The following is a 72089-nucleotide window of genomic DNA, read 5'->3' as shown; positions in this document are numbered from 1 at the left end:
GATTAAAAAATTCAGCAGATTAAGAGAAACTTTACCAATGTTGACACCTTCAGTTTTTTCTTCTCTTCGCTCCCAGAATGCTAGGATCCCAGACTAAAGTCTTCAGGAAGATTTCAAAAGGCTTCCCTGGGGGAATCTGAACAGCTCAGGAGGAGAGAACTCATGATATTGTCAATGGAGGATCCCCCAAAAACGACCAAGTCAGATCATTCTTTCCACCAGATTTCCACATCTGAACTACAGAACACATAAAATGAGTTTAGCGACTATTTTCTAAATTCTCCCCTGTTACATAATGAGTATATTTGAGACTCAGAGGAGAGAAGTTAATTCATTACATAAAAAGATGACTGAAGGAATTAGAGATTGATTCTCATACAATATCCGGTTGAGAAAGGAAGCCCAAGACCAAAGTCAGACAAAACACAGAGCTTCCATTCTGTTTTTCACTTCTCTAATCTTACACCTAATAGATAACCAAGGATTACCAGACTTTGAGGAAAGCATCTAATATGAAATCAAGAGGAAACCAACTGGAAAAAAATAGTAACTTAGAGAAAACTGAATCGCTGGGTCCTTGCAGGGAAAAGAAAACACGAAACAAAATGAGGTTAACATCACCAGAGAAATAAGGAAAACAATGCTGTATTCATGAACGATGTATGTTTCTCTAAAAGGTAATTTTTAGATACTTAAATAAAGCTTTAGAAATTCAAAGCATGATAACAGAAATGAAAATCTCAAAGGATTCTATAGTAATGAGAGAAAATTTATACGTAATTAGAGCAAAAAGTCAAAGGGATGGAAAATAAGAGATGAAGATAAGAAGAGTACAGGACGAGAGCAAATGTGCTAACATCTGAATAGCAGGCTCTCCAGAAAGACAGAGCAGAAAAACAGAGGTGAGGAAATTGTCCAAAGAGCAAACTAAAAAATATTCTTAGAACCGAATGATAAGAACTTTTGTGTTGATAGGGCTCGCTGTGCCCCCAGCATTAAGAGATGAAAACAGACCCATAGGCTTTCCCCAACGTACATCATCTGAGATTTCAGAACTCATGACAAAGAAGACAGGATAAGCTTCCATTTGGAAACAAAAAAAGTTTTCAAAAAATGGTACAAGAATCAGAATTTCAGTGTTTCCTCTTCAATAATATTGGCAGTTAAAATAAAGTGAAGAATATCTTTGACATTTAAAAAAGTAATTTCCAACCTAGAATTTGACATCCAAGCAAACCATCAATTAAATGTTAGAGTAAAGCCACTTTCAGAAAGCTAATTTCTCAAAGATGTTACTTATTACACCCTTGGTATGGCTTTAAATCAAAATACAAGAATTAGAAAATTGTTTAAGTTGGGCATATCGACAACTTATTTTAGAGCTACAAAAGTAAATAGAAAATGAATCAAGAGAGTTAAAATTGGGTATCTGGGAGCTAGGAATCAAATTTTCTTTTCTAATAAGACACTTTCAATTATAGGCCAGTATAATTTTGACAAAAATAAAACTAACTTAAAAACGTTAAATGGGATAATATAATCAAGGTAGCTGGCACACAGTACTGCATCAGTACGTCCACTTTCTACCTAATATTCTAACTGTGGGACCTTGACAAGTCATTTTCCTTGTGATGTTTGAGTTCCCTAATTCAATAAATGAGGAAATTGACCTAGATTACGATGCTTCTAAAAACTCTAAGTTTTTATTAATCTACTTAATATTTACTAAGACTTAAGTGTGGTTATCAATGCTGTCTTTGAGTATTAAGATTTTTGTCCCTAATTTTAACCTTTTATCATAAGCATGATAGTAAAGCAAGCAGAATCTAAAATATCCTCACAAGTTTTTTCACTGTTATAAAAAATTTGGTGAAATGAACTATCTAGAGGAATGTAGCTTTCACATCTTCCTACATTCCACAAAATGTCAGTATACTCCTCTTTTCTTTCTCCTCCTAGTGACAGAGGCAATGTCCTCTACTTTCTAGAGAGGGTGAGGCCAAATGTACCAGCAACAAGAGAATTCTCTCCAGTCTTAGAAAATGGATGCCACTAGAGAAGTGTGGCAGTTTGATAGACAAAATACTGCTCCACAGTGCCTGTCGACAGTAGACTTTTAACAAATGCTAGTTTATAGGATCATAAAACCACAACATATACTTTGGGGCAATTTAAAAACAAAAGCTTCTAGAGCCATAGCAACCCTACTCTACTGCCCAGTTGGCAAAAGTTTCCCCTAGAAGGAAGCATGTGCTCCTGTGTCCTTGTAGGGCTGATGCAGTGGTGCCGACCTCTGGCCTGCTCTTCTCCTTTCTAACCCTTCACCTCTCTGAACTCATTCTCTGTCCTTGCCAGTAAATGCAAGGGAAATTACAATTGGACTCAGGGATAATGGCTGGTGGGAGTTGGAACTCGGAGAACCAGTGCATTTGGATGGTTTATATGACCCCTCCTTCCTACCCCCCACACATTCAATTTAATTAACTTAAGTTCAAACAGATTTATTTATATTTATATCTTACAGAACATTCTGGTGAAGTTTTCTTGATTTGAGCCAATTTCTAAGTGCTTTCCTCCCTTTTATTTTAGAAGAAACTTGAGATTCTGGTCCCTATTAAAGAGGAAGAAAGCATCATTGATGTCCAGCTTCCCTCCAGCCACCCTGAATTGGAGCAGACTGTATGACTCATCTTTCCTAGAAATACAACAATGAGATCATCATGTCTGTTTCCTTCCCACTCTGAAGACAGTTGAATTGGTTTCCTCTGTGTTCAGGGATATTGCTTTTTTTCTGAAAAGTCCTTTGCTTGTTAATACACAAAAGTTTAATCATATAATTGGAACACAGTGAGGAAGAAAATGAATAGAGATTAATACATTCTTTTATTCAAGCGGCCCAATTCCTTTCTCCAAAATTAAAATGGTGTGAATGATGGAAAGAGATACGTCTGTATTTTGTTTTAATGCCCTTTATGATACAGAACTCGCTGCTTCGAGAGGCAGTTAGTTCTGCCTTTAACAGTTTCCTTAGATTGTTTTTACTCACGTGGACCTAAAATCTGATGGCTTACAACCTTTGTTAGTCCTCGTCCTGACTTCCAGAGCCAAAGAGAACACGCCTAGTTCTTCTCCAGCTGATATCCCTTCAGATATTCGAAGGCAATTATCATGTCATGTGATCTGTTCTACCTTAAGTGTAGAATCCATAGAATGTGGTTTACTTTACTTGAGACATTTAGTTGTGCTTCTAGATTAGTAGTTTGGACTGAATTAACAAAACCCCTCAGATATCTGGTTGTACATTTCTTTAAATGGCTGTTTCACCAAATTGGCTAGCTGCTGCCATAGAATAGGCAAAACACCTGAGCAAATATCTTTTGCCTGAATTACGTGGATACTGTGGCACTGTTGTACAACCGGTACCTAGACCATGTTTATTACAAAACTGTAAGCATTTCTGTTATTTTCATCATTTCTTACTCTATTCCTGAAAGATGTTGTCAAAATCAAGTTACTGCAACAACCCATGTACAATTCAATTTTAAAATTCTCATTTACTCATTTTTATATTGCTTGCGTGCAAATAGAATATAACAAAATGTATGCTACTTATTCTATTTTTCTAGGACATTAATATTCAAAGACCATCCTACTAGGATTTTCTCAGGTTTCCCTTGAAATTGGAGTTGAACAGAATGCCAGATTTATCCCCAGCTGCAAAAATAAGCTTGCCTAAAGAAACAAACAAAACAACTTAAAAAATGCAAAAAAAAAAAAAAAAACCCCAAAACACAGTAGTAAGAAAATATCTCAGTATTCCAAATAACTTTCCAGCTATACATCCATACATGAGGAGGCATAAAATGAAATGGAGGCTTTAGATATTTAATCTGAACAGAATCTTATCATTTCCCATGTAGGTTTAAGGGCACCAGTAAATTAATTTTCAAATAAATCTTGAAAGTACAGACTCAGAACTTTAAACCTCAGATAGAACGTGCAGATGCAAAGGACACTGGACTGAGAGTCAAGACACCTTGGCTTGAGATACGACTATGCTATTTATGAGCAGTGTGGCATAGCTAAGGAAATTAGTCCTTCAGAATCTGCTCACACAAGAGCCTGAGTTTCTGATACTCCTGGCAAACTGTGACCACTATAGAACTCCAGAGCTTGCAGTAGGGCCTTTTATTAAAGATCCTTTGTGGACCTTGAATTCCCTGCTAAGAACGTGTGCCCTATAGAAATTGAGGTGTCCTTAAAAGTTTAGAATTAATCCCTGGCGTGACCAGCTTTGCAAGGCAGAGATCACTCAGGTAGGAATTAAGAGGATGGGGTGAAGTGAATGATGACATATGATAACAAAACTGGGGAAATGAAGTGAACACTGTGGCTGAGAGTCATGCAATATGCTGTGGAATGTGCAACTTGTCCAATCAAAGAAGATCACATATAAAAGGCCAAACACAATCCGAGCATTGCAGTGTGATTTGGGAGAGCCATACTTGTTTTCGCAAATGTCCAAGAACGATAATACACCAGCTGTTGTACCCTGAGTTCCTAGAACTATCGTGTGAACCATCCCATGCATTAATTTCCTACATATTATTCTCTAACCAGTCTTCTTTCTCCTTGATCTGCCTTCTACCTCTCACATGTTTTCCTTCCAGCCTTTTCTGCATAGGCCCTAATCCACATTTACACCAATTGTCAAGTGATGTTTGGGCAGAGAAGAACCTTAGATTTGCCATCCCTCAGTGGGATCCCTGTGCAAAACTCCTCTGGACACAGCCAGGAGATTTCCTGCATTCTCTCTTCAACCGTGTTACCTTCTACACTTAGCAAAAATCAGCCATAAACATTTCCAATTCCTCACAAGAGCTATCACCACAGTTCCTAGAAAATTTTTTGTGCTTTTTTTTTTTAGAAAACTTCTTCAACACTGATTCAGCCTGAGTTGATCTTTTTCAGTAGATGGAGTAGAAACCAAAGTGGTCTTCACATCTACTGGATAAGTGCTCACTTAAGCAGCTGCAAAATCAGTGGTGGATTCACAGGTAAAACATGGACTGTCAAAGATGGACAAAAGAAATTTAACTCATTCTCTTAGATTGGGCTTCTGAAAATTGCAATGAGAAGTACATGAGCTGGATGTTCTCTGTTGACACTTCGAGATGTGCTCTTCTTTCCACTGTCCCATGGGAGACCGCCTTACATTCTGCACCATTAACTCCTTTGACTTCTAGCTTTAGCTTGGCTTCAGCCAATCAGAGAACTTAGCAGGATATTGGAGGCTGGAGAATAAGAGAGGTCTGAGGATTTATCCTCACATCTCCTGCCCCCATCAGGCCAATGGTTTGAAAGTAGGCGGCATCTCCACCAACTCACAGCGCCTGCTATGCAGCCCGTCTCCCATGGCTCCAGCTCTCTTGCATTCTGCAACTTTGCTTCCTCCTCCTGTCCTTCCAGGCCGAGAGGCAGTACCTGCAGCCAGCTAGGATGGAGACTGTGGTTGTGCCTTATCGGTTTTCTTAACCCTGCTCATACCTCTATAAAAAAAAGCCCTTCACTAAACTTACTTACTTGCTTACTCTTTTGAGCCATTTTTCTGCTGAGATCCTGATTGCTACAGTACCTGCAGATGTCACGATAGTAAGAAAGACAGGTGAACATTTTGGAGGCAAACACGTGTATCTGATGTTTCAGGAGGATAATGGATTCAGAGTAAGAAGACCTAGACTCTCTTCCTAGTTCTACCGCACACCTGCTTTGTGACCCCGGCAAAGTTAACTATCTTCTCAGAGACTCAATTACTTCATCTATAAAATAGGGCTAATATTTAATTCTTGGTCTTATTGTATAAAATAAATTCTGAAAAGCCTAATATAGCCATCCACTGCTTTTTCCTGAATTTCCATTTCCTTTGGTTTCTGATAACAGTTTACAAATAACTAGTTAATATCTGGGACGTTCCCGCCATTTGTCTTTCTCAGCCAGTCTCCTAGCATCTCCTGGATTTAATCTTCACTTTCCTTCCTTTACCTCCAAACCCCAGAAGATCCTGTAAGCAACAGCATTGACGTCCAAACCCTGATGGAGTGAGTTCACTCTGCATGTTTGTGAGGACCACCCAGGCTGGGAGCGGCCCACTTTGGGGAAAATCTGTTTCCATCCAACCCCAGCCTCCCCATACCCACCAATAAACACTTTCTTTATACTCACTTCTCTGAGATGCAATTACGTGGCTTGGACTAAGTGCCTTGTTTAACTTTAAGACTTGTCTGAGTATTTTCAGAGTGTTTACAGGAATGCCTTTCCTGGCTGCCTCCAGGTTGGGCCAGGAAAGGTTTGTGCTTTAAAGGACTCCCATCCTCACTGCACTTGATGTCTCCTTCTCTATTTAATTTATTTGGCAAAGTTGAGGGGAGAAAAGCACAACAACTTCTCTTCATTAAACTCAAGTGAAAACGTAAACCTCAATATGTGTTGAAAGTCATTTAATAAAAATTCCTTTCACTGCAGCCCAACTGGGTTGGATAAGAGAAGGGGGTTTCATAATGGGACTGACCTGAACCACTGTGGGCCCTCAGTAGCCTTAACCATTCTGAGTTCTATTTTTCTTTTTTGTAAGATGAAGATAATCATGCACCTTGATGAGGAAGTCACCAATAATGAAGGGCTTTGGGGACCATAAGATAATACATGAGAAACCACTCAACACAGTGGCATCTCATAAGGCCTCACAAGATGTTTTCTTAAGTATTTTTTTATTTTCATAATGTATGTTTCTAAAAAGTTTATTTTGAGCCCCTTTTGTACATTTGAACTATTTCAACCAGCTTTCCTACCAGACAGTGTTTCTTGATATTCAATGTGTTTAGCGTGCATAAAAGAACTGGTGACTTAGACTATATCAAAATTATCAATAAAAAAATGAGTGATTCACTCAGAATTCATATGCAGCCAGGAAGCTGAGTTGGAATGTTTACTCTCTATTTAGTAAGTGGAGTGAAACTGCAATAATAAGGAGAGTAATAGCAGCCACTACTCATCAGAAGCTGCTTCAGTGCCAGGCGCTATTGCAAACATCTTACATGTTTAGCACATGGAATCCTTAAAACAAAGCCATGATGCATCTATTATTAACCCCATTAACAAGTCATAACACTGAGGCATGGAGTGTGACTTGCCCAAGTGTTGTAGGCTGAATAATGCACCCCCTCCAAAAAGATGTGCACACCCTAGTCCCTGGAAACTACAAATATGTTTCCTTACATGGCAAAACGGATGTGGCAGATGTGATTAAATTAAGGGTTTCAAGATTGAGAGATTATTTTAGATTATCCAGCTTGGTCAGATCTAATCACAAGGGCCCTGATAAGAGGGAGTCAGAGAGGGTACATGATGATGAAAGTAGAAGTCAGAGGGATGCGAGGCCATGAGCTAAGGAATGCAGACACCCTCTACAGGCTGGAGCGACAAGGAAGAAGAACCCTGTCTAGATCTTCCTGAAGGCGCTGAGCCCTGCTGACACCTTGATTTTAGTCCAGTAAGGCTTATTTCGAACTTCTGACTTCCACGACTATAAGAAAATAAATTTGTGTTGTTTTAAGCCACTAAATTTTTGATACTTTGCTAGAACAGCAATAGGGAACTAATAAATCAAGTGACTCACCCAAGGTCACACAATGAGTTTGAGTGGAAATGGAGGGAGCTTGAATTCTAACAAAGGCAATTAGATTTCATTATCTACATGTTTAACCACTGTACATTACTTCTTTCTAAATTTGCTAGCTAATATTTAACTAATGTGAACCATAATGTCCATCTCACAAGCACTTGTGGTAATTATTAAAAGTCCTGAAACATGTTGCGTTAGATTGAAAAAGTGTGGCCACAATTTTTGCAGCTCCATCTATAAAGAGATGGCGTCTATTTCCTTACTCCTTGAGTCTGGGCTACCTTGTGACCCGTTTTAGCAATAGGATGTGGTGGAAGTGATGTGGTGTAAATCCCTTGTCTTTTCGGCACTTGTATGTTGGAATGCCTTTGCCATCACATGAACAAGCTCCGCCTAGTCTACTGGAGGATGAGAGACCATATGGAAAGTACCAAGGGGCCCAGCAAACAGCCAGCACTAACTGCCAGACCTGAAATGAAGCTGTTTTGAATATTTCTACCCCAGTGGAAGTTCCTCAGTGCAGATAGATGATGAAGCCTTGACAAGACCAGCAGAACTGCCCAGCCAACCCACAGCAACATAAGAAACAAGGTCATTTTTGTTATAAACTACTAAGTTTTAGGGTGATTAGTTACAAAGAAGTAGATAACTCATACACATGTAAAGTATATGAAAAATAATTTATTTTCCCCTTTTAGGGTAAGAAAATACTCAACTCCTAAAAAGCCAATTTCCAAAGCAGCAGCAAACATGAGTTTGATGCTGACTGAAATTAATTCCTTCTCTCAATTCCAGGTCCTGGAATTATGTGAACAAGACAAAGTTAATGTCTACAAGGGTGCTAGCAATCTTATGTATTTAATTTTCTCAATAACCTAGTCAGAATCCTCATTTTTTAAGATAAGGAAATTGAGGACCAGAAAGATTGAGTCTCTTGTCTGATGTCACAGAGCCAGAAAGAAGCAGAGAAGTGTTTGTAACCTAGATCTGTTTGGCACAAAAGTCCATTCTTTTTCCAAACTCAGTTGAAAATGTTCTTAGCAGTCCCTGTAGACATCATTTTGCTTTTGTAAATGTGTCCAGCTAGTTTTCATCAGTGAGTGGAAAATAGCCAAGATATGATATTCTATGAAATCTCCCTTAAGGCTCAGAATCCACTGGTAACAGTTGCCAGGCAAAATGTCTTATGCTAAAATTGCCTGTCTTATAAGAAGACATTAAAATAGTTTTAAAGAGCTTTCTCCTCTCATCATGCATTCTATTGTTAGCTCTGCTCTTTTTTTCTCTCCCTCAGAAACAATGTGAAAAAAAAATCTATATCTTAAAAAGAAAACTCTGCTCTTGTGAATTGCAACTGGAGACTCCAAAACAGTTGGAGAAGGAAGGGTACTGTCAGTTGAGATGGTCTATTACCTTTGTAGAATACACTTGGAAACAGGTACAGAACATGGGGGAGAAAAAAACCTTCTGGTTGTTTTCTGTTATTTTCCTTGTCTTTCGTTTTTGTCTTCTTATCATTTGCAATCAAAAGGAGTGTGTGATTTGGCCTGGATTCAGAAAAGAATGGAAATATATTTAAGAAATATGAACGTCTTACTCATAGCAAAAGCTGGTCACAACCCACCCAGTAAAATAAACTTGCTTATTAATCATTTCATCATTAAAACCCTTTTGAATAATATTTTTGTGTTTTTATTTTAGAAGAGTACTACGCTAATTACGAAAAGTTTAAAAGAGAGTAAATAAGAGTAAAAATTACTCATAATTCCAACATTTAGAGCTGATAAACCTTGACATGTTGGTATATTTCTTTCCAGCTTTTAACATATTTTGCACACCTTTTTTACACTGATGGGATAATTTTGTATCTTTTATGTTTATTTATAACACAAGCTTTTAAAATTTACTATAAACTTCTCACAGCGATCAGTAATTTTTAGCATGAGTGGTATATTTCCCCTCTGCTTGAGGACATTAGAATTGTATGAGAGTGCTTTTGGCTGTAACAAGGACTGAGGGCATTACTGGCATTTAGCATCAGGAGCCCAAGAATGCTAAACCTCTTGTAATGTGCACAACAGTCTTGAAAAACAAAGAATTGCCCAACTCAAGTGCCATTAATGCCTCAATTGAGAAACACTGAGTATAGGCTATTACCACGATTGTGTGACTCATTCATTGCTAGTGGGAATGCAAAATGACACAGCCACTTTGGAAGACAGTTTTCATAGGCTTACTAAAGCTAAACACAGTCTTACCATAAAATAAAGCAATTGCACTCCCAGGTTTTTACCCAACTGACTGAAAACTTACATCAACACCAAAACCTGCACGTAAATGTTTATAGCAGCTTTATTGATAACCATCAAAAACTAGAAAGGAACAAGATGTCTTTCAATAGGAGAATGGATACACAAGCCGTGGTTCATCGATTGTTTCCCATGGGGGTACAGGCTAACAATTCTGATGCCGCTGCACATATACGCTGGAATCAAATGAGCCTGGAGTATCCTGTAGCGTCAGCAAATAAAGAAGCGCTCATGAAAAAAAAAAGAAGAAGAAGACTCACAATGTTGAGGGTACGTCAGAGACACAAAAGCCAACTGAAAGACCACCAATGGCCAAAGCTGGGACAACGTGAGATACAAAATAAATAAGGCAGTATTGGATTATAAACCAAATTGTCTCTCCTCCCTGATTTTTTAATCCACTTGTTTTTATTATTCATATTTAATTTATTATTTATATTTTAACTGTTTTTAATTTTTAAATTTATTTATATCAGTATGTACTCATGGATATGTACCCATATAAATAAATAGAAATAAGTGATTGAATTAATTAAAAAATTATGAAGAGTGACATGTCTCCTGTGCAGAAAAATTCCAAGTGATTTACATGTCTACTCTCCCTTGAGGAGGGGAGCATAACTCCCTGCTCCTTAAGCGTGAACTGCAGGTAGTAACTTCTTTACAGAAAGTACAGCACAGAAACAGAGGAAGAGAAATTTTCAGTGGGGAAACCTGACCAACACTACCTCCACTGGATGGTCAAGGTCAACTGCAACAGCGATAGGTCCTGTTGATAGAAAGTACCTTGATATGATGTAATGAAAACAGCTCTTTATCTCTGCGGTTTTCCTCCCCAAATTCCCTGACTCCAGTCTGGTAACGAGAAAACACATCAGACAAATCCTCATTGAGGGATGCTTTACAAAATACCTGACTAGTAGTCTTCAAAACTGTCAAGGTTATCAAAAATATGGAAAGTCTAAGAAACTGTCATAGCCAAGAGGAGCTTAGGCAGACAGGACAACTAAATGTAATGTGATATCTTGGATGGTATCTTAGGAAAAAAAGTCATTAGGTAAAAACTAAGAAAAACTGAATAAATTTGGACTTAAATGAAGGATAAAATATCCATTTTTGTTCATAATTGTGACGAGTGTATCATATGACTGTAAGATGTTAATAACAGACGAAACTGGGTATGGGTGTATGGGAACTTTCTGGACTATCCGTAGGATTTTTCCATAGTTCTAAAACTATTCTAAAATTTTGAAAGTTTATGTAAAAATTTAAACTCAAGGAGAGAATATGCCTTTTTGGAGTAGTTTTTGATAAGGAGGTATCAGTCCCTGAGTGGCATTTTGCAAATTTGGGGGATGCTTCTGTTGTCACAATAATTGAGGGGACGTTGCTTGAATTTAGTAGACCAAACAGGATTGCCAGACGTGCTGCTGTGTGAAGGATGGTCCTGAACAATGACTGGTTCTTGAATACCTTTGGGTATTCATGTAGGTGAAACAAAAAAAAAAACAAATAAGCCCCACAACTACTTATAGTTATCTGTCCATAAAACTCAACTTAATTTTACATACAAATGCAAACTATTTTTCATGATATTAATATGTAATATATGAATGCATTTGTTGTATATATTAAGGGAAGATTGTAAATTCTTTGGAAATTTACTAAGACTTGCTCACTATATTGGAAAATCATGTAACCAAAAACATCTCTGCTAATGAAGTTTTAATGTCTGATACAGAACACGGAAGTTCGTTTGCGTTTGCAAGTATCACATACGCAGTGGTTCTCCACATGTGCACAAGAAACTAATACGTTATGTCTTTTAGGATATTTGTTTCTCAGTATTTATGTCTTGAAACATCTATTATCTTATTATAAGCTTCTTTTATTTCTCCATTATCTTACATGCAAGAATTCTACTTACTTTTTGAAAATTTGCCTGTAGGTAGGTTGTATAAATTATGAATTTATTTCCAGATGGTAGAGAAAGCATTCAACTATTTGTTATAAAACAGGGACATGTGGATCTGATAAGGTTGAGAACCACTAACTGAGTATAAACAGACCTAGGATGGAATCCCTGACAGAAACAGCTAATTGTCCACCAAAAATTTGAGTTACCCCTCTATAGTATTCAGTTCTTTGGGGAAAGTGGACACCTAGCCTGTAACTACATTTTCCAACCCTTCTTGCCTCCACATAAGACTATGAGATTAGTTTTTGACACTGGAATATTGCAAGGTGGGTAAGCTTTCTCCATCTTCCCTGGCCAGAGGCAGAGGACTCCACAGACTTGGCAGACGTATCAGCCACAAGCTAGAAAGAACTGAATTTCAGAATTAAGAAGATGACGAATCTCTGACAACCAGAAACACCCATATTTGACTGTCCGGGAGGGAGAAATTACTTGTGATGGCATTGAAATTTTGGGATTTTTGTTATAGCAGCTGGCGTTAGTAAACTACAGAATATCAGCTTCATCACTTACTCACTTAAGCAAGTCGTTTACCAAATCTAGGTCTTTTTTGTTCCAATCTTCAAAAGGAGGCTAAACCTAGTCATCGTCTTACAGGGTTATTGTGAAATCATACTTAAAAAAACGCTTACACTTAGAAAGCCCTAATTAAGTTCCTTTGTCCATCCTCTCTCTTATTCTAACTTTATTTATTTACCTACCACTTAACTTCTAACATGCAATAGTAAACTCCTAGACCTCAAGTTCTCTTAACTGTGGAAGATTATGACTAGGGCCCTGAAGTGGGTCTTTCTGATCCAGAGATTGCCAGGTCCTAGCCTCTTCCTCCTCATTCTTTGTAGTAAGTGTGTCATTTGAAAAATACATAGCCATTCTTTTCTCTCTGAACCAAGTCTTACGTACAAGGGACTCACTGAATACTCGATTCATTCATTCATCAGAAAAATTTAGTGTTGATTTCTTGATGAAAACTGTAATTATTACTAATGTGCATTTTCCCAAACTCCGGAGAATTTGGAAATTAACGTAGTGTAGACTCAGGAGAAGAAGTTCAACATTCAAATCCTGTTTAAACCTCTTGCATAAGTTCCCAACGGGGCTTCCAGACTTTGCATTTTTGTGCTTGATAAAATATGGGCATTTGTTTAAAAATCATGTAGAAGCCATGAATATGGAAATGCTGAGGCTAATGTCAGTGGATGCGTCAGCCATTCAATGTTTGATTCAGGGGCATGGCCCATGGGCCCAAACCACTGTGACAAACCTTTTGCCCAAATGCCATGTTTCCTATAGGCAAAAGTTGGCAAGTCTTTTCAAATAGAGTACTTTGTTTTCAAATAATACCTTTTTCAAGATTTCCCGGATTACTCATTTCTTAAGAAACAGAGAAGTTGCCAAAATTTAAGAAGGAGTCTGCGTATCTAGTCAAAAATCTTTACATTCTTCAAGCTTATTACAAAGAGTAGTTTTCTGCACACCATGGAAACAACAATTGCATTTATTCATATTAATTACATGGGAGCAAATCGTTTCATTGCATGTTAAGAATTTCGAAAGCACTGCCTTGATCATTTCCTCCTCATCTTAACAATCAACAGTGGTACATTGTTGCTTACAAATGGTTTGAAAATATTTTGGGTCAAAAATGTCTTTGAAAAGCTCATCACAGTTTCGTAGTATTGCCTCCCCCGCTAAAAAAATTGCAAATATATAGACAAAATATATGACATTTTAGGTACTTTATGGACACTTAGCATCAGCACATGGACCCCAGAACAAAATCCTCTGGCTCTGAGCATAAAGGTCCACCTTCCCAGACTCCTTTCAAACTCTGGTCTACCCTTGAGCTTCCTCTGCACGCCCTTCTCCCTCTGCCTTGCTCTCCACCTCCTTCCCAACAGTGGTACCACACTCATAATACACCCACATTTCATACTTCTGTGCCTTTGCACATCCTAGACTCCTTGACTTGGAAAAGTCATCCTCTCTCCCATCCATCTGACTCATGTGTTATTCTTCTAAATGTTATCTTCGATTCCATCTCCTCCATGAAATCTGGTTTTCCATGTGCATTTTCTTGCTACCTTCTCTTTGCCCTAACAGCATTGTCTGTGCACCTCTATGAAAGTGCTCATCACTGATATTATATTAATTCTGCCTCTTCTGGTGGGTGGAGGGGATGTGGCTACTGAGTTCTACTAATACTTATATCTCTAACCACTAATATGAAATCTGATATAAATAGAAGTGCTCCATAAATGTTTGAATGAAGGAGTGAATAAATGAATAGCCTCGTTTATATTTTGAAGACAGAGGATTAAGCTTAAATTTGAACAACTGAAACAAATAACAGCTCTTAGCGTCAAAAGCAAGGCGTCAGCATGCTTTACCGATGAATGCTGATTGCCAAGCTAATTTAATTCATTTATTTTAGATCAAATCCGAGGCTGGGTCAAGAGACGAGGACAGGAACAAAGTGCCCGTGCCACATTAAAACGTAGTGGCCAACAGAATTGTCAGGTGAAAAATGAATAGCAATTTTAGTGTCTTTCAACAGTATTTTGAGATGAAGACATGCTACAGGCAAACTTGTTTAACAAAAAAACCCCCAAACCTAATAAGCAGAAAGCCTGAGTCGAGTCCCCAGGAAGGAAGTGGATTTTTGTTCATTAGGGTATTGAAGTTGGGTAACAGCACGTATTCTTCACCGATCTGCCTCCCCAAGGTAGAGAGTTCCCCTCTATGATGCCTCCAACCGCTCAGGTCACTGCATAACTGGTTCTCTAGCACATGACTCCTGCTTCAAAAGCTGATGAAGAGGGTTGGCAAGCACTAGACGAGAAATCAGAAGACCTGGATTGCAGTATGCTCTGTAACTTCCTTGCTGCAGGATGCCGGGTATGTCGCTCACACTTGCGGTCTGGATTTCCTCATCTGTCAAGCTGGCCATTCCTGCTTCCCTCACTGGACTGGAAGAGGGAGAAAACAGGAAGCTCTGCACACACCAGATGGCACTGGGAGCATTTATTAGACTGTATGCAGTTGGTTAAGTCCATGCATGTATCTCCCAAGAAAATATGAGTTTCTTGAAGGCAGGAACCAATTCTTACTTATTTTTACTTCCCAAGAGCCTAGAATATGATAGACAATTATACTCACTGAAAAAAAAAAAGGAAAGAGGTATTTACTATAAAAGCGAATTCTTTACTATGATAGTTTCTGGAGCATAAACCATGGAAGAAAAAAAGAATAAACCATGGTTTATTGGTGCCTAGGAAGATGCATCTTCCTGTGCAGTTAAAACATGGGCTACATGTAAGGCATTAGCAAGCAATAGGAGACAATGTGTCAATACGTCCTTGTGACTTAGGTCAGGACACATTTTCTATAGTACTTGGGCAAAATGAAATTCCAGTCCTTATTCACATATATGTCTTCACACACCTTTTTAAGTAAATGAAGAATATCTTCCACTGACAAAATATTTCTTGTATTTTTCAAACATGTTATTCTCCCACTTCATCAAGCAAACTATATAAATTTGACTTTAATCCACTGGATAGAAGTTCTTTAAATTCCAAACACAAATACAGAAGCACAGTTACTAGTTTAGCTGAAACATCTGTTTCCAACTTCCTGAAAGGAAAAAGAGAGGCTGCCAATGTATATACATATTTGAAACAGGGCTTGTACTGCACACATGGATACAATATGCATTTGTAAAAATTTTCCAAGTGGTCTAATGTCCCATTTGGTCAGGAGAAATAAGATGATGGAAGCATGTGACATAGGAAAATGAGTAAGTACTGCAAACCCCTCCTAGGAATTCTAGTCTCTAAGAGAGTGCAGAGATCACCACTTAACTGCCAGTGCAAACCAGATTCTGGTCATTTGATATGATGTTTACCTCCCTGAAGGAAGCCATCTCTTACAAAAGAAGAAAAGAGCCTAGATAGAGTAGGGGTGAGTTTGGATATAAGACTCCATAGTTCGGAGTCGTGGCCCATTTCCTTCTACTAATTTGCTCTATGGCTTTGGAAAAGGCACCCCATCCTTCCATCATTCTGGGTCTCAATTTTTTCATCTGTAAAATGAAAAACACTGACAGGAAATGGGTCAAGCTTTCTGGACTTCAGAGCTCTTGAAATAATAATATTCTTTAAGTCAATAAACAAGCAGCCAATAGCAGTGAGAAAGTAACCTAAGTTTCCTAAAAAAGGTCCTAATCGTCTTAACAGGTAAGTCACCTGGCACTTAATACATCCCAACCCCTCCCCACTCCCGGTAGGAGGGATGTGGTTTATCTCAGAAATTGTTAAAAACAATCACATCTTCCTCTAGGCTCCTACCTGACACTAAAGCCCCACAGTCCATGTGAGCTGAATTTGGAGGAAGATCAGCCGAGAACCAAAATCTGCCAGGTGTGACGTGATCAGTGAGAGATCTTTTGGATAGGGATTTATAGATGCAATGACAAGGGAAAGCTCTTTTCTGACCTGGAGAAAATAAAGCAAAAGAAAATACAAGGTTAGAGCATCCTCAGAATTCTAAGGTTGGAAACCAAACCTGGTCATATGAATCTACTGAGCAATAGAACAGACCAAAAAGGACGTTCATCTTGGCCCCTGCCATGCTTTTCAACTGCTTTATCATAAAGAGCACTGTTTGAATTAATGGATGAGTTAATTAATATGCAGACAATGTTACCAAACATCTCTAAGCTTTAGTTTTCTCTGATAAAGAGAGAATAGCAGCTGCCTTACTGTTAGATATTAAATAAAGTCAGTAAATGAAAGATCTGGCACAGTACCTATATTACATAATAGATCAAAAATTGTTAGCTTTACCGTGCTACAGAATTGCCTTTGCAAAACAATTCCTTTTAATGAAATGTGATCTAATCAGTTCGCTTTCTGGATCTTTCAAGCTGCCTTTTCTTTCTGTGTGTACTGTTAGCACCAGAAGTTTAGGTTTGCCTGGTCTCTGTTAGCCATAGTTTAAAATTCAAAATTATAGCCTCAACATGCAATCACAAGATCTATTTCTTTGTGTTCATCTGGCTCTGAGGTCACTCTCTTACAGGCGTCAGATTTTCTCTATGTCTGCTGCCATTGTCTAGGAAAGCAGACATGTCAGATGAGAAAATGGAGGGGAGAAAACGCAAGAATTTTTTTCAGAGACCCATGAAGGACAGGAACAGATGAGTCTGTGGCATGACTCATTCACCAAGGTGAACAGAGGTGTTACCTGGCCAGCCACCTCAGAGGGAGGGAGGGGGTCAGTGAGATGCCTTGGGTGGGTGCAAGGGGTGGATGCCATGAAGCCAGTGTGGTGGCGGTGGTGATCAAGCTTTGTGAATCTCTTCAAAGCCCTGGGGACCCACAGAAGAGCAGGAAGCAGAATCCTCTAAGATTCTTCCCGTCTCTTTACAGAAATATTTGCCAAGCATTCAAAATAATTTACGGCTTGTGATCCAAAGAGGAGGCTCACAATATCATCAATTCCCTACAAAATTTGATAGGCCTTTGAAGGAAATGGGGCACCAACACATTCTGTGAGGCTCCAGAGTGCAGAAAAAGAAGGAATTGGTGGGAGTTATGGGGAGAATGATTTTGGACGAATCTAACACAGTTTTGCACAGAGTTGTCTGACAATGAGATGGGTGGTTTTAGGAGATATTAAATTCAATGCAATTATTCATTAATTTAGCCAGGAAGCTAACAAATTCAATTAGACAAAAGTTGAAATAGATGCTCTAATTGGTCCGTGGCAACTTAGGGTTCCTAATGTTCTTGGCTCTTCCTAAAATGAAGAGATATCTACCTATCTATCTATAATTAGTGTCACAGAGAGTTATTCGGAGCCCTTGTTGGGTCTCACACTCTTTTTGGATGACATATATTTTCAGAGTTTCAGCTAACACCAGATCTCTTGCTATTTGTCCGTGAACTTCAGACCTGTATATACAGTGCTTGCTGGGCATCTCCACAAGGGTGTCCCACAAGTACTTCAAGCAACATATTCAAAATTAAAATGTGACTGAGACTGAGAAATGGCTCCCACTATTCCAATTTCCTTCCAGTGGAGCTGGTCTGTGGTTGCATGAGTGGAAGAGTAAGATCAATGGAAATTTTTGATTCAGTAACGTGTAGCGTTTCCAGAGAAGCAGTGTAAAAAGTCTTTTTCTCATGTAGGTAGTTGTCCTACGATGCCTCAGCTTAGAGCCAGCTTCTTCAGCCCTTCTAGGAACTTTGCAAGAAACTTTATTAAACCTCATTTTTCTTTAACTAGATAGTGTGGATTCTATTTTCTTCAATCAAATACTGACTAATGTAATATTAAGATAATATTTCATACTACATCTAAATCTGCTTCTTTTTGTGTATTCCTTGCTTTGCTAAGTGGTACCACCAACCATGTACACTCAACCATTCAACTGGGGTATTGACTTTCAAGGCTCAAATCTAACTCCATCTCCACGGTGAAAACCTTTCCTTCCTAATCTCCAGCTTGGATGAGACCACTCTGTTTTTTTGTGCCAACTGTCGAGATTCGTACAGTAGCTTTATAATTATACTTATTTGCTCCCATTTCACTACGAAAGAGTTAGGACTGACTGTTGATTACTACTTGCCTAACAGCAGGCCATGCACTTTGGGAAATCACTACAAAGGGGATAAATTGGGGATACCCCTAAATTCACAGTATTCCCATGATTTTGAAAGTGGAAAGACCCAGTGCTCAAAAGAGAGAAGAGAAATTAGGTTTTTGGGGAAATGACATTTAGAATATGAGATTTGATTCAATGGAATACAATTATCTCTTTGAACGGTGACCTAGAAAACTCAATTTCATCGTGATAATATTTTTATTTGCAGTCTATTTTAGGGATGTCATTACTCATTTGTTCAGATAACAACAAGACTTCCAGAAAAGTGAAGACTTAAATATGCAAGTATGGCCTCCTGAAAATTACCGAGAGAACTGCATTTTACAAAATATCTGCACCACTGAAAACGAATTTTATTTCTTAATGCCTAGATTTTTAAAAAAATATATTTGTATGTATAAATGTATTCATTGAAACACAAGATATGTAGTTTGATCAGTTAAGATTTTGAAAAAAAGGAAACTGATACATGTGAAAAAGTGGATTAAGATGTTAGAGTCTGTGTGGCAATAATGAAATGTCTGAATTTAGTCGAATTAAGAGGATGAGAAAACATAATGGTTAAGAAGCATAGAAAATGAAAACTTAGATGTATGGCTGGACATTAGATTAAAAACAATGTTAAGATAAATAAATACAAACTAGACTAATTTGTCACTCATATGAATAAAAAGAGAAATAGCCTAATCTCAGTAGAAATAACATAGCAATATGAATTACAGACCATCTAATAAGATAAAATGAGGATATCTGATATTTAATGCTGAAATAATTCCCATCGTTAGTTATGGCATGGAATGAAGTGATAAAATATCACAGAAAACATATTGCTTATCTTGAAATTCAGTTCAAGGCATTACTCAAAATGACTTGGAGACAAATATCCTTTAATAGACAGAGCGTGATAAGGAATGGCTTGGAAAAAGAAACGGCAACGCAGGAGGCTGCAGAGAAGCCATGAGTGAAATCCCCATGCAGAGCAACATATTCAAACTGAATACAATCGGAAACTCAGATATAAAGAAAAATTAATGTAGGAATTTCCCAACATAGATTTCTTATTCTGCTACACACAAATTATATGTGTGTGTTTTTGTGTGTATATGTGATAATATGAAATAAATTTTAATGTTTCTAAATCTATTGAAAGTAGTTTCAAATCTGTCATGTTTGTGCTTACAACAGCTAAAATTTCAAATTGACATAGGTGTATTGTATTGGTCACTTAAATATCATAGCCAGTATTGCCATTAGTAACATGATATTCCAAAATAGTGTACAGCTCTTTGTAAATATCCAAAGAAAACTAGATAAAATATTCCCTAATACAGATAGTTTCATTTCTGGAAAATGCAATGCATATAAAACATTTACAAAATAAATCTTGTATTCAGATAAAAAATGTGTTAAATCATAAGCTAAATAATTGTAAATAATATTTCACCTATAGTACTCTCTAGCAAGATAGCTTTCATATTTGACCTTTGTCCTCTAAAAAAATAAAACAGTTCTCTTCTCATCATTGTGACAAGAGGAAGAAAAAAAAACATTCAATTTTTTTGTCATCCTCTAGGGGATGTGCTCTTCTGGTGAGAATTACTGCACAGCAAACTTTCACTGGATTCCATCATTCTTACCGCTTCTATTAACATTCACATTTAAATGATTCTCAAATCTATAGCTCCAACTCTCATCATTTTCCTGAATTTATGATCCATAAATTTTCCTGATTACTGGATGTGTCTATTTATGTATCTGATTGGTGCCTCAAATTCAGCATGCCCTAAGCAGAACGTTTTTTACTTCCTTTTGGTTAGTTTTGAGTAACCTGCTTCTCCTGTTACGTTTCCTACTTCAGAAAATGCTGTCACCATCCATCCAGTTTCTCAAACCAGCTCACAAGGAATTTTATTTGTTTTAATCCTCTGTCTCGCTCTTTATAGTCTATCAAATCTGTCAATTTAATCAGTCTCATTTTAATCTACCTTAACCTAAATCTCTCTCAAGCCCCTTTACCTCCCCCATTCACTTTTCCATTATCAAAGTTCAAATTATTATTATTAATTTTAACCCTGGTTACTTTAAAAACCTCCAAATTTATCTCCCTTCTTCTGGTTTTGCCATCTCTCTCCCCAAACCAACCCATTTTTCTCTTGCTTTCCTAGTGTTTCTTTTTCTAACCACAAATCTAATAGCTAACTATATTCCTCTTGTTTAATAAACCATTTAATGATATTTAAATACCTTTCAGATAAAGTATATAATGTTTGCACACACTGGACATTACCTTTCCATACACAGTCTCATAATTTCTCTTGCTTATATTGCATGTTTCAATCAATCTGAACTTCTTTTATTTCCTCAATTATGGCATGATGTCATACTTTGGGTTCCCCCCAAAACAGACCCTGAGACAAGGATTCACATGCATGTGTTTTAATTGGGAACGCCAACCTCAGGAAACAGCAGTAGGCAAACTGGGAAGTGAGACAGTGAAGGAAAGGCAGCCAGTAGTGGTTGGATTATCAAGCATGTTGCCACTGTTGTTTATGAAAGCTTCATCTGACTGTGGAGCTCTGGGATCCAGGATAGAACATGAGCGTTAGAGTTAACAGACCTCAGAAGCAAGAGAACTGGGGTATCCATGCACCAAATCCTGCAGAAGCAGGGACGTTAGTTCCTTGACGCTTCCAGCCTTCTGCACATGGGCAGAGCAGGTTCCAGCAGCCAGAGATAGCCTCAGGGAAAGAGACACAGGGGTAGATGCTTGAAGAAGCATTTTTTAGGCCACCGAAATTACAAGGACTGAAGGTATATTGATTGGAGATTCACATTGTCTGCTACACAGGATTTTTGTGCCTCTGGGTCTCCCTAATGCTATTCCATTTGCTTGGTTAGTATCTTGTCTGTGTTCCTGATGCTCAGCTAGCTTCTCTTCTTTCAATTCTTAGTTTAGATGTAAATATTCTTAATGCTTTCTCTGGCCTCTTAAATCTGTGATAGTCACTCCTGCTGTATACACCGTTATTTCTATCTTAGAATTTATTACACTCACAGTTCTATGAAGAGAGAAACAGGTAGATACAGATATAAATACGTTACCATATGATTATGGGAAATGGAGAGATTAATTTATGTTCAGAAGTATCTAAGTTTTTATGGTTCAGTCCTAGAAGTAGTAACATTGCCTAGAACTTAACCACGTGACACATCTGTAAAGCTGGGAAATGAGTTTTATTAACTCTCCAGTTAATGAGAACTTCCTTCTTCCAAGAAAGAAGAGGAAATTGTCACCAACTATCAGTTTCTTCTTCTTCTTCTCGTATAGGGAACAAATTCAGCTTCTACCTGAGGAAGATAACCTGAAGTTATACCCAGTTGCTGCATCCACTTCAAAATCCAGGATTTCTGGGTGATTAGCCACTCTATCCACCACATGTTGACGTAGCTCCTTGTAGTCTAGAGACCTACCGTCTAAAGAAGCCCAAATGTCTCCTATCCACTTTCAACACGCACACAGCACACAATGGTAGAGAAGAGGCAGGATAAAAACATTATATACTCTTACCGGAAAAGGTAAGAATGTGAGAGATCTTGATTCTCAGCAGTTGTGGTTCTTGCTGAACAGAGGTTTCTCTGTCCTGGCAGGATAGGAAGTTCCTTTTTTTTTGAGGAAGATTAGCTCTGCAGTAACATGCACTGCCAATACTCCTCTTTTTTTTTTTTTTTTTTTAATTTTTGCTGAGGCAGATTGGCCCTGAGCTAACATCAGTGCCCTTCCTCCTCCATTTTATATGTAGGATGCCTGCCATAGCATGACTTGATAAGCAGTATGTAGGTCTGCAGCCAGGATCCGAACCCTGTGCCACTGAAGCGGAGCAAGTAGACTTAACTGCTGCGCCACCAGGCCAGCCCCAGGAAGTTCCTTTTTTTAAAAACAAAAGTCTAGTGTTGCTGCTGGCTCTTGGGGGAGGTTCTTCCTTGTCTGTTATCCTCCCTGGTCACAGCTGAAATGAGATTGGGGAGTGCACTCTTCTTGTGTGTTGATCAGATTTCCTAGCCTCTCTCCTCTCCTTGCAACTTTCATGCCCAGAGTTTATTTAAAGCTTGAACAGCCAAGGGCTTTTTCAGTCACCACCTGTGAATTCTTTGAAAATTCATTTCTCGCAAAAATTTTGTAGACTTGTGATCAATTTTCTTCTAAGTGGTTCTGTGTCCTTATAACGACAGTGAAGGCCCTTTCTTGGACATAATTCTCATTCTTTTGTTTTTTCAGCCTCTTCCTGTTCTTCTCACTGGGGATCAGCTCTACGCTCTATGAAACAATACTGGGAAGGTCACATCATTCATGAACGGCTGCCTCAGATTTGAGCTCTTCAGTTCAACTGAGAATGCTTACTGGGCTTTAGTCACTAAAAATCATTTCAACCTTATGTGTTGCTATTTGGGAGCCAGCAACAGCTTGCTTTTCTAACTTTGTAGAACCTGATGAGAAGAGATTTTCACATATTGGGGTATATGGGGTAACTATTCAGGTTCAAAACAGGTTCGCCTTGACCTAAAAAGCCTGACTTATGGCCCATCAAACATACATTGTACATCTGCTTGCCCAGTGAAGTACAGAATGCACTCTCTTAAGATGAGAATGCAGACTTCCCCGCCTACGCCCTATTGGTAAGGCCTTATTGGTAACGCCCAGATTAGTCCCTTTGCTGACTTCAGGGTCATGTTGACCTGCTAATTTGCAACTGAATACGTCTTTGAAATGTTCATGAAAATGTATCTTGGGTGTGTTTAATGTATGTTCTGTGTTCTAAAAAGATCTAAGACTGTACTGAAACCCATGCTTCTCTGGAACACCTTCTAAGGCCTTCCCGGGTTGTAATCCTCACTCTGGCTCATAATAAACTCACCCCAATTTTGATTTATAGGTTGGTTATGGATTATTTGCGTTGACACTGGTATCTCTGGATTTTCTCAATTGTTGTGGACATCTGTTTGAAAATTAGTCTATTCTTGCCTGGACTCCTCTCTTTCTTGTAATACTGTGCTAAATCAAATCAATAAAATCTGACATGCAATTATTCTGACTTCTTCCAACTACTTCCTTCAGAGCTAGAGAATCAAGTGGCTGACTTCTAAAATTGAAGGCAATAGTTTCCCAAATATTTTGCCAAAGCAAAATAAAGCTCTTCACTCTTCTGGCCTAATTTCTTTTTTTATTGCCACCCGAAAACCAACCAGTAAGCCAATCCCAAGGCAGTGATTTCTATAATAGCTGAGGTAAAATAGGCTTTTGAAACAAATAAACCCTACACATCAGTAGCTTCACGTTATAGGTGCTTATTTTTCAGTCACACAAATTCCAATAAAGTTTTCAGTGGTGGTTTCCCAACGGTTGTTCAGGGACCCATCTAGGTATCTCTACTTAATTTGTCCACTATCCCTTAGGATAATGGAGTTATAAGCACCAGTGGACCAGAGAGAGAGAGGAGGGACCATTTGCAGGAGGTTCTTATGATGCAAGCCTAAAAGTGGTGTATGCCACTCTCATCCACATTTTCCTTGGTCAGAAATAAGTTTCAAACATGGTCATATGTAACGGTAAGGAAGGCTGGGGAATGTCTAGCAATGAGTTCAGGGATAAAAGGAAATATGTTTGTGAAAACCTAGCAACTTCTACCACATTTATCAAAAAATAAACAACTAAAATGCTTAGTCTATCAAAGCAAAAAAGAGAACAATAGAATTTTGCAGTAAATCCATTAGTCTTACGCAGCTCATTTTTCTCCTCTGTGCCTGTCTAAACTCTCCTCTTAGAACTTACTGAGCTGAGTTAAGCTGGGGTTGGCCTGGACTCCAGTCAAAGAGGGATTCTCACCAGAGCAGCACACCCTGTAGAAGATGACACATCTGTGAAGATGGGAATTAAGCTGGGGAATTTGGGACCTGGCCTGAGCATGGTGGTGGGAAAACTCATGGAAAGCCTAAAAGCATTGGGACCAAGCAAATTTTAAGGCTGGTTTCAAGGACCAAAAAGAAACTGAAACCATATTGATCATTCTATCAAGGCATTAATCAGAAGTGGCTGGGAAGAGAGATAAAAGCTAATTAAAAACGTCAGAGAGATTCTTAAGAATATTAAAGATGAAAACATAATCTTGGGAACGGGACAGCAGAGCTGGAAAGAGCATCTGAGATGTTGCCATCAAGTCCAAGGCCACTTTCCTAAGGATTCCCTGGTTTCTGTTGGGAGTGGGAAAGGAGCTGTTCAGAGCTCCGAGCTGATCAGATAACACCAACTGTAAGTGACAGAGTTCTGTGTTCTTCTCTGTAAATACATAATAAAGCCTAAAATCTAAAATGTGAAAAATGTTTTCAAGTATTAATATTGCCTTTGCTGTCACATTTTTCCTGGCTTTGCAGAGGTTAAAAGGATTATTACATAGCAGCTTCCAAGCATGGAAAAAAGAGGTAATCAAATTGGCCCACATCCCAGAGAAACTGTGAGGTCTTACTGAGTACTGAGTGCCAGCGGAAAGAAGCATTTTGAAATGTAAACTAGGGGGAATAAATATGCTGATACTCTCTGTGACCAGGAACTCTCTTTGGAAAGCTGCTTTAGCTACAGGGTTCCTCCCAACTCAGAATGTTTACTCTCCTTGTCTCCTCCAAGTCATATAGCAAATAGGGCATATTTGCCCACCTTGCATCTTTATACTATGCTTGCCAGCCCTCCAGACCGGATTTAAGAAACCCAGAAGGAGCAGAGTCACTTCCTGAAAGTGGGCCGTGAACGGCCTGAAGAGTGCAAGGAGGCCTGTGATGGAATCAGAGGACCTTGACTGGAGTCCAGGCCAACCAGTTTTTGGCCAGTGGCCAGTTGCTTGACCTTGCTGAGCTTCAGCTGTTCTCTCTCTAAGATGTTTACAGGGCATTCCTCAAGAGCATGGATAGGATTACCCTCCCTATGTGTCTTCAGGCACAGTGCAATACTCAATAAATAATCGTTGATATTATAAACAAACAAGCAGACAAATGACTATCCAGATCACAGATTTATTGACATTCAAATTACAATAAAATTATTCATAAAACCTTTTATTAAATCATCATGTGCATATTCTCACTATGAGCCAGTACTTGATTGAACTTGTTCCCTAAAAAGGCAGATTGCACCAGGAATGTCTATTTTATCAGCTGTGTATTACTCTCTAGGTCTTCTCTTTCCTTAGAATTCCTTAAGTCAAACCAACATCTTCTAGCTGTATGGCAGGTCGCAGGGCAGGCTGTTTGAGAAGATTCAGATGATATGGAATTTGGAGCTTCTAGCTGGAGACTAAACCTATGTGCACACTCTTGGTTGACAAGTCCTTCTCTATCTGACAAACTTTTCTATTCTCTTTGGTGGGCTACGCAACTTTGACACAGGCAATCAATGATGAGGGACGAAGTCTGATAGGGTCCTCCTGCCCTCCTAATCAATAGTGCATCAGGTTCCCAACCATGTTGCCCTGTATGATCAAAACAAAGCATAAGCTTGACTCTCAATTATTGGTAAGATGGGTATGTACTCATGAATAAAAGTATAAATTAAATAGTAAGAAAATGCCTAGAATGTTTGAGACAAAATATATGTGCCATGTGTTTAGAGGCAGGGGGATTAGAGGCCTGGAGTTGTCAGAAAATGCTTCCTACATGCAGAAAGACTTGACGTGGATTGTGAAGGATGCTTTTTGTTGGGAAAGAATGAGACTTGAAAACAATTTGTGCGGGAGGGGCTTGGGCAGGAGAAAACCATCAATTAATATATGATTCATGCAGGGTGTGCTTGGTGACCAGGGGGCGATTGTGAGAGGAGAAGAGCTGGAGAGGAGAAAAAGCGGGTCAAGTGGGATCAGAATGTGGTGTTGCGTTTTTGGTGGTGATAGGAAGTCAGTGATGGATAGCTTTTAAGCAGAGGAATGAGATGATCAGATTAGTGTTTTAGGGGAAAAAAATATTCTGCTAACAATGTTAGGAAAATGATTACAAGGGAAAAGGGCAGAAATAGGAAATGAATATAGTTGTGGTGTGTTACCCACCTAAGCTCTGGAATGCATTCTTGGACCAAAACATCCTTGGGGTCAAAATGGTCAGGTCAAGGAACATGGTCAAAACATCCTGCTCACATTATACAACAGCTGCTTGGGAATCCAAATGATGAGTCAGTCGTTACTGGAAGGAGTCTCAGTGGTGATGTTTAGGAAAGTTCTTTGCACACAGTCTGTTGAAGAAGTGAAAAGTGCATAATACTTGGAATAATGATAGCTGTCTGTGAAGTTGTCCGAAAAGCTGATTATCAGGGTCTGGGTAAATGTTCTTCTAACTCCTGCGTAAACTACCTGGATCAAATGATCATTTGCCAGACAAATCTTGTCTGCTGTTGAGGCACAGACAGGTGCATTCCGCGGTGACTGGAATATACGTGTTTCGCTGTAATCTTTTGGTGGGTATATAAACACAGCTTGTGCCACCCTCTTCCATTTCTGCTTTTCATACATGGTTTTGGCTCCAGGTATTTTTTGAATGAATAAACTGGGTCAGGTGAAGGGTATATTGCTGCAATCTGTTAAAGAAAAGCAAATCCCAGGGTCAAAATCAGAAGAAAATTCTCCTGGGGAATGAGCCAATGTCACTGTCTTTGCTTGGAGAAATGCGGCCAATAATTATATCCGAACTGTGAAATAGAACGTTTTACTCTCCTCCAGCTGGCAGAGGGATTTGGACCACATCTGTTAAATATTTATCAGTAGCGGATACTAGTTTATCTTAGTTTTACTTTCATGCACTCATCGTCAGGATTTTTATCTCATTAATCTAGAACATAGCTGGTGCGACCTGATTTCCCTTATGAAGACTAGTGCGAGTTGCAGAAAAGGGTTAAAAAAAGAGAGAGTGACTTCTGAGCAGACAAAATTGTGCAGCTTGTGAGGAGATTAGCCCTCAATTGCTACTTCAACAGTTTAATTTTTTCCTTAGGCTACTGGGATCTGAATTGGACTTTGTAGTCTTAGTTAACTCTCAAGATTTTGAGAAAGTGACTTAAATGTCAGACTTTTCCTGGAATAATTTATGCTTCATGATATAGGGTTATGTTATTTATAACCCTTTAGAGTCATTACTTTTGATGAGAGAAATTTGGTAGTGAGCCAAGCTCAATGAGTTCAGGATCAAGCCTGAATTTTCTGATTTTTTCCTTCAAACTTTAAACGTAACTGGTATGACTCTAAACTTGATTATTTGAAACCATCATATTTATCTAACTGGTTACTCTTCAAAAACTCCACCTACTTGATTTCTGGCAAAAACAGAACATGTAAAAGGAACAACAATATTTTTCCAATCTGTCCGTCTAAATGATTCAGCTCATTAACTTTTCTTTCTGCCAAACTTTTTCCCAACTGGAAGAATTTTCTAACATGGATATGCTGAGACATGATGGCCAAAGAAAGACCACTGTATTAGGAGGTGAAAGACCTAAATTCTTATTGCAGATCTGTGAAACTCAGCCATTTATCTCCCCTGAGCCGTAGAGATCGCCCCTCTGTAAAACTGGGACAATCACATTTGCCCTGGCTACCCCACCAGGCTACTAGGAAGAGAAAATAATAATGATAACAGTGATGGTGCTACTGATATCTATAATAACATTTGACGAGCACTTACTCCATAACAGACAGTGTGCTCTGAACCCTGCAAACGTTCATTATTTAAATCTCATAAGAAACCTATGAGGGAGGTAGCAGAAGAACTTGATCGAGTTCCCATGTAGAAAGTAGCTGCCAACTCCAGAACTTGGATGCATTCGACAACTGTAACATGTGAAAGTTTTTAGAAACTCTACAAACATGGAACATTATAATTATATAATTGTAAACATAGACAGCCTTATATTTATATTTGCTTTATGTTAGATATCTGTTTCATATCCATGCAAATCGTCAGTTATGTGTTGAGTGCCTGTGTAATCCAGGTCCTTGGTAGAATGAAGAAAACCACATATCCAGAAAGAGATTGGAGCTCAGGGAGTTGGCAGTCAAGTGTGGGTTCCCTCTAAGCAAAGTGCGACACTTTGTTCAAGGGACTTTTGGAATCTCAAATTGATTCTCTTCGTGTGAATAAACACAAGGGCATACGGAGGAGATTAAATTGTGGGACCTCTAGTCAATGTGCCCAAGACAACTCTATTTCATTTGTAAAACTGACTGTAATGATTCTCCTTCTGCTAGACTGTTATGAAGATCAGCACTTGAGAAAATGAATAACTGTACAGCAAGGGTGAATATTTCCATCACACAGATGCAGAGACAGACTCAGAGACGTTGTTCAGGCTCACACAGTAAGTGGAAGGACTAGGATTCTATTGCAGTGCTTGCCCAATCAGCTCCATTTCCCCACCAGCGGTGGGCTGCCTCCTGCAGGAGTTTGATTCAGTCAATCTCTACAACACCAGTTTCTTCTCTGTCTTTCCACAATATTTGTTTGCAGTCCTGGTTATCCCCTTCCTTGACTTCAAAACAGATGATTCCTTAATTAGGGGGAACATGGCCAGATGATGTTGCAAACCACATTTCCAATACGACTCCTTCGACATTTTCTCTTACTCGGTGTCAAACTCTGTTTTCATCCTAGCCCCATGTTACCTATCTCATCACCATACTTTGCTCTTCCTGTTCCCTGGACCTGACTTGCCTTACCCACATCCCATCCCCCAGCTCTCCAGATACATCTTTGTATACTGATGACTTTTCTTTTTTCAGAACATATCCAAAATACTCTTTCCTCCATCAATAGCTCCTTGAGTTCACCAACCAGATTTAATCTACCCTTCCTTTGAATTTTGATAGAATATCTCTCTACCTCCTTTTATGCACTTACCACTTATTTCTTCCATTTTTGTACTTGCTTTAACTAACACGTTGCTCATGTTAGACTGTAAGCTCCTTGAGAGCAGAGGCTATTTTTTCTGTCGTTCCATTGGCCACTTCTGCGCTCTTCCGCCCCCTTCCATCTCTGTAATTCTTACAGGGTCTACCACACACTATTTTTTTTTTTTTCTTGCCATATTTTGATATTTTCTAGTAGGCTTCTAAGGTGATAGATGACTTTTTTTTTCTTCTATGAGTCTTTCTTTTAGCTTTATTAAGGTATAATTGACAAACAAAATTGTAATATATTTAAAGTCCACAATGTGATGATTTGCGTAAGTATACATTGTGAAAGGATTGCCAGCATTCAATTAATTAACTAATCATCACTTCTCATGTTTACCATTTTTTATTGTGAGAACAACACAAGTTCTACTCTTAAGAACTTTCGATTATACAATACAGTGTTATCAACTATAGTCACCATATTATACATTAAATCTTTAGATTTATTCATTTGGTAACTGAAAGTTTGTACCTTTTTACCAGGTCTCTTCCTATTGTTCCCACCCCAGCCCCAGGCCCTGGTAACCATCATTCTATTCTCTGTTTCTATGAGTTTGACTCTTTTTTTTAGATTCCACATGTAAGTGATGACATGCAGTATTTGTCTTTCTCTTTTTGGCTTATTTCACTTAGCATAACACCCTCCAGTTTCATCCATGTTGTTGCAAATGGCAGGATCTCCTGCTTTTTAAAGGGTGAATAATCTAACATTGTATATATACAACTTTTCTGAATTTGTTTGTTAGTTCTAACAGTTTTTTGGTGGAGTCTTTAGGGTTTTCTATATGTAATATCATGTCATCATCAAATAGAGATAATTTCATTTCTTCCTTTTCAATTTGGATGCCTTTTTTTCTTTTTCTTGCCTAATTCCTCTGGCTAGGGCTTTCAGTACCATGTAGAATACAAGTGGCGAGGGTGAGCATCCTTCTCTTATCACTATCTTAGAGGAAAAGATTTAGCTTTTCACCAGTTGAGAATGATGTTAGCTGTGCGCTTGTGGTGGCTGACTCTTCTTAATACCTTTTCTCGGTGAGTATTTGTTGAGCTAAATAGAATTGGAAGTTCTAGTTACAAAGAATTTTGCTCTAGTGGATGTACAGAGTACAGAGGTAGCAGAGAGGATGGAGGGGCTAATTGTGTTGAAGAAGGAAGAATTTCCAAGGAAGTCTCTCAGAATGAATGGCATTTCAGCTGGGTTCTGAGGGAAGAACAAGAGTGTGGAGGGTAACAAGTAATGAGAGGAGAACGTCCCACGGAGAGCAACTCGATTCAATCCAACAGACACTTATTTGTCCTTATTATGTGGCTGACAGAACTCTTTGCTGGATTTAAAATAGTTAATGAGACCAAGCTGGTCACAAAAGTCCCAAACAAATTGTAACAATAGGCAGTCTGATGGGAGGAGGGGATTGAAAAGCTTCATAAGCAGTTTGACCACTATTTCTCACATGTAAAATATGGATCATAAGAATGATGATAAAGATACCTAATTCACAGTTTTTTGAGGAAAGTTTGGAACGTAAAATGTGGGAAAGATATCATATATTTCAAAATTATCCATAAATACCAGTTCTTCTTAGCCAGAGAGAATGACTTTCATTATCAGGACTCATAATTTCCTGCAATTGCATTTATCTGACATATAATACTCTTAAAAACCAAAAGGGAAAAAAATCATTGTCTGTGTGAGACACATGGCAGGTTCTAAGGAGAATCAGCAGGAAAATGAAATTATGAATTGAGTATGAGAAGCTGAAAGATGGATGACTTGATATATTCAGGGGCTATCTTTAGCAAAGATGAGAATCTCGTTTAGCTAGTAATTAATTATAGGTGCTTCAACATTTTCATTTGTTATGATTAACTTGGCCTGGGTCATCAATTTTGGTTGTCAGCTCCAGTAGATAGGTGGAATTTCCAGTCTGAGTTGGAAATTATTTCGATATTAATCAATCTTTAGCGGTTCTCAGATGACAGTTTTTTCCTGTTACCAAGTCTTGAAGCTTGATTCATAACCTAGACATTTTATGTACTTTCCCCAGTAGCAAAAGGAAAACCATGAATTATTTCATAAAAGTTTAACCTGAGGTTGAGACTAAAACAAAGTCTCCCTTCCTTGGTTTTGCAAAAAAAAAAAGAGAGCTGAAGCAATAATCTCTGGCTTCCTCTGCCAGCACTCTCCTCCTTGGCTCACACCTTTCCAGAAACACTGGCTTCCTTCCTCTTCTCCAATATGTCAGGCATGCCCCTCTCTCAGATAGTTGGCGCTTGCTGTTCCTTTTGCCTGGAATGCCCTATACATATACTCTTTGTATCTCTGAAATCTTTCCTTGTCCAGCTGTTTAGAATAGAATACCCCGCCTCCCTTTCAAGTACTTCCTGAATTCCTTCCCTCCTTTGTGTCTTCTCCAGAGCACTTACAGCTATCTGACATACTATAGTGTTTTACTTGTTGATTGGCTGTCTCCTTCCATCGGCACATGAATTTGTGAAGGCAGAGGGTCTTTCTTTCTGCTCTCTGCTTCATCCCTGAAACTAAAGCAATGCTTGTCACATAGAAGGCACCTGACATGCAACTTGTGAATAAATGAATGAATCTTCGCATTTAATAGCTTTATTATGCTGTTAAAAATATTTTTCACTCCTGTAAAAATTAAATGTCTCGTGCCACTTCTGATATTCACCATACCCATAACTTGCTAAAGACACAAATAAACACTCAAGTGTGATTTCCAAGAGGTAATTAGTTAAATTTTGGAAGTTTCATTTTGACTTTCTGTAAAATTTAGGTTTGAGTTTAAAATTCAAGATATCCTCAAGGAAAATACAATTTTGGAACTTCTGGATCAAAATCATTACCCTTTTATGTCAGAATAAAAGGGAAATAGAGCCCGTTTGCTCCTCAGTCCATTGGCACATTTTTTGGTGCACCTTCAAAGGCTTTGCCTATGCTGAGCCCTGGAGGACCAGCCCTGATCTGTATGTGCAAACTACTTATACTCTGGCTGGTCTGGAGTAACACTGAACAGTAAGGAGGCACTAGTGGAAGTGGGGAAACTGCCTTTAATATAGTGGCTGCTATTAACCCTCAATGATCTAAGTCGGGTAACCTCCCCTCTCTGAGACTATTAAATAGGGGTTGGGGATACTGACAGGGAGAAGAACTCCACATTCCTTCCCAACAGCAAAATGTGAAATTTTAAATCAAAAGACAGAACAGAGCCAAGCATGCAGCTGGCTTTTGATAAATGCTTCTTGGCTAGCAAACCTGAAACTCTTGTTTCACCCCAGTGGGAAACAGCTCCTGCAGCGGGTGAAAGGTAATCCTCTTTCTGCCTTCTGAAATTGAGCAGGTATGGTGTAATGAGGAATAGATAAGATCAAGATGATTTGCAGAACCAGCCTGGACGGAAGAAGATCTAGAGAGCAATCACAACCCCATCAGGGGCTTGAGTCCAAACACCGGGATCCTGGGAGTAGCCGTCTGGCTGCATTGTAATGTGGCTCTGGCGCCACCTGGTGATCCCTCTCAAAATTTTCCTGTAACTCCAAGGCCACCAACAATAGATTTTGCTCTGGAAAACACCCCTCAAAGGAAGCTCATCCAATGAATCTGTGAAACTGCAAAGATTCAAGAATGGCCTTAAATATGTAGTTCAGTAAATGGGAGGGGAGGAAAGAGACTATTCTGCTATGAGGAAGAGAAAGAAATGAAGAACGGGATATTTCCAGGTATTTACACTTGAAAATAACATTCCCACAGTGGCTGGGACTGATTCCAGCCAATGTAAAACCAAACTGACTGAGATGTTCTCTGCCTGGTTGAAACAGCTCAATAATTTTAAAATACATTTTTGTCGGTGATTTTAATTAACAACAACAAAAGTTGTTGTGCTGCTCTTCAGTGTTCTTCAGCTGATGCAGGGTTTGGTGCAGTGAAAGACAAGGAGATGCACAGTGCTGCATCCAGGCCACAGGAAGCTCACGTCTGGATGGGCATTTCACCCACTGAGTCGAACATAGACCAGAGCATGGGAGTTCTCCTGTGAGAGAGACAGAGGGAATGTTATAGATGTGCACAGATGAACGTGATCAATTCTGGGCTCAGGGAGGCTGGGCACAGTTGAAACGTAAGAAATGCCTTGTAGTTGTCTTTGAAGAAGGGTTAAAATTTTGGTGATCGAAAGTGAAGAAAGATCATGCAAGGTGGAAAGTGCAAGAGCGTGGAGACTGGTAAGCTCAACCGCCCTCGGTGAGGTTGGCTGGGTGTGCCAGATATAAGAACCAGGACTATAAAGTTCAAGAGGGCTCATGACAACTCTAACCCTAAATCAAGGGAATGGACTTAATGCTCATGAGGTGGGGGTAGTGGGACATTGGGAATTCATGGGGCAGAAACTCCACGGGGATTTATTAGAAGGAAAATCTGCCATTTTACAAAATATTTGTGACCTTTAGATTTAGTTCTGGTTAAGCTGGGAATCTCCAGTTGGGAAGCGTATTTATCACATCCATGCTAATGTTTTCACCTTAATGATTTTTTGATGGGCAAATACGTTTCAAAAGCTATTAGTTCTCCTTCAGAGATAATTGGATATCACAGGAGTAGGAATAAGTATGCTTTGTCAGGAGTAAGTCAGACAGATTAATTTATGACATTTTCCAGATTTATGAATATTTTTGACATTTCCAGTGAGTTTGGATTCAGGGGAGTCAATGAAATGATTTAGGTGAGTAAAAATGCAGTGCCAGTAATAAATAGGATTGCAGGGACTCTGCTCATTGCCTTAAAGCTTAGATGGCTTAAATGTTTCCAACAGAATGAGGATATGTCAGATATCAGAATGGACAACAAAAGAATTAACAACACTGGTTATGTTCAGGGCTTTTAAAAAGCCTACATGGATGATTGGATCGAAACATCTTTGTCATTTTTAGACATTATTAGTCTTTGAACGTTGATCATTTTAAATGTTTTGTGAAGAAAGTACATATTTTCCAAATTTGTTTAACGTTTCCCGTTTGTGTGTTATCTTCCTGTTTCCCAAATTTGCTTTTAAAGAATATAGTTTTCTGAAGAAGATTCCAGTCCAAGGTGGACTTTCCAGGTGAATTTTGTGGTCTGGCAATTTGGGGAAACCCTTTGGAATTGCCTTCTGAGAATCGTGATCAGATAGTCATCGCCACAGGTGAGTAAAGGATGGCTCCAAGAGGCTGAGGGGCCCAGATCCCCGAAGAAGGTGGGATTCTAACCCAGGTGTGTCTAGGTGTCTCGAAAGCCCCAACTCTGCCTAGTATTCTTCACTGCTTTCCTATGACAATGTTTTTACAATTAGAAGTCTGGAAATGGCTGTCTGTAAAGCACTCCTTCCAGAGTTCCAAAGGCAACATAGAGGTGGGTCACCGGCTACACTCTCACAGACAGAGCTGGGTCACACAGCATTGGAAGGCCCAGGGACAAGTATAGGGGTTGTCTGGATGGCTAGTGGGTTATAAAGGAAACTGCTTAGGCCCTTGACTCTGCCCATGATGCCCAAAACTGATCTTCAAAGGGCTGCGGAGGAAGGGCCAGCACTATCCCATCTTGAGTCAGGGCGCATTCACTAAGCAGGCCGATGCTCTCAAGCAAGCATTCCTGTGCAAACTGACTTCTGAAGAATCACACACTAAAGCTGCATGCTTGCTATTTGACAATAGCGCACTCTTTCAAATAATGCATTTAGTTAATTTTGGTTTAAATTTTATCACCACTGAGACCTTCAAGGAGTTAACACATCATTTAAAGATTAGAACGCAACCAAGTTAGAATGAGAATGTGTATAAATAAAACTAGTAGCACAGAATGGGTTTTCTCAGAGCAAACAAAAGACTAGTGCATATCCACTCTGTTGCCTGGGCTGCGTGATTCAGTCTAGCACTTCCTGAAGATCTGATAAAAACAGTCTCTAAAATGGATTATTCTGTATGTGATAGACTGAAAGAGATTTTCCCTTTCTGGTATAGTTCTGGAGAGGACATCCTCAGAGGTTCAGGAGCTGAATTCTGAGCAGGTGGCAGGTGACCAGGCTAGTGACATTAATGGATTAGTTTTTTTTTTTTTTTGAGGAAGATTAGCCCTGAGCTAACAACTGCTGCCAATCCTCCCCTTTTTGCTGAGGAAGACTGGCCCTAAGCTAACATCCGTGCTCACCTTCCTCTATTTCATATGTGGGATGCCTCCCACAGCGTGGCTTGATAAGCTATGCCACGTCTGCACCCAGGATCTGAACTGGTGAACCCTAGGTGGCCAAAATGGAACGTGCGAACTTAACTGCTGCGCCACCAGGTTGGCCCCGTTAATGGATTAATTTTTAAATAAGGACATGACTTGGGAAACAATCTGACAAAAAAACCTGCTCAACTCTTGAAGCAATCATATTGACAGATCAAAGGAATAGAGAATAATTTTTTCATTATCTACTATAATTTGACAACATAAGTGTCCAAATTAGGTAGTTCGTCAGAAATAGTTTTAATTTAAAAAAAGTATACATATATATTTATATTTATATATACAAAATTACTATATAGTATACTATAGTATACTACAGTATCCTATACTATACATAGTAAATAATACGCCATATACCAATATATTTACCTAACTGGTAATGTACAACAAAATATTTTGGCTCCATAACTCCATAAATCCTAATTTTGTCAGATGGATGTCATGGAGAGCCTTTTATTAGATTACTTAGGCATTAGATTATGTTCACATCAATCTAGATTTGCCTCACTCTAATGTCCCCAAATTACAGTAGGTGGGGTGCAAGGAGAATGAAAAGAAAGAAAATGTTGAGGTTCTTTGAGGAAACTGTCAGCCATCTAATGCAGCCACCACCCAGATACACAGTGAAGTCTTGTTTTTTCTGTGGAAGATGAGTGGTGATGCAGAACTGAGAAAGGTCCCTCTTCAGAATGAGAGCACTCCGCCCACCTGCTCTGGTTGGCAGGACTGTGGCTTGCACTGACTTTGTTTGTCAGTCAGGCACATGTTCTGTCTCTAGAAACCCCAAGCTGTTGCCCAGCACTGATTGTGGTGTGGTAGAAAGCGTGTGGACTCTAGCCCTGGATGGATCTGCTGCTCTATTTTGCCATGGCTATCAGACTTGGCGTAATGTGCTTAACCTCTTTAAATGCATTTCCTTCATTTGTAAAGTAGGGATAATGGGAATGACGTCACAGGATTGTGAAGAGGATGAGAGACAATGGGTATAATACATCTAGCACATGCCTGACACATGATAGGCACTTAATAGGTTCTTAGTCTCTCCCTCTCTCTCTCTCTCATACACACACGCGCGCACACACACACACATGCTCCAAGCCTTGTTCCAAGAAAACAACGGACTGTGACAAGCTTTTTTCTTTTTTTTTTCTACTCTGGTTGCTGTTACTGCCGCTGTCATCATTGTCCACTAGGTCGGACCACCAGTGCTTACTCAAGGATGGTGCACCTATTTGCTTACAACTAAGGAAGTCAAGGAGAGTGACTCATCTGGAAAAATGAAAAGTATGTGAACTATTACTAAGCCGGAGGGCATTTTAAAATTATGTGCCTTACCGCTGTCTTTTATCAGGGGAGATCTTAAAACTTTTATTATTTGTTCTCAGTGAAGAGATTGTAGGGTTGAACTTCTTGGCTTCTGTTTTGAAATTTTTCTATTTAAAGACAGCCGTAGTGTGTTAGCATTTTGAGCGAGGTACACGACAGTTTTCAATATGCCAGCTCTGGGTTGCAGAGGGGGCCGGCACATACCAATACCCCATATTAGCTGCCAGGTAGGCTTCAAGCAAAAAGATAATAACCAACCTGTAATCCCCAGTGGATATTTGGGGCTCATTTAAGCGTCGGTTCTATAGCCCTATTTCATTTTTCTTCTACTCTGTTTTTAGACATATTTTCTATAATGGCCTCGCTCTGCCTAATTTTCCTGGTCTCTTTGCCTTGGGTTTCTGAAGACATTTGCAGTCTCTCTGCCATCTTCCCAGATGTCCTGGCCACGCCCCTCCTAAGTCTGGATTTCTGCTTATTAAGCCCCTAGCTCTCTGCTCCTTGACGACCCTCCCACAGGTAGCTTCCCTGGACTTTCCAGATGCTCCAATCCATGACGGATATTGTTATGTGGGTACTAGCAGCCATTTTCATTTTCTTCCTTGCAAGCAGAAGCCTGATTTGTTCAGCTATCAGAAGAGTAGCAGGATGTTAAAGGATGGAAGGTGCTTTACACCGTCCTAATATTTGTATTTATATAAACCATTCATATAATTCTAGTTCTCTTATCTAAGGATGACCTGCACTGGCTGATTACTGGGATAGAAAGGCAGATCTTTTGAAATGTTCTTGCTAAGATTTTCTTTCTTCACAGAATAAAAAGTTGTGAGGAAAAGAGTCACACACATGCACAAGCATATATTTTTATATACGTGTATATGTAGTTTTTCTCTGCTTCCCCTTCCTTTCCCTCCTGAAGCTCCTGCGAGGGGCTCTTGCTGCTGTGCAGCTGCCATTTTATAAGCATGAAAGAAAAACCAAGAAAGTCAGAGAGACGCCCACCAATACTTCACATCCTAATGCTAGTTCACAAGCCTGGAATCACCTGTCTCTAAACATCCCTTTAAGCACAGCATAAGCGTTATCACGCAGTTGTTGTTTGTCTCGTCTCTGACTCACAGCTTCAGCACACGGATGGCTGTGTGTCCTTGCCGTATCCCATCCTGAGCTCAGGCTCCAGGTCCCCGGCTGTCTCCCATCTAGGAGCTGCTGGTTAGAATAAGAGGAGATGAAGAAGATGGACTGAGAATGTCCTGCTGTTGTGAGAAAACTCCTGAAAGAAATACTTTTTATTCATAATAGCATTTTGTCTCTACACGAGAGTTTGGTATTATTAGTCCTATTTAAGAGACTAGAAAACTGAAGATTAGAGAGTTTAAGTCACTTACCAAAAGGTGCAGAACTTGTAAGTGATGTAAGGTTTGTGTAGTTATGAGGTTCATCCTTCATACATTTTATAACTCTGCTCTGTGTGATAAGAACAAATTCGAAATACTTACTGTAGTTTACAAGCCCTACATGATCCTATCTCTCATCGCCCACTCCCATCAACAATTTTTACTTAAAATTCTTCAGATATTTGAGGCTTCCTTTCCCTTCTGAGCTTTTGCTCAGGCTGCTCCCTCTGTCTGGAGCGTTCTTCCTCCTCTTTTCACCTGGAAAATTCCTATTTCCCATTAGAACTTTGGTGAGACATCACTTTCTCTCGAAAGCATTCTCTACCCTCCATATCAGTAGGGCATGCTACCCACTGTATTTAAGTTGAGCATTTAGGTGCCTATTTCTTGCATAAATTGCCAGTACCTTGGGAGCTGGGACCTGACCATGTTCACTGCTACATTCTCTGAGCCAAGAGCAGACTCTGGTGCTTCATTGGGTAAGGGTCCCTATCCATCCTTATCCATGGGAGCACACCCAGTTTATCCTGACCTTCAACTCCACATAGCACATCCTGCATTCTGGGGCTTGAGGCAGGAAATTTACAATTTTGAAAGCTCCATTGATTATTATAATGCACCTTCCTCATGATAAAACAGAATATTATGCACCCAACAGTATTTGTTGAATAAATGCTCTGCCAGTTCCTTGATCAGTAAACAGAAAACTATAAACGCAAATGAAACAGTAACAAAAAAGATGTTCAATATCCTCCAAGTAGATATACAGACTCATTCAGTTCAGTCACAATCACTGAAGCCAAGTCTATTGTCTAGAAATCCACAGTAAAGGAAACAAAACATGAATTAGCCAGGAGTATCCACAAGTATTCCAATTCCTGAAGGTCTTACAAGAATGTTCAATATCTGCCACACAATGAAATAGTACGGGAATCAACTAGGTTAGTTTCCTTATTAATTCCTATGGTCCCTGACAAAGCATACAAATTAGATATTTTTATCAGAGTTTAGAAGGAATTGATGGTTTAAGAAAGAAAAGCAGTAACCAGAAGAAGACAGAGGATGAACTATTTGAAAACCACATTTTATTCAAATGTAACTTTTCTATTTCTGATAAAATCACGTGTGGGGGTGTGTGTGTATTAAATTCCTTATAAACCAGAGTGCTGGAGAAATAGGAGCTTCAGAATAGAGAAAACAGGTCACTGGCAGATGTCTTGCCTCAGGACAGAGAACAAAGAGAAATTCCAGATGGCATCCTGGAGATGGTAGAGGAAATTCACTAATAATTATAGATTACAGGGGTAAACATTAACTCTATTGAATATCCCAGAAAAACAGAGTCTTTTAATAAAGTCAGAGATGCTGCTGATAATTTAAAATAAAAAAAATTTAGACATACCTAAATAGAAAAAGAGAAAAAAAAATAAAACTCTGAACTTGTAGAAAATTGACTTTCTATTCACAGAGCTACAGTTACCTAAGGGAGACAATATTATAAAATTTATGTTAAAATGGGCATAAACAGAGACTTCCAGGCTTGAAGGGGAATGCTATAGTCATGAAGGGATCTGAAAGGACAGAAAAAAGAGATTGAAACAATCTTATAGTATAATCCTAAAATATCAGTGTACTGTGGTAGAAAGGACACATTATTTGGAGTTACTGAGACTTTATGTTAAGGTCTGGATCTTCTATAGTAACCAGGGCATGATACTCGAGTCTGAATGCCCTCATTTGTAATGGTAAAAATTACTTTTTTTCAAATTTGAATAAGATATCATAAGTAAATTGTCTGAGACAGAATCTCAAATAAGCCTTTCAAAAAAATCACAATTATATATTACTCTGAACATAGAGACAGAAGGCTGGAAAATAATTCCCCAACAGTGAAAAATTGGTTTGATTTGGTCTTTGACATTGCTGCTGCTGTCGATGATCTGGTATTTGAAAAAAACACAATCTGAGGGGTTTCCCTGGTGTTGGAAGTCTTGCCTGGAGAAGCAGATATTGGCACCGAACACATCACATATAGTGGGAATAAGAACTTGCTTGTTTACAACGCTTTACACTACTCAAAACACTTTTCCTTGTTTAATTTGATCTTCACAGGATTGGCATTATTTCCCCTTCTAACAAATTCAGAAGTGGATATACAGATTAAGGAAAATGAAATTTCCAAGTCAGAAAATAGTTCAAATATTTGTTAGACTGTCCCAATGTCACAGTTTCTGGCTTTTACTATGTGTTCCAGGGTAGTGAGACAAAGGCTAGAGGCAGAATAGTATTGTGGAGAGAGGTTCCCTAGTGTCCAGGGCCTTTCCTGGACACACAACAATAAGTGACCCTCTGAAAACTGCCATTAAAGCAGGTGAGTGAAGTTAAGTCACTCTGAGACACGACAGTTCTTCGCTGCAATGGTTCTCTGAAAACCGGAAGCAGATCAGCAGGATTAAGAGAGCTATCCTAAGGCACAGAAAGCTAGAGGAGATGTACAGCAAGAAAATGCCATGGTAATTCAACAACTGTCAGGCAGGGTGTAGAGGGGAGTAAGTGTTTCCCGACTTTTGAAAGCTGATGGCTAAGGTGGGAAAACCAAATCTTTAGAATCTTGTCAGTGGCAATTCCCAAAGTCATGTTAAATGGAAAGTTTTCATTTTGCCTTAAAAATATTGGAAGGACGTTGAGAACTAAACAAAACTGCAGCAAAGACCAGAGCTAGCTTAACTGCAGATTAGATTCACTCGGCCTCCATACTGGCAACCTGACAGAAGCAGGGTTATGTCCTTCTTTGGAGGATAAATATTATTTTCTCAGGTCTATACTGTTCTCTCACATATAATCTCTGGCATAGAATTATAAACTAGGAGAAAGCAAAGAGCTGAAAAATGTAACCCATGATTAAGATAAGTAGTCAATAGAAACAGGACCAGAGATGGCCCAGATCTAAGAATTATCAGACAATGACTTTAAAACAACAATGATAATTATGTTGACAGATATAGGGTGGAAGGAAGACAACATGAGTAAAGAGATAGGTGATTTCAGGAGATCCATGAAAATTAATTAAAGAATGATTGAAATGGAATAAACAATCAGAAATGACGAACTCATTCAGTGAGTTAAAAAGCAGACTAGACAAAAAGGAGAAAGTACCAGTAAATTTGGAGACAGGTCAATTGAAATTAAAAAATCGAGATCAGGATCTGAGATATTTGAACTCCACGTTCATTACAGTATTATTCATGATAGCCAACACATGGATACAACCTAAATGATCATCAACAGGTGAATGGATACAGAAAATGTGGTATCTACGTACAATGGAATATTAGCTGTAAAAAAGAAGGAAATCCTTCCATTTGTGACAATGTGGATGAGTCTGGAGGACATTAAGCTAAGTGAAATAAGCCAGTCATAGAAGGACAAATACTGCATGATTCCACTTACATGAGGTAACTAATATATTCAAACTCATAGAAGCAGAGAGTAGAATGGTGGTTGCCAGGGCTAGAGGAAGGAGAAAAATGGGATTTGTTGCTCAATGGGTATGAAGTTTCACTTATACAAGATGAATAAGTTCTAGAAATCTACTGTACAGTATGGTGCCTATAGTTAACAATACCGTATTGTACTCTTAAAAACTTGTTAAGACGGTAGATCTCATGTTAAGATTACACATGAAAAAAACTAAAGCAGAAAATGAGAAAAAAATTTTTTAAAAATGTGTATGACATTTGTGGAACAAAATGTAACAGTTTAGTACATGTGTAATGGAACCCTCAGAGGGAGAGTAGAAAGAGACTAGGTCACTGGTAATATCTGAAAAGATAATGCCTGAGAAATTGCCAACGTGAAAGACACCAACCCAAATATCCAAGAAGCACAGATAACTCTAGCAAGATAAATACAAGGAAAATCATACCTAGGAAAAGCTTAAACTCAAACTTAAAAAAAAGCTTAAAGCACAAACTGAAAAAAAAATTGCAAGATATTGAAAAAGTGTTAAAAGCAATCAGAGGAGAAAAAAAGACAGTTTACATAAAAGGACAAATAATAAGAGTGACAGTGGAATTATCCTAACAACAACAATCATGGTGAATTGAAGATAATTGAATGGCATGTTTAAAACACTGGAGGGAAAAAAAGAAAAAGAACTTTCAGCCTAGGATTTTATATCTGTTGAAAATATCTTCCATTAAAACATAAAGTAATGAAATTTTGAGAAGTAAAAATGCTAAAATAATTTATCCTAAGCAAAGCTGTACTACATGAAAAATATTTTATTCATTTGTATTCATTCAGGTGTATACACACATACATGTATATATACACATGCATATATCAGATGAGTATATATGAATATATATAAACGCATATGAATACATACATGTCATGAAGGACTTATATCCAAATAGGCAAACCTTTGAATTTATACTTCACAAAAGAAGATATGAATGGTCAATAAGCACATTTAAATTTGTTCAAAATCATTAGTTATCAGGCCAAATAAGAGTAAAACTACAATAAAATACCATTTCACATCCACTAGGAAGCTTAAAATTACAAAAAGACAAATTGTAGTAAATTGACTCCATTTTCGAGGTTTGATTGATGACAGGTTTAAAGTTCCAGCCTTCACTTTTCTGGTCCACACCTGGACACACTGATAAGAAAGCCGGGGTGCTCCCTTGTTGAGACCAGCTGGAAGTTCAAAGCATGGAAGCCCTGGTCTGCATGTGAGAACCCTCGCTCCAGTACCACTCCTAAAAACCATAAAATCCCAAGCCAGTCATCCCTTCCTACTTTTCCAAGGCAGTTTTGGATCTACGTAGGAGCCTGCTTTGCCCTCTCTAAGGAGGCTCAGTAGGTCAGTAATAAACCTTTTATACCTTTTGGTGTGTGTGTGGCATCATAAGTCTTGACATCTGAACCAAATTCTGAATGGGAGGGTCCATCTCACATCTCCAGTTTGATTATAACACGGTCTGAGCACTGTGGAGAACTTTTGGCAGTTTCTTGTAAAGTCATTCATGCAACTCCCTTCCTACCCAGCATTTTCCCTCCTAGACATTTTGCCAAGAGAGATGAAGACAGGTACCCAAAATGACGTATTCAAGAATGCTCATGGCAACATAATGTCTAACAGCCCAAACTGCAAGCCATCACCAATATAACAGACAAATTGTGGTATGTTCATGGGATTGAATACAAATAAAAAGAATCACACAACTACTTGGGTGGATCTTAAAAATATGACGAGACCAAAAAAACAAACACAAAAGAACACGTATGGTGCAATTCCATTTATTTGAAGACCAAAACAGGCAATGCAGAAATCAGAAGTGGTTGCCTCTCTTGGGAAGCAGGCAGGTGGAATTGTTTGGAGAGGGGCCAAAGGGAATTTTTGTCATGGTGGAAAAGTTCTATATCATTTTCCTTTGGGGGTTACCGTGAGTATATAAAATTGCAAAGCTCATTCATCTGAATACTTCAGATCTGTACAGCTCGGTATATATAAATTATACCTAAATTTAAAACAGTGAAAAAAAGCCAAGCATACCACACATTAGTATAATTAATATGTTAAATTTGCTAACAGGTACCCCTTTATGCAGCACATGTGCAATTGCTCCAAGGGCGCCTTATTGCATAGGACATAATGCTGTGAAGCAGAAATTTAATTTATAGACCTGTTTGCCAAATGAATAAACTAGGTCCAGAAATGTAAATAACTTCTCAGTTTATGTAGCTACTTAAGTGTTGCAGTGGAGAAGGAATTTTACTCTTTTGACTGCAAATCTCCTGAAAGACCCCCCTGTGGTAAGCGAACCATGTGATGTCTTCTAGATGCGTCTTTATCTTAGTGTGGCTTTGAGCACAAAGGGCTAGGTTCTGTTCTCAGATCCTTGCATTGCATGAGTGTTCTCAATGCAAGTGACACTGCCTGGGATTTATGATTCTTAAAGCTAGAGACTTTCTGGAAGTCTTTTCACTGACTAGCCAGCAAGCATCAAAAAGCTAATGGCATCTTAGAGTATGAGGTAATGATTTATATGACAAGTTCCTCAAGTGTTAAAAATGCTGGCAATTCACATCCATGAGGCCACATGCATAGAGCTTCTCTCTTCTGCCATGACTGCTGATAAAATACTTTTAATTATATTATGCAATCATCCCAAAGAAAATAGATAGCTTTCAGCTGCTGAGTTTCCTTTCAATGACCTGATTAAAATGCATCCAGGGAGATAGGCCCCAGATGTTCTTGTCATTAACTGATAAGATATTGCTAGCAATCTTTACTGATTGCTGAAACTATAGGAAAAAATACAAATAATAGGAAAAGAGCATTGTCTTAATAGCAAAATACAAACAGCATCTCCTATAAGCTGTATCTTTTAAGGATTTATCTTTCTTTACCTTTTAATGTTCATATTTATTTTCCCTGGGGTTTGATGGGGTTTCTATGTTACCTCTGCTTGTTCACTGGGGAATAAATTACAGCAGTGATGGCAGGCATGCTCTTTGAATTAAGTTTATAAATAGTGTCGATTTGAGGCAAAATTGTGAATAAGATAATTTTACTTCTGATGTCTCACATGTTTGTTCATAGAATAATTATTTTTATTTTGAGTTTCTAGATAGAAATTAATTCTCACTCAGATTGCGATAATAGCTCTTATCCTTGCAACCAAACTCTGTGCTTCTATCTGTCCTCTAAAAACCCTGCAAGCTGATATTTCTAGGACGTGCAAATCATCATGCCTCCACTGTCCCCCAAACCTTCAATAGTTCCCAAACCTACGAGATCGATTCACAGAATCATAGAATTCTGGAAAATGGGATTGGGAAGATACTTACTGGTTAAATTTCAGGCTTTGCAGATCACACCATCTCTGTGGTCCAGGGCATCCGCAGGCATTATGTAAATGAATGGGCGTGGCTGTGTTCCAGTGAAACTTTATTCACAAAAACAGGGGTCATACTTTGGTGACCCCTGAATTGGTAGACCAACAATATGGTCTGTTATAGAGTTGAGCCTCTAAGATCCTGGAAAATTTATTTTCTGTTCTCTGAAAACTATTGCCAAAGTTCCTAAATTGCTCTAAAAATACAAAGTTTGTCCACACAATGAAAAAACAGTCAAGGCAGCACTGTTCAGCATGTTAGGGCAGAGCTTCTGTTTGAGTCAGTAATCAACCTCCTCCCTCCTGACAGGGCCAAGTATGCGTACAAACATAATTATAAACAGGTACGAAGGGTTGAGTCTATTGTACAAAATAAACTTTGAAGGATGATCTAGACGACCTTATAATTTTTGGATCCAGTATTCGAATACTCACTACACTCTTTGTTGACAAAATATAGCATCCTTCCATTAGAAAAGGAAGAGCCAAAAGGTTAATTGTGTGATCAGATCTTTTTCCTTGGACGGAGCAGTCTGAGCTGGCAGGTTATAATATACAGTAACGATTTTCTGTCATGTTCACAGTTGAGGATGGCAGCAAATTTTAAACAAAAACAGGAAACGCCAGAGATAACATCAGTATCAAGTTATCCATTTGGATGTTTCACAGTTGTTTTCAAACCAGTATGCGTAAACCATGTTTTTCACTCCCAAACTTTTTCCTCCTATGCGTTCCCCATTCATCAGATATAAAGATATTTACTGAACAAATATGTGGGTAAAAAAAAGCATGGATTAATATTAAAGGTGTGCCTATGTTGTTTTTTCTTTTATCCCAAGCAGAGACAGTGTTCCTTGTGGCATTCTGTTTGTGCTAGTCTTTTGCAATCAGAGAAAAAAGCTTTTTTCTCCTCTTCACGAAAAGCAGGCAAAAGAATTTTCATCAGTGAGAACAAGTGTCATCAGTATGGATGACTTCACTCCTTTTGTCTCTGTTAGAAGCGCACAGTGCCTGTGTCAGACAGCCATGACCACAGAAAGGAAGGCTCTCTGGCAGAGATCGCCAGTGGCTTGCTCAAGGAACTAAGCTAGTGTGGAAGACATTTTCAAAGGTGACACAACAATGCCCCACTTCCTGCATGCTCCTTTGCAATGTGACCTGCTGCTTCTCCCATCAAGAGGTGGAGTCTCCCCCTCCTCTGGAATCTCGTCTGGCTCTGTGACTTACTTTGACCAATAGAATCCAGAGAAGGGATGCTGTGTGACTTCTGAGCCTAAGCCTCAAGTACCTTGCAGCTTGCGTTTTCTCCCTCTTGGAGCCCTGTGCCTTCATGTATGGAAGTCCCACTACTTTGCTGGAGAGACCACGTGGAGAAATAGGCTCCCAGTTATTCTAGCCACCCCAGCTGAAGGGCCATATGACTAAGGCCATCTTGGGTCATCCCTCCCTAATCATACCTTCAGATGATTGTAAAGTAGGATTGACCTCAGATGACACTGGAAGAAGAATGACCTAGATGAGCCCATTCCACATCGCAGAATCTTGAACAAATAAACGGTTGTGGTTTAAAGTTTTGGGGTGATTTGTCATGTAGCAGACATAATGGATATGGCTAATTCTATATATTTATTCCACGTAAGCATGATTAAAAGAATATTTGCAATTTCAAGGCACTAAGAAGGTGGAGGGTTGAGTTGCTGGTGTATGTTTGCCTCCATACTTTATCGTCTATGCAAATTTTTTTTAAAGATTGGCCCTGAGCTAACATCTGTTGCCAATCTTTTTTTTTTCTTCTTCTCCCCAAAGCTTCCCAATACATAGTTGTATATTCTAGTTGTGGGTCCTAGTTCTGCTGTGTGGGATGCCACCTCAGCATGGTTTGATGAGCAGTGCTAGGTCCACGCCCAGCATCCGAACTGATGAAAGCCTGGGCCGCCAAAGCGGAGTGCACAAGCTTAACCACTCCATCATGGGGCTGGCCCCACAAATTTTAATAAACACCAGCATCTTGCTTTAGATATTGAGCTAATGGTATCTATTTGCCCCACACTAGCAATTCAGAGAGGTTTGTATATGCAGAAAACAATATTAACAATTATATTTTCTGGTATTTTATAATTTTCAAAGAAATTTCATAATCATTGTCTTATTTCAGCCTTGAAATGCACCAGCGAGAGTCACAGGGCAGGTATCATGACCCCCATTAGATGTTAGACATTTGAGGGCCCAGAAGGTTAATAATGACTTTATTAATAGCACCAATAAGAACTGACATAGTTAGGATTTGAAATCATGTCTTCTAAGCTCAATCTCTTTGTTCTTACTATTCTCCCTTAGGTATTAAGCTGGCTTTGTGTGTGAGAAACAAGGAGATGTGTTTGGTACAGACTAAAATTCAATTTCTGCAGTTAGTGTTCTGTCACTGCAAATGTTTGCCAATGTCTAGGCTAAAAAATAAACATGGCACAGAGGTCTATTTTCATGGGTCTGTGGGTAAACCGAAGCATGTAAAGTGGTGAGCACAGTAAGTTCTAAGAAAATTGTGATTATTATCTTTGTTATTATTCATTCTGCACAATAATTAAATTAACAACCCCTCCCCTTCCCCCTGATACACACCAACACACCACTTGGAAACAAAGAGCCCAAGAATATTAGTGTTCAACTTTCAAGACTGAAATCACATTTTGGTGCATGAAAATACTGCACATTTTTTTGTACCTTTGGCACCCTAATATTTTCAAGGGAGCTTTGATTTTTATCCTTTCTATAATCTGTAAGTGGACCTGAATTTTTATAACATGAATGCTCATTTGAACATCCAAGCAGAGATGGCTATTCAAAATAGTCCTACATCAGATTTGATTTTTATGTGAGAAGAAACTTTTCTATTTTTATAACTTTTTAATAAAGTATATTAATCTTTCTATATAAGAGGTGATACAGAGGTTTATACAAGAAGTTTATTTTTGTTGTTATTACCGACTCTCTTTCATTTTAGATTTTTAAATATTTCAATGATTATTAGTAATTACAGGTAGATTAGCATCCTTGCTTTCTCACAAAATGATTTTTCTCACTTTTTTATTGCTTAGTCATTTCTACGCTAGACACCTGATTGATAGGGCAGTGGTTTTGTAACCAAATTCTCCTACCTGCACACTAATCTTCATTTTCTATCCAATATCTGAGCTCATTTTCTTGCCATATAAATCTTTCTACTCTTTACACTGGGGTTTGCTTTCTAAGCTACTTGGTCTTTCTTTTCGATTTGAAATCCCCTACAACGAGAATATTTAATGGAAGAGAGAGAGAGAGAAAGGGAGGAGGATCTGAGAAGCTATTTTCAGATGAGTTTTATGATTTTCAATTTGGCCTTTACTTGGAATAGAGTTCAGGCAAACTGTGGGTGTGCTTGAGATAAGAGGCAGCATTTGGATTCCCGCAGTTCTTTCATTAGGCAAGTTCTTTCTGTTGTGGACTTGACTTGGTCCTATTGCAGAGAGTTATTTTGACAATCCATTTCCTGCCTGCCCAGGTGAGAGGAGCTCAGAACGTGTTCTGAATACACTTTTAAAGAATAGTGGTCAAGAATTGCTATTTTTTTTTTACAGAGTTTTATTCCTTTCTACTTGTAGGGTTTCCCCTGCACAACAGATTTGCACTAGAACACACCCATGATGTAAACAGCATATTGCAAATATGGAACCAAATCTCAGAGGTCAAAATCACTTGATTAGATGTTTTAGGTGAAGAGAAGATGATAGTTCTCTAAAATAAAAGATATTTAAGATCAATTCTGATCAATTCACTATAATGTATATTCTTCTTTGGGGCTGATATTCAAACAACTTGCATCACTTATACCGAGTAACATCAGGCAGTTACAGTGTAAGCCCAAGAGAGCAGAGAGGAGCCATTATTTAAGAATCTGAACCTCCCAATTCAAAGTTACTCTAACTTTTGTCAGTTTAAGAATCCTAAAAGTCAATAGACTCAGTGTTGGGATGGGAGAGAGACCCTTTTCCCTTTCACAGTTAGTAAATTAGATACCGAAGGAATAGATAGAAGAGTGGGAGTTGGGAAGAAACAGGAAAGAAGGCGACTTCCATCTGGATTACCAAGTACAATGGAGAGAATGAACCTCGTTGGATGAGCTGGCACAGAACAGACTCTGGAGTCAGATCAACCAGGAGATGAAGCCCAGGTCTGCCACTGCCCAGCTCTGTGACCTGGGAGGGCCACCTAACCTTTCTCTGACTCAGTCTCCTCATCTGTACTAGAGGGTTAATGAGAAAATTTTGTTCATATGGTTGTTGTGGCCATAAAATGAATTAATTTGTTTGAGAACCTAGTGCAGGGCACATAATAAGCTCTATCTCGATTTGTGAGCTATCTTTATGACATAAATTATACAGGTTATCTGAAGGGGTCAGCAGCGGTAAAGACCTCTTTTACTGTGGAGGGTCGCTACCTAATGAAATCTCTGATATTTCTCCCCATTTCTCACAAGTCTCCTGATAGTATCTCTATTTTGGGTCTTGCTATTTCAAATCAATCCTCCAATGGGCAGCAACAATCACTGGGCTCCTTCTGAATCACACTGTGTCATCACTTTTCTTTTAAAAACTGTAAATCATGTCCCATTCATCAGCAAATCCAAACCACTAAGTATGACATTCAGGACATCCCAGGCTGGTCTTGACTTATCCTGTGAGCTGCGTTTCATCTCACACTACGCTCTTCCCTGCATCTTCGGCTACGTTAACGGTCCTGGGATGACTGTTCTTCTTTGCCTGCATGTACTGTTCAGAAAGGTCTGCATTTCACTGTAACTTTTACTTCTTTGGCTTTGAATTTTTCTTCTCCTGAAGTCTACTTGTGAAAACATAAATAATCTTCGAAAACATAACAAAACTAAGAGATAACCAAGATACTTTCTGCTGTTTTTTAAAAGCCTGAGTGTAGATACATGAATAGCATTACGTGTTTATTTCTGACTTAATTCCAATATATCAATCTCTTTACTATATTTACTGCTTTGAATGCCGTAAAAGGGACATGTCTTACTTCAAGGCAATTCATCAATAATTCAACAGTTTCTCCCCTTCTAAACCTTCTCTCCTTCTCTGCATACTTCTATTTCATATCCAAATCTATTCAAGAATTTCTTCTTAGCATTTCTGAAATAGGTCCTTTCTTCTACATTGCCATAGTCCAGGCCTCATTGTTGTAAATCCGAACTTCCACAACTTTTCCTGCATCTAATCATACTCCCATTTTTTTTACAGGTCTCAAGTTAAAGAGGAATGCTTTTAAAATGCTAATTCATTTTGCTTATCTGCTGAATACCCTTGAGTAGCTTCGCTATCAATAGAGAACAGTCCAAACTCCTTTAACTGATGTAGCAAGTACCACTTGAGGATGTCAGTTATATCCACCCTTGATGCTTGGTATGTGTGAGCTGCTGTTGGGACCAGAAGATGGCCCATCCACATATGTTTACAATGAAAACCCAGCTGCCTGTCCTGAAAGGGCTTTCCTGAAAGGACACACTAGTCAAGGCATCTAGGAATGATCTCATCTCATTATTTGAGTTGTGGAAGGAGAGGGGTGGGATGGGAAGGGATAATTTTGAATGCAGCCCAGTGCCTACACTAGAATATCGTCTAGCCAGCCCCCCTGGAAACACAATTCAGCTCAAAGGGAAGTGACTACAATAAGATAATTACCTATTTAAAGGTTCTTCATAAGAAGAAAAAAGTAACTTCTCAGATATTAAGAGAACAAAGTAGCAAGGATACATTAGAAACCTGGGTCCCTTGACTTTTATCTGATTCTATCACAGCATTCTGCTCTTTTGAATGAAGCAAGCCAAGAAGGGAGGTGACAAGTACTACTGTCAGGTTAATGATGCAACTTGGGAGCAATGAAGAGGGTTCTCCCCTTTATATTCCTGGTAACTGCATGAAGCACAGAGCACTGGGATCTCCTAGGAAGGCTTTGCCCTAGTCTTAACGTTTTTATAAGCTCACTGTATGGCTCTGAGCAAGCCAATTCCCCTCAGGAAGCCTCAATTTACTTATCTGTCCACAAGAGTCTTAGATTAGAAGTTTAGGGTAACTCACATACAAAATATTTCTTGTCCACTAATGAGCATGAATTCTGAGTAGAAACCCAGTACTGTCTCATCCAGGAGTTCAAAGGGTATCACTCTGCAGCAACTGATGGAGTTTTCCTCTGTGACTCAGAATCAAGGCAAAGGTATCACAGGACCTCAGAACTAGCTTATGTAGGGATGCTCACACAGGTGTGTCTCTCTCAGAGCTCTGTTCTTACACATCACCTCTGTAAATGTAAGAATTCCCTTTCCTTTCAGGCAGTGCTTCACCACTCAATAAAACGCTGGAGGGTGACACAAGTTCTTGGCTTACACTAGATGTGATATAAAGTCTTTGTATCCACTAAGAATGAAGATAAACTGTGAGCAATAACTTTAGAAGGAAGGAAGGAGGGAGGGAGGAAAGAAAGAAGGAAAGAAAGAAAGAAAAGGGAAGAAAAGAAAAAGAAAGAAAGAAAGAATACCCTACCAAAATTAAGTCAGTTCAGCTGAACATGAAGACAAAACACCTCTGACATACAAAGATAGATGATTATTGTCAAAAGTAAGGAAGTCACTCAGTTGGATTTAACATTTATAACCATGTCACTCAAAGAAACAGACTTGACTTCTGATCTCTCTTATTATAATCCTTAGCAAGTCCCTTTACTTCAGACCTATAAACACCTCTCTACACAGGAGCTACTCTGCGTAACTCGCTCTTTGCTTACTTCTGCCCTCTCATCATCACTCCTTGAACTTTGTGAAATTCTTTTTGTGTTTCTGAAGGAGAAAACCAAGATCTCGCTGAAAAGCAAGGGTAAGGAGAGAAGGAACATGTCCCAGAATTGGTTAAAAGGGGACACTGTGTAATGAAAGAAAAGCGGACATTGAGCCAGCCTTCAGGAGTTGTGGGTCAAAGCCCATTTTGCTAAGGAATCCTCATCTTTCCTTCAGTTCTCTTCTCTGGGAACTGTGCACATAGTAATCACTCAATAAATATTATTCTTTGAAAGAAGAAAAAAACTAAAAAAATAAAAGTGCTTTTATTCCTGCTGTTAATGTGCTCATTCTTACTCCATAGTTTTGCCTTTTCCAGAATGTCATATAGGTGGGGTCATGCAGTATGTACAATTGATACAATTTTGTCTCCCTAATTTTATCCAAAAGCTAGATCCATGTAAAATTGATATTCAGGCATATTCAATGGATGACAGATGTGAAAATTCCCTCAAATCACTGGACTATGTGATTGCTAGTAGCATTTTTTCAATATTCTACATTTCTAAGGCAATGAAAATTTTCTTAGGGATATTTTAATGGCTATTGAGTAGTGGTTAGAGAATAATAAAGTCAACAGTCTTCAAAATAGCAGCTGCTAGCTGTTAGTTATCTTCCATGGTACAGGGACTATGCAAATTTCTTTCTACTTATCATCTGAATTATTTAGAACAATCCTGCAAATAATGATCATTTTACAAATGATAAAACTTTGATTCATTGACACTAACAGTATCATTACAATTACTTATGGGTGTAGATACAGGATAAATATTTAGGAATATCTGCCTCTGAGTCACTGCTCTTTTTCATACTCTAAGCCTTGTCTTTCTTCTTGGTCAGAATTAGACCTTTCTTTTGTTGCCTCAAATGTTTTAAAAATGTTTGGCATCTCTCCAAGACTAGGCTTTTTGTTGGCTAATTATAATCTTGAAAATGAAAGTCTCCAGTTGTCCTTCAGGGGCCATTGAGAAAATATTGCTATATGTTCTGTTCCTTAATAGCTCCACTACTATAAATAATGTATATGGCCTGGCCCATATCAGGCCTCATTAAAAAAGATGGAGTTTCCAACAATTCACTCATATAATCAACTGTGAATCAACAACACCATCTGATTAACTCTGGGTTTCTGCTTGAGAGTTGCCCGCTCTGTGCAGCCACACCACGATGCTGGTGTGGTGTTGATGAAGGGGCTAGGAACTATATTTTATATGTGAGATAATGAAGGACCCAAACCAGGGCTGTGGCTTCAAGGAACAACAACTCATTTGGCAAATAAAAATGAGGAAATCAAGATATTTTCAAAAACCACAGACCTAAAGTTTAATCTCACCTGGTTTACCACTGCATTCAGGCATGGTGGGGGATGTTTGCAGGTGTGATTGGTTGGGGGAGCCTAGTGAGTGTTGAGGAAGCTCAGGAAGCCTCTCCGGATTAAGGAAGAGAGCATGCAAGTGCCCAAGTTTAGTTCAAGGGTAATGCATTGAGTTTTAGAAAGTATGTATAATTTGGAGGTACTTCATGGTCCGTTTCTTAAAACTTTCCATTTCTCAGTCCCTGGGGAACTCTACTTAAATTCTAAGTAGAGTGGTGATAAAAGAGTAAGTAGAAGGTAAAAGATCTAGAAAATTGTGAGCGCCTCGTAGCAGTTTCTGCAACAATTAGGTGATAACACACTTGGCCAGACACAAGAGCTCTCACACTGGGGATCAGAAGCATTTGCACTGATATTGCTGGTTGTGCCAACAGTGGTACTTACGTTGGGCACTAGCATTGTAGCAACTTCAGTAGGATCTGTCATTTTCTTCTTCTGTTTGTGCTCAGAAGAAGAGGAAAATGGCAGATGCTGTGGATTGTCAAAACAGCCAACTTAATGAGCATGCTGGAGACACTATCTTGGAATCTGTTAGGTAGGTGGACCAAATTAGCCTTAACAGGAGAGAAACAGGAGGCGGGAAATAGGATAAAACTGCAGAGGGCATGGGTGAGACTATAGATTTGGGGCAGAGAAGGCTCACATGTTACCTGATAGTTTAGCGGGGTTCACTCACTACGTGAATGGATGTGTGTGAGTGTGTTTAGTTAGATTTCTAAAGCCTCATTCTGTTGAACTCTGTGGGATACAGGATATGGGGTTGAGCCAGTAGAGTGTAAACCAAATGATTTGGCACCCAAAAGTTAATACATGAAGAAAGAAAAGGTTATTTGAATTTATCGTTCGAACAGATAGAAAACAATTAATATCTAAGAAAATTAAGAATTAAGGTCCTGCGGAGACATAAGAAATTATTAAGTGAAATTACAAACTCTTTTAAGTGGGTAACGTAAGGGATAAATTTATGTGAAAGGAAGGATTATCACCGAAAGAAGAAATTGTCATTCTAAGAATTCGAGTAAAACAGCCCCCACAGGTCTGGAAGGACGATTATTAAATAAGCTATACTAAACTGCACTGAAAATTTTTTATTTTGCACAGTGAGTCAATCATTAAAGGTTTTTTAGGTCAGCTAAATTCAAGGCTTGGTTATTTATCCCAACCTGTCCTCGTTCCTAGATGAGAGCTGGGATCTGTGGGGGCTCAGCCTGCTGAGTTCAGAGAAAGCTCAGGAGGAAACGGCTCCGGAATTGGGATGAGGCGGTGATAATTGTGCTGCCACAGATAGATATGAGGGGTTACCATAGCCATGGCTGTTGGACCTGCTTTTTATCAAACTAGATCCATGGATGGGGAGAGCCTACTTCATTCATCAGCTTGTAGTAAGGACACTTTGTGTCTGAAAATGCAGTGCTCTTTCAGAGCACAAATTGCTAGTTTATATATACATATGTATATCCTACTCTGTGCACAAGGCACTGTGAATGCTGTGTGAAGGAGGCAAATCCTTTCACTCAGCAATCTACCACTTAGTGAGGGAGATGACAGGTAAACATGAGACTGCAATTCATCTTAATCAAAATTTTGGTAAAAGGCATTGCCAGTTACAACAGAAACACTGAAGGGCAATGAGTCCAATTTGGCTATTGAGTAAGAATTCCTCAAAGGGTTTCACGTAAGCTGTATGATGGAAGACATCAAAATTGACAGCCGAGAAATGGAGCAGAATGTTGGAAATACTTAACTAGAAGTACTGATGGGAAGCATTATTCTCCACTTGGCAAAATTGAAAACATTCCCTGACAAAGTTACCTCCAGCGAGTTGTAAAGCCACCTCAAGCCAGGTCAAAGGAGGAAAAGAATGAATGAACACGCACAATTTAAAAAATGAGTCCTTTTCTTCCAGGAGGGTTCATTTATTTAGAGCTGGGAGTAGAAAACCAGAGTTCACAGGTTTTCTCTCAACCTTACAGGCTGCTAACTTCTTTGGCTTTGTTTTAGGCCAAGATCATAAAAATTCTACCCAGTGTAAATAGGAGTTGAAGTAAGCTGGACCCTGAAAGGATTTTTTTTTAAATGAATTATTTCAACTCAACTTAGTTAAATTAAATTAAATTAAATTAACTTAGTTAAATTAGAGTATTTTCTGAAATATCAACTGGTCTGGCTCTAGAATGCCAAAGAGCCAAAAGGCTCAGTGAAACCACAGCTCCAGCTTTTAGGGCATTTCCATGTGGCCTTTCTCTTCAGGGAAAGTATATTGACAGTCTGGAAATGTTCAAAAACTAGGAGGAAAAACAAAGAATTAAGCTGCAATTCTCAAAGGTCTAAAAACATTTTGTTTAAAAAATAACATTTATATTAAATGTTACTAACCCCGTTTTGCGTATTTTTGTTCAACGGACATTTGATGGCTAGTCTACGACAGAAGTGTGGTTGGGTGTGAATAGAAAGAAAATCTCATTCCTGACACAAGATATCCAGTCAATATCCACCTTTGTTATTTCAGAGGAACACTTGCAATCCTCCTCGGTATGAAGCACCAAGGAATCTGGGTGTTTATTCTCACACTCGGAGGGAGACTGATGTGAGTAATTGGTCTCGTGTTGAAACAACTGAAATCTAAGTGTTAAAGAAAAACTTTCCAATAATAAGTGAGTTTAATAAAATAGTCATTCTGAAGCACATATTTCTAAGGAATGCTTAGGGTATTGCTAATCCATGTAGCAGTAAGACCTTTTGAAATGCTGCCCAAGGCGAGAGACTATAATAATTTTTGAGAATCTCAATATCCATAAACATTAAGGTCCCATCAATCAACCTGGACTCCTTAGAATAGACTTGGTCTTCACAGGTCTGGATTTGAGTGCAGACACCTCTAGTTATTAGCCTGGCCACTTTGGACAATTTATTAACCTCTGCAAGTCTCAATTTCTTAAGATGTAAAAGGCACATAATATGCTTGAAGGATTCTTATAAAGACTACAAATCATATATGAGCTGCCACCATGTTCCTGACCCCGCCGACGTGTGCCAACATCACATTTTCCTTAATAACCATGTTATAATAGCTCAATCTTGCCAAATTAGCAGAAAATCTAGTATTTTCTCCAAAGCCAACTGCCATCAATATTCTTGAAAATCCTTATACCTGTCTATCTATCAGAAATTCTTGCTGCTTCTATGTTGCCACCTGTCAAAAATGCAGAAGCTCTGACATAACCCTTGAGGAGGGACTCAGCAACCAGACTGTCTGACACCAGAAAATCCCATCATTTAATCTCAGTTCAAACTCAGCTGCTACCTGGCCAAGAGTGGTGGGATGCTAATGCCATGGGTCCCTGTGCTGATGCCCTGGCAGTGTGCAGCCAGAGAGCCTTTACTGAGCTATTCACTTACACCCGGTGCCATGCTCTAACACTTGGTTATTTATTCAGGTTCTGTTGATTCTCAAACTATAAAAATTCTGCCATAACTAAACTGCCAAGACCCTGATCTTAGAATACGTCATGTAACTGCAGCATTCACTCCCTAGAGAACCACTATTATATACTTTCTGTCTCTATAGATTTGCCTGTTCTGAACAATTCACATTAGCAGAATTATACAATCTGTGGTCCTTTGTGACTAGCTTCTTTTACGTAGCAAATCGGGTAAGTGTTTTCAAGCATCATCCACATTGTAACATCAGCAACCTAATTCCACTAGTTGGTCTTATATTTAATATGATGGTCTACCCATAGGGCCTAACGCTGTCCAGACACACACATACAAAAGTGTATCTTCATCTTCTCTGTATGATCAGAGAGGCTATTTAATACAGTAAAGCCTTAACTGGACTTGACGGATTATACACTTGGAAATTTGGGTTCTAGTCCTGGACGTACCTTTAACAAACAACGTGTCCTAGGTCATGCCATTTTCCTTCTCTGGAGCTCAATTTTCTATTCTGCAAAGTAGAGTATATTTAATAACATTAGTAGTTTTCAAAAATATTTTTTGAGTTAGTAGAATGGCTCTCCCTCTTTTCAATTATTTTTTAATCAAGCAAAACTGATACCGACCCTGATATCAGTTTCCTCACATTAAACCCAGCATGTATGGGGTTAAAACCAAAACTCTCATTCCCTGCTTACTCTCTGGCTTCCTGGCTCCAGAATCCACTATCCTCCATGGAGACAGACACCATCAAGGACAAGCACCTGGATTATCTCCTCCCGCAAAGAGATACGGGCTGGTGGGCAAGCTGCTGACCAGCAAGGTCATGAGCGCCCTCCTGTCTGCAAGTAGTCTCAAGGCCAAAGACAGGCTGGTGGGAAAGCTCCGACCAGCAAGGCCATATGCTCCTCCTCCCCTACCTAAAGCCCCAAATAAAAACCCTTCCTTTTAGCTTTTCAGGGAGTTTGGGATTTCAGCATTAGCTGCCCTCTCTCCTTGCTCCGCGTTGTGCAAAAGTAAAATTCCTACTTTCTCCCACCACTCCCGGTGTCAGAGATTGGCTTGCTGCACAACGGGTGAGTGAACTCATTTCAGGTTCCGTAACAAAACTTCTTTTGTCCCCTAACATATAAAACCTATGAGAATGGAACTGCTCTGGTTGAAGTCTGTACTATTTATCAAAGTACTGTCTTTCAGCTCCAAAGATGTCCTTCATTATCTGCTCTGTGAGAACTGAGACGGACCCTGTAAACGATTCACTTTTGCATCTAGCGTGACATTCAGATTTCTCAGTAGAGGGTGCTGAAGACACACCGCAGGAGGAAGGGGTTTCTTTTCCCGGTCTGGTCTACCTCTAATTTATTCTTCTACTCTTTCTGCATGGAAGTCAGTGGCACGTCTGAGGGAGATCCACTGATTCTTACCCCAATCAAGTTATAGCCTCACCTTCACGAACTTCCCACTGAATTTCACAATCTTATGGGTACGTTGTCAGTGAGTCTCGCAAGCACTCCAGCTGTTGGCTTCCCACACTGGGCCTGCCTGCATCCTAGCGGAGTGTTTTCTGCTTGCCAGGCCCAGCTGCAATTCCCTTGCTTCCAGCCCACCTGCAACATGGAAGGGTGTTTCCACATGCCAGTCCAAGCCATGATTCCTTGTCCTCCAGCTTTGGTCCAGCATGAATGGACTAGCTCTGACCCAGGACAACCAAGTAAATTTCTCCGTCATATTTTGAATTTCAACTAAAACTTCTCCAACAAAGTTTAAATCCCAGCCTTGGTGAGGGATCCCCACTTCCAAGTTTATTCTTTCCTTGGGTACTCTTCTTCAATCTAGGTTATTTAGAATTCTCTTTACCCTTTAAAGTTAATCCCTTGTTACTAGATAATAATTCTTGATGTTAAACATTCCTTGTTCAGATTACTGTGTTGTAATCTATTCTCTGACTGGATCCTGTCTAATACAAAACTGCCATGGGACAAGGGGCTGGAGGTTTGTCTATTCACTACTCCTGTTTACCTGTGGGAAGAATATGCTATCAAAGGAGAGATACAGTTTGAAAATCACTGGACCAAGTAATCTTTCTGCCCTGACATTGTCAGGTCCATAATGATGGCAGGTATAGTGAACTCAAATTGACAAAGGTTTTCAAATGCAGAAATTGACGGGATCCATCACCACCTCACAAACAATGTTCTGTAACAGAAAGTCCACTTAACTTTGAATGAAGACATCTGGGTCTATAACTTGGATCCACTACTAAGAAATATACTTAGTCAAAATGTGAAATCTCTGTGGGCCTTAGTGTCCTCATTTATAATTTGGGGTCTGTAATCCTGGGAATTTCACAGGATTGTCATGGAGATCATTATGATAATACACATGGCATTTATTTATATACCATGACTATCAAATATACTAGTGGTTGTGATATCTCTTGCTTTTGTTGTCACAACCTTCCTTATTTTTCATACTGAAAAACTGAAGCCTAGAAAGTATTAGAAATTTACCTAAGATCACCTGATAAGACTCATCATGTGTTTGTCCAGTGCAATATACTTACCTCATAACATAGTACATTTTGATGACATATAGGAAAACCATACCAGAAGGATCTACCATACGTACTTTCATGTTTTGAATTGGTATTTATAAGGAAATATCATTTGTAAATATGTAAAAATTAATTTGGTATAATTTATTTAAATTCTTTATTAAATATTTATGATTTTTAAAGATTTTTGATATTCTTGTTTTCACCAGAAGAGGCCACTATGATCCAACTTAACGGAATTATTATCACATTGAATAATTCTATTTGCTTTAGAAAATTGCCAGGCACTTCAAAAGGCAATGGTTATGTCTTTCTTTTGTCTTTACTCTTCTTTCAAAGGCAGCCACCTCTTCCATCTGAGAGCAGTGATTGTAGACACTCTTTCTTGCTACTCCTTAGAAGAAACCAAGATTTTAGAGATAGACAGACACAGATTCCAATCTTGGTTCTACCACAGAGACAAACTGCTTAATGCTGGGAAGTAACTTAAAATTGTTCCGTTTTGCAAAACGAAAATGATAGCTTCTAGCTTCTTTGCATTTAAAAAAATTAAATGAGGTATTGTCATTAAAGTTCTTAAAATAGTACCTGCAACATAGAAGAAGATGAACACGTCTTAGTTCCTACGCCTTTAGACTCTCTGATGCCCTGCTGCTCATCTCACTCCATTATCACCAAGTATTTTTTAAAGAATTCTAAAATGGTTTACGTACATTTACCTGAAAATGGAGAAATGGGTGGAAGGCTAAATTCAAGGCTGTTTAAAAGGTGATAATAGTGACTGGTGGGGAGAGATTATGGATTTATTAATTTTTTTCATCTTTAAATTGTAATTAAATTTTTATCTTTATATTTTAAAAATAATGAACACATACTACTCTTTAAATATAAAATATTAAAAAAATTAACAATAACTCATTTTGCCTTAGATAGCTTTCCTATTTCTGGAATCTTTTAGCTAAAGGGGATATGTGAAACTGAAAGGTAAAATACTAAAGGCAATGGTCATTTTGTTGCCTGTCAGCCTTAACCAAAGCCGTCCTTTGGAGACACAGCTATTGGATTTGGTTTTCTTTCATTACATGATAAGAAACAGTTAATAGATTATGGTTACAATGGACAGAGAATTACTCAGTACAGAAGACACGAGGTAGAGAAAACCTCTGAAGAGAATGATCAGGAATATGTCTTTCTTTTCTGATGATTACATTTTGTAAAACACAGCATGATGAAAGTTTTATAAACCTCAAACACAAACACAACTGAATAAATGTTTCGTGTGTGTGTATGTGTGTGTGTGATGTCAACCTGTACTAAGAAAGGCAAGGGCATTATCAACGAAGTTTAGGATTTTGACTGTCTTTGGGAAGGGAAGAGGAAAGAGGATGAAAGAATGGAAGGTCTTGATATTGTTCCCGCTCTTAAGTTAGAAAGGTGGGTTCACAGTTAAATGGCGAGTTCCTTTAACTATTTTAATTCATAGTGAATACACAAATGCATATACATTTACATATTTGCATTTATTCTAAAGCATATATCAATTCTTATATAGTGATAATTTTATTAATTTTGACAAAACAAAATGTACCTGAAAAGCACATACCAACAACTTGAGTAATATTCGCCAACACCAAAGGTAAATTATATGAGCGCCATTATTGTATTTTCCTATCTTTGAGTGACTTTTTTTGGAGTTTTTGGCACATATCTTTGCTGCATATGCTGTTGCCATGGGACTAACTATTTCAGAAGCAACAGCTGTGTCAAAGAGCTTGAGCATGAATTCTGTCATAGTCATTGTTAGATTACTCTTAACGTTTTCTTTTTTGGCCAGCTGTGCATTTACAATTTTAAGAATTTATCATATGAGCTTGTTTTGTTTTGGGGGCAAACTTATGCTCAGAGCCTGAAACTGTCTTTGCCAATAGTTTACAGAGCTCAGGTTCACCGTGGGATTTATTGTGGTTACACAAGCCAATAGCATGAAGGATAATGTCTCTTAGTAAGCCAGTGAAGAAATTCCATAGCATACTCCAAACCAGTGATAGATTAATCACGCTATTTTTCCAGGTAAGGGGTGATGAAAAGAATAAGGTCCAAATTGAGCTCAAGGTGAATCTTTTAATACGAGGAGACACTCAAGAGAGATGGCTTGACCAAGTGAGAGCTGATGTCCAGCTGCCAGTGCAAAAGGAAAATGAAAAGTCCTTTTGCTGTTGCTAGAGTATGTTGCCAGGGAACAATGGTGTGGTGTTGGCCAGCAGGCTGATCTTCATGGGGCCTCTGTGCAGTTTGTCACCACTACTGATAAGGAGCTGATAACCCAGTGTCTTTGGAGAGTTTATTTAGGTCAGCAAAGTGTTGTCTTGCCCAGACTGAAACTCTCGAATAGTCTCACAAACTCACGGTATTCGTAGTCTAAATGTCCCCTTGCCATAGTTGCTTGTCCGTATGTTCTTGCTGATAAATCCCCAGTGGGGCCCTTCCATAGCTGGGCCACCGAGTTCTTATCAACGACAACAGATGAGATGACGAGATCCTGACGCAATTTACTTCATTCTTATATCAAAACAACTTTTTTTTGTCTTTAAGCATAAACAAGTAAATTAAAACAACTTCACCTGAGTCATAAACAAGTGAATTTGAAATCATATGAAACCAATACACAAGAGCTGAAAATATGACATTTATAAATATATCAGGAAAGAATCACCCATAGCGTATAATAAATGCCATGATAATTAAAGACGCATCCAGTAAAACACAACCTGATCACGATGGGAAAAATTCTTTGTAACATGCTCTTTTCGTATTTGCATGGGTTTTCTACAACTGAACATTAAGCTGTGGTGCAATGGCCAACACATTTACCGGAACCTTGTCTGGTAGTTTGTGGACTAGTGTACACTTTGACAGTACGTTTATCTCAGGAAGCGATTAAATACGGGCACCAGACATGTTTGGGCTTGAAACAAAAAGAAGCTATAGAAGAGCCACAACCTTTATACTCAAGGACACTGTTCCAGGAAATTTAAATATATGCAGCTATGTCAACAGTAGCCTTATTCTAAGTTCTGATCCATCAATAAATAAACTCATCAACATAATTTAAATCACTGATGTACTCTAATGTTAATATTTATTATATAACAACTTAAATGTGCGTGCTATCTATTAATTTTAAAAGAGAGCTAGAATGTATGAGATTCAAATCAACTATTTGCAGAATTCCTTTTTCTGAAGAACCTTAGAGTCTTGGCGAAAACCACGGAATGCTGCCTGGCTATAACCATGATGGATCATGGGAGTTCCAGTCCAGGAACCTGAAGTAGAAGCTGAATGGGTTGCACCCAGCTCCTGTACTCTGGCCATGAGACACCCGAAGATCGTGCCATGCTACCGATATACCTTGTTCGTGTCTGGGCCACATGAATTCACATGTTTTGCCTTTCTTTTACTTTTTTGTCTTGTAGGGTCATTCTAATTTCTCTGGTGAGAAATGGAAGCAAATACTAGCTTGGGAACCTTGGTCTGGCTGTTAAATCCATGCTTGGAATGAATTTATTTGCCCACGGAAATGCTTATTGGAGGTAGATGTTTCTAGCCAAATATGGCCGAGCATTACAGGCTTTAAAATCTCTAATAACTTGCTTCCTATTTTGTGGAGATTTTTTCTTTTCTTTTCTTCTTCTTCTTCTTCTTCTTTTTTTTTTTTTGGTGAAGAAGATTGTCCCTGAGCTAACATCTGTGCCAATCTGCCTCTATTTTATATGTGCCATGCTGCCACAGCATGGCTTGATGAGCAGTGTGTAGCTCTGTGACTGGGATGCGAACCCACAAACTGCAGACTACCGAAGTAGAGTGTGTGAAGTTAAACACTATACTGCCGGGCAGGCCGCCTATTTCACAGAGATTTTTTTAAATTATTCTTTTAAACATCTACTGCATGCCCAGCACTGTGTCTTTTGCTTCACAGCAGTGTGTACTTGCATATCTGTAAAAAAATGAAAGCCAGATATTCCATTTAAAAATCTTTCAGGTTACATTTACAGTTTTTGTTATATTAGAAGGATACAATATCTGGAATATTGTAAATATTAGCATTTAATAATAAAATTATATCAACATTTTAATTGTGTTTAATAGAATATAAATTCCACAATGATTTGATACCCACCATCATCATTTAAAATAAATCAACAATTTTCTTTAGCATAAAATACTTTATTTTCTCTTTTATTCTTCCACTCATATTTCATTTCCATTTCCTCCATAATTTCCATTCTTATGTAATATATTTTTAAGTTTGAAAATCTTTTACTGATCACCCCATCATATCTATCAAAATTAAAATTTATACATTAATTGGAATTTTTATGTTTGTTTTATTTTCCAAGACCCTGTATGTTGTAAGTCTCTTCTGGATTGACGTAAGTTCTTCTTCTTCTTATTATTATTATCATTAGTACACAGCTAATCAAAATGACATGGATATATTATAAAATTTGATAATTATGAAAGTTGGAAATATATCTTTTAATGAAATAAAAATTGCCACTTAATAAAAATGATGCATAAAACAAAAAACTAATCATCTGACAACTATAGTATCTTTTTTGAAGATAGAGAAAGTAATCATCTGCAAGAGGAAATAAGATGAGAATTAGTTATAATTGAACCAATCACTTTACGGTAATTTGATAAACTGTTTTTGACTGTCTTAATGAATAATAGACAGTGAATCTGAAAATAATAACATAGAAGCTTTATCCTTAGGTATTATCCAATATAATGTGAAAATTTAGGTTCCAGAAAATATTTGGTTAATTCTCATGATTAAAATATTCTCATGATTAAAATCTCTCTCCTTTAGCAACTCAAAGGAGCAATCTTTTTAAATAATGACTAGTCCAAGGATGAGTTTTAAGAGTAGCTGGAAAAAATTTCTTAGGTGCAAGCTAATAAAATATTACTGTTTTAATGTTAAATATTTCTTACAGGATCTCTTTTAGTTTTGTTCTCAGGAGCCGCTCCTTCAAGAGGACTATTTTCTTTGAAAAAGCTCAGAGATCCAGGAGAAAAGAACGTAAATGAACATTATTATTATTTCTACACCCCGTTCTACCATATCTCAATTCAGAAGATATGAAGTCACTTTTCTGTTACTAAGCTTTGTATCCCCACTCCAACCCAACCCCAAACACAGAGGTTTGTGGGACCCTTCCCATCCCCGGACAAATCACCATAGTAAAACTTATAATAGATAAGGCATATGGATTTCTTTTATAAAGAGGGGAAAGGAGTATTTGTGAATCCAAAGATATTTACAGGCAAATCTATTGTAAGAGATTTTACCAATGAAAGTTAAAGATCTGGAAAATGATCTTCTCGGGATCTATGTGATCAAATGAAGATCCTTCCTTTAGCACACTCTAATCATATGCATATATTGAAGAGAAGTACCGTATAGAAAAAAATGTAATCCTTACAAAAGAGATTAAAACCATGGATTGAACGTCTTAAATATTCACTCTGTAGCTTTAAAATTAGACCTAAGACTGCAGGATAAGGATGGCATTAAACATTGTCCAGATTTGATCTGTAAGATTGCCATCTTTGAATATGTCACTCGACTAGTGGACACTTTTCTTCATGTGAGCCAGGAAGGATAATATGCTGGCGAGGTAGGGAGATCTAAAAATTATGTTTCTGTGAGCCTCTCCCCACACTCTGGAAACCTATGCTTTGCCAAGTTGTATAGCTGATACTGGAATGCAGACCTGAAAAGGCATAGTCCTTGCCCTCCTAAATCCACAGTATAGTCATGCAGACAGACATACAAGCAGATGATAACTACACATAGTTGTTACTCTTTGTGGATGTGTGTGTTACAATGGATGTCATTACAAGATGCCAAGGAAACACAAACCAAACAACTCTCCGATTTTTCTGGGGTATCAGGGGAGTCTGTCACATCACAAACTTTATTTGCTTTGATCACCTGTGCTACACATTTCTCAAGAGAGTATGAGAATCCAAAATCAGGAAGTGTCGCTATAATGCTTTCTTTGACAAAGTGGTATTTCAATATGATATCATAATAACTTAGCCTATGTGGTTGTAATGACTTCTTTACTGCTACCTATGCCCCCACATTCTTTACGAAGCTTTAAGCTATGCTGAAATTGAACATTCTTCTTTAACAATTATCATTCCTACTAATAAACTAATTTGGCGGTTTTCTGGAGGTCAACAGGGTAGATGGTTTTGAATTTGACTCCTGTTGAAAAAAGTGCGCTTAGCCCAATAGATGGCACTGTGATATAAATTAGCAAAGTTATGAAATTGAAATAAAAAAACAAAAATGTAATCATTATCTTTTTTCCCCCTCAAGCAGACTTTATGAAGCATTAATCAATTCAGAGAAGCTAATAAAATGCCTGGAAAATGAATCCCAATGTTATTTAGATTATGGCTGTTTATCAATAAACAGAAGAAATTTATGGGCCAGCTATTGGAGTGTACTAAGTGACAAGCTGGTCAACACAGATTTGACCCTGATAAAGTTTGGGGATATTTTTGATGCAAACGTTCAAGTTTGGATTTGTTTGCGGGATGAATTCCATTATCCTTTTTTTTTTCAAGGAGTCAACTTTGACAGTCCTTGCGTTGAAATCAAGTAGTCTTCACAGCAACTTCTTTTGTAAATTTTAACATCCTGCCAGCTCTTTGCCTGAGATGCCAGTCTCTTTAATATGTCAGGAGAATGTTTATCTACCACAGTGAACTAACATTTATTTTTGTTCTAAATTAGAAAAACAATAGGACTGAATCAGCTTGACATGACATTTAGCTGAACACCATCAGGGATGTTTTCATTGCTGAGGATGAAGAAATATAAGGAGAGACGAGTCCGAAAATTGAAGTGGATGCTGCATTCAGAAAGGGGCTGTCTGAAGTGAGGCTGGTTGGAGACCAGGGGAATGTTTTCTGATCATCAAAAACCTGGGATAATGATAGTCTGAGAACATGTATAAAAGATTCTGTATTTTGAAGAGCATTCACAGTCAATATTTCACTTGTTTCTCAGCAGTATGTTAAGAAAGAAGTTAGAAAACAGAGAGTGAAGTATTATCATATTCTGATGAGGAAACTGAGTGATCTTGACTTAGTTCACAGCCAGCATTTGAGAGGACGGCTTGACACAAGGACAAAGACCATTTTGTTGTTTTTCATTCTAATGACCCGTCAGTAATAAAAAAGAAAAAATCTTGGGGCCAGTCCGGCGGTGTATTGGTTAAGTTTGTGCACTCTGCTTCAGCAACCTGGGGTTCATAGGTTCAGATCCCGGGTGTGGACATACACACTGCTCATCAAGCAATGCTGTGGCGGTATCCCTCATACAAAAGAGAGGAAGACTGGCACAGATATTAGCTCAGCAATAATATTCCTCAAGCAAAAAAGAAGAAGATTGGCAACAGATGTTAGCTCAGGGCCAATCTTCCTTACCAAAAAAATAAAATTAAATAAATAAGTAAACAAATCTTCACTTTAAGAAGTCTGTTTCTATTCAGGTTCAATTTTTTGCAAAGTGGGATGACGTAAGGGTTAGAAGTTATATTTTTGTAAATGGGGGCTGGCCCCGTGGCCCAGCAGTTAAGTTCTCACGCTCTGCTTCGGCGATCCAGGGTTTCATCGGTTCAGATCCTGGGCTCAGACATGGCACCACTCACGAAACCACGCTGAGGCAGCATCCCACATGCCACAATTAGAAGGACCCACAACTAAAAATATACAACTATGTACCGGGGGGCTTTGGGGAGAAAATGGAAACATAAAACCTTTAAAAAAAAAAGAAGTTATATTTTTGTAACTGAAGATTCCTTCTACGTCATAGCCTGTGCCCTGGAAGACAAGGTGACATAGCAGGAAAGACACAAAGCTGGGAGTTAGCACACATGGATCTTACCAATTCATCTTTCTGGGTCTGTGTTTTCTCATTTATGTAGCAATAGGGTAAAAAGGATTATTTCTAGAGTCCCTATTAACACTAAAATTCAATTATTATTTTAGTTTTCTAATGTTGAATATAATAAATGATGTTAAATTGAATGATCTCATTACCATACATGGTAAATCATATTTTAGAATAAAGGTTGAATTATTCCTTTGTAAGTCTGTGAACACAGCAGTGAATTTCTAGGTTTTCCTGACGTCATCAATATTTTTGGAAATAAGTTCATTAGAAAGAACGATTCAACCTCGTTTGTAGAGAGTTTGTTTTTGTTCCCTCCCTACGTCCTTCCCTTCCTTCCTTCCTTCTTCCCATGGATATTGACTGAACAATTACTGTGTGCTAGGGACTATACCTGGTACTGGGGATATAGCAGTTATAAGTCAAACTTTGACACTACCTTTTAGAGCTTACAGTCAAGTCAACAAACAATTAGAACATAGAAACATATGTGCTAAGAAGGTGGAAATATGGACCAACAGACAGGGCCACATCCATCCAACTCAAAAGCAGAGCCCTGCTCTGTATATATCAGTTTATTTCTTTGCATTTTACCTTTTCCAACTTCGAAGATGGCACTTTCACATTCTCAAAGACTCTTGTGCTAAAGGGAACATCTCTAGATACCATCTGTACTAGTTTCCTAGGATTCTGTAACAAAATGCCACAAACTGGGTGGCTTAAAGCAACAGAAATTTATTCTCTCATGGCCGTGGAGGATAGAAGTTCAAAACAAAGGTACTGACGAGGCCACACCCCCTCCAAAGGCCCTAGGGAAGGGTTCTTCCTGGCCTCATCTTGTTGCCTGTGGTTGCTGACAATCCTTGGAGTTCCTTGGCTATTGCAACATAGCTGCAATCTCTGCCTCCATCTTCATGCGGCCTTCTCCTGTGTCTCAAATCCTGGTGGCTTCACGTTCCTCTCTCTCTTTACAAGGACACCAGTCATTGAATTCAGAGCCCACCTTCATCCTGTAGGACCTCATCTTAAATTGATTATATCAGCACATATCCTATTTCTAAATAAGGTCACATTCACAGTTTCCAAGTGGAAATGAATTTCCGAAGAACACTATTCAACTCAGTACAAGACTTAGTAGCCAAAGGGAAAAAGAGATATGAAGGAAGAAGGCAGAAGTGAGACTTTATTTGTTAATACAATATACAAATTTTTAATGGTTATGCACATTATATGTATTAAGAAAAAAATAGAACATGGTTTAACGATAACCATAATTTAATAATAATAACATGTTTATACATTTATAACGAATCATCTTTCCATTTAAATGTTTATAAAACACAGTCAATCCAGAGATAGCTGGATTCTGAGCTGATCACAGGCAGCTATAATCCTGGACTTTCCCCAAATCTCACGGAGGTCAGTAGCCTCATCTTCATTGCCCACCAAGCCAGAGGAGAGTGTCCTTTTCATTCTCCTCATCCTTCAGGGAAGACACTAATGAGGTGGTCAAAAGGGAAAGGCCATAGGAAGATGCAAAATGCAAAGTCTGAACAATCTTAGAACAGAATAATAATAATAATTAGCCTCTGAATTATTGAGAATGTGAAGAATTCTTGACAACATAACGATTCCACTAAATTTCCTTCCAATTTTCTTCAATTCAAAATCAATTTCATATTTACCTGTCTTGCTATTAGAGATGACAAATTTAATGTGCGGGACTCTAAATAATGACAACATAAGATCTTTTTATGATAGATTTGTTTCTAAGCCCTCAAGTCACAAGTCAAACTTCTTAAGACACAATCTATACTCTTTGCAGTTTATTCAGTCCTTGGAGAATTTTAATTGAGGAACAATTTGCTTCTGTAAAATGCAAGTAAAACAAATGCTCTGAAATTTTAGGCTTTTCCCCTTTATGGGTCAGACTCCAATTGAGTAGCAATTTTGAGTGAGTCTGGTCTCTATTCCATAGATTCTTTCTTTTCTTTCTTTCTTTTTTCTTTTTTTTTGCCTCAGGGACTAGAAATGGTTCTATAATGAGGGCTGAAAGTTCATCAGCGTGTGATTTTCTTTGTAAATCTGTCTTGAAAGACTACAGTAGACAGAATTCAAGCTTTGCATCCAGAAAGAAAAAGGAAGAAAGAAAATGGTAACTATGTAAGATGATGTATATGTTAATTATCTTGATTGTAGCGATCATTTTACAATGTATACATACATCAAAACATCAAGTCGTACACCTTAAAATATACAATTTTTATTTAATTATACCTCAATAAAGCTGAAAAAAAAAAGTAAAGCTCATTCTACAAGTTCAAATGCAGTTTCCAGAATTATGTACTTCGTTTCCCAAATGGGAAGAGATACGAGGAGGTTAAAAAAGAAAAATAGGCTTGTCCATGATCCCTCAGTTTGGGGCATAACTGACAGTGGGATAGCTTCTTACCAGCACTCGGGTAGCTGGAGCTCTGGGTGAATTTTATAAACTTCTCAGCTTGCCAATTCAAAAGGTGCCTCCTGGGACAGAAGCACGAGGTGCCCCTTCCTCTTGCCAACACAGCTGAGCAGAGCTGGAATTCATCTCTCACCCACCCCCTCAGCTGGGCAGCTTTGTCGCTATAACTCACACACCCATAGGGGGCACTCCTAGGCCTGACTTCTAGGACAGACTTTCTTCTTTCCCCCTTCATTTTCTTTAGCTTTGATTACTGGTCCTCATTTGCTGTGATGCTAATTTCCCTGACAGAGGAAAGACATTTTACAAGTTGAAGAAATAGCAGTTGCTTATATTTATCAGCAATCATTGAACACATGGTTATCTAGCAAGTGTCCAGTATCTAGAAGGTACTATGCACAAAGAGGCAGTGAAACCCAGTGGTTATTAGTGGAGCATAGCTAGGTTTGGATTCTGACTGGTCCCATCCCTTCTAGCTATAAAACTTTAGACAACCTATATGAAAAGTTACTATTCCTTCTCAGAAAGGCTGATTTTAGTAGCTAAAATATAGGATTATATGAATTAAAAGGATTAATGCATGTGAGGATTGTTGAAAAAACAAAGTGTTCGGCACACACAAAGTGTTAGAATTAAGTATTATGTTTTAATGAATGAAGGATAGAAGCAAAAAAGATACTTGGACACTGATCATAAAGAACTTATCTCATGAATCCTACTTTAAAAGTTTTGGAAACAATTATTGCGTAATCTCTGAGAATTAGTAACTGATTTTACTAATAACACAGAGAGAAAACCAACAAGACAATGTTGTTTGTCCCTACTAATGATTCTTTCTTCATTCATAAACACACAATTATACATCTTACATCTAATTTGGCAGGTCAGGGTTGAATGTATTTGATGCTCAAGGTAGGAAATTGTCCATGGGTTTGTACTTTAATTCTTAGAGGAATAATCTCATATTTCACTTGCCTCCATTTGGGTGTGTGTATGTGTGTGTGACAGAGAGAGAGAGAGTCAGACAGACAGGGAGAGAGAAAGGAAGAGAGAGAAAGGAAGAAAGAGAATTTTAAAGGTCTTATTCAATTTTTCTTTTAATGCAATGTAAACTAAATGAGAGAGGCTTCTAGCTTCCTTCTCAGAGAGAAGGAACTTTAACCCTGCTGATAATCTCTGTGCTTAGCTTATTAGATTTATACGTAACAAGATCATAAACATTTTCGGGAAGTAAATCTGAGATGATATTAGAAAGAAGAGTTTCCATTAAAAAAAATCCAGATTCTTTTATCTCTGAAGTTTTTTGTTATTTGCTTGTTTTTCTGTTTTTTTTTTTTTTTTTTTGAAGTAAGTACTGTCATCATATCTATGGATATCAAGATTCTCCATATGAAAGATTCAGCTGTAAACCTGCATAATTTTCGCAGAAGTTGCCAACTGAATGCCTGCCTAGCTGTCGAGTACTTCCCATGGTAGGGGCTCATTGTCGAGACTCTGCACTGGCCATTATTATTTTGGAAAACTGTCTAAGGCCCTGGGTCTGCCCTTCATGCTTGTGGGCTTGTAGAAACCTGACTGGTCAGTACACCCGGCTCAGATCTATCTGTATCACAACTTCACATGGACTGATTCCAGGCTGCTGACCTGTGCACCAGAATGCTAATTTCTTCATTTGCACTAAAAAAAGAGAACTGTCTAGAACACTGGGAGGCTGACATCTCCACGAACTGAGCCGTCCTTAACTTTTGACAAATTGTTCTGGAACACTAACTAATCAGAAGGTGACTTGGTGAATTTGAAATGAGAATAAGGGAAATGTCTTTTCTTACTTGTGGGGTGGACTCCAAGAAGTGGATTTACTGTGTCAAACGGAATGAAGCTGAC

General features: G+C 38.5%; 1 long non-coding RNA gene across 1 annotated transcript; it reads left to right on the top strand.

Moving 5' to 3' along the window:
* Positions 1-36210: 36210 nt before the first annotated feature.
* On the top strand, positions 36211-67748 carry LOC138917914 (uncharacterized). Its single transcript, XR_011426579.1, has 3 exons — positions 36211-37172; positions 63243-64855; positions 66584-67748. It is a non-coding gene; the product is annotated as an uncharacterized lncRNA (long non-coding RNA).
* Positions 67749-72089: the final 4341 nt, after the last annotated feature.

Source organism: Equus caballus, chromosome 15, assembly GCF_041296265.1.
Source record: "Equus caballus isolate H_3958 breed thoroughbred chromosome 15, TB-T2T, whole genome shotgun sequence".
Taxonomy (NCBI): domain Eukaryota; kingdom Metazoa; phylum Chordata; class Mammalia; order Perissodactyla; family Equidae; genus Equus; species Equus caballus.
Note: the sequence above shows the minus strand (reverse complement) of the source record. Positions and strands in the feature narration are given on the sequence as shown.